The sequence below is a fragment of the Glycine max genome, chromosome 4 (genome assembly GCF_000004515.6).
Source record: "Glycine max cultivar Williams 82 chromosome 4, Glycine_max_v4.0, whole genome shotgun sequence".
Taxonomy (NCBI): Eukaryota; Viridiplantae; Streptophyta; class Magnoliopsida; order Fabales; family Fabaceae; genus Glycine; species Glycine max.
In genome coordinates, this window is record NC_016091.4 from 4221211 (window position 1) to 4282136 (window position 60926).

Consider the following 60926-nt stretch of genomic DNA (forward strand, 5'->3'; position numbering starts at 1 on the left):
ATTTATATATTTATATGATGTTTCTATTTCTCATTCACTCTGTCTTTTATCACTTTATCTATCACTTATGGCATTATGACATATTTCATTTCGTTCTTCGTGCCTTTCACCAGATTGATATACCTAGCAAGCGTGTATCTGTTCAGCACCAATCCATGGTCTGAAGAATATTTGCGGTAGAATTTGAAATTTCTGATGATTTTTTATTCATCTATCAAGTTTCAGTAATTACTTGTAAGGATTCTTACGCTTTAAGTAGTACGTAAAAGAGACGATGAATTATGTGTAAAATTAGAGCGTGTTTAATTTTTACTTGTTAAGCATACTTAAAAGTTATAAGACCCTCCTAAGATATAGATTGGTGTTCAGTGTGTTATGACGTGTTATTAAATAGTGCCCCTGAATTGAATTCCTTAATTTGTGGGTGCCCATTACTAACAATCCTAGGTCATGATGCAGTATCTCGCATTCTCCTCGCCTCTATTCTAGTTCTGTACATATAATATTGTCAAGAAGGTTCTGGAGTGACCTGAAACATTTCCCTGTGGTCCAATAATAGTTAATTGAGCCTGATACGTGTTAGCATGTTTGGTTAAATAGGCCTACAACAGTATCATTTTTCAATATTTTATTGATAATAATGGTCATAATTAATATATAAACTATTCTTATAACTGTGTGTGACAACGTATATTCAAAGTGGATTCCACAGCAAACAGAAAGCATAAATGCTGATCAAAACAACCAAATTAAGTAGAAGAGGGTTCATACTTGATGGTGAGTCTTATATACTGTATATATTATCCCTGTAGTATTTAGGCTAAGGATAAAGCAATTAATTATCTGAGCTATCGGTGTCGTGAATAAACCACGCCTCATTTTCATGCCTGGGTATAGGAATAGGATGCATAGTGGATAGTGTTGACTGTGTGTTCCGATTCAGGTGAACGTGCATTTATACCCCCACCCACACACTCTCAGAAATTAAAGTCCACAAGTAGTAACACTCAACACATGCACGAGCTGCACTAGGTATAGTATCTTTTCAACCGAAAAGGATGCCTCCTCCCAATGCTAGCTAGCTAAATTATTATTTATTTTTTCCTTGCCATGAAAACCCATAATAAATAAAAAGAAGATCTTTTTATTATTATATGACGAAAAGAATGAAGAAGGAAACGGATTGGATACAAGGGTATCTAATTCGCACATGTCATCATTCAAATAAAGACAAAACCCCATCTCTCATCCACTCCTTAATACTACTATATAGTCTCAACCTCAACCAGGAGGCATCAAGAGTCCCCCCCAAAACCAACCAACCAAATTAAAGCCTCACTCTCTTTCTCTTCATTTGTAGATTCCTATACTGTTGCAAGGAAAATAAAACAAAGATAGTATATACATGGTGGTGTTCATGGATTATTTGGAATGGTTGTTTGCAATTCCAAGTGTCCCTTCTGCTTCAGCAATGTTCACCCTGCTTGCTTTAATTGGAGGATTGTTGGTTTATCTGTATGCACCCTATTGGGGGTTAAGGAAGGTTCCAGGGCCACCATCTCTGCCCCTTGTAGGACACCTTCCCTTGCTGGCAAAGTATGGTCCTGATGTGTTCTCAGTCCTCGCCAAGCAATATGGTCCTATTTACAGGTTAGTATGCTTACATGTATTTGGTGCAACATATATAGTCAATTGATGATTAATTTGATAGTATATATTTATGCTATTTTTCTTCCCCGGCTTTCATTGGATTGATAACAGAAAAGGGTCGTTAGTCTTGATTGGATATCGATCTTGTTGTATTTATGTCCATTCAAATGCCTCAAACTCCTTTTGGAGAATGATATGATCTTAGGCAGAATCACGATGGCAGACTAAGGTTGGTTGGTTGAGTCTTGTGTGTGGTTTTGGTATTGCCCCGGAGGAACTAGCTACAAATATTAAAAAAGTGATTATTATATGATCCAAGTGTCCTACTTGTTCTTGTTTACTCAGATGCTTGCTTGCTTCCATACAATAAACTGAAAAAGGGCCCAGCGCCAGCGTCGTATGCTTTGATGTCTTTCTCGACCCGGGCAATAAAACCGAATATGTTTAAGAGAAAATATTTTATGTTGTAAAACTATTTTATTTCATCATCTAACTATAAATTGTTATATCATCTAATCACAAATAATATAGACTTATAATATATAATACTTTCCTATTCAATGAAAATCTAAAACTGTTATGCACATTTTGAGTATATAATTTATTTTCTATTTTCTAATATTTTTTTGTTATTAAGCGATTTTTATATGAAGCCGCCAAATAAACAGTGCTGGATTGGGAATAAGATCTCTATAACTTAAGAGTGTCGATAAATGCCTACTTTGGAGAGAAATTATCATATGTAATAGTGTAATACGATTCTCAACAATTTTTACATGATGTATAATTGATTATTTATTAAATTTTTAAATTAAAAACTTAATTAAATGTTACATAGAAATTAATTGAAACTATTATGATCATAGACAATCTCTATATGAGTAACTCAATTATGTATCATGTATAGATTAACTGAAACTATAAAAATATAAGGTGGTAGCCCTAGAAGACCTAAATCATATAATAATTTATCCATTGTTAAGGGTGGGAAGATGACAGTAAAAAAAAAAAAGTGGCAAGATGCATGGGAGATATGAAGAAAAAATGTAGAAAGAAAGTGATAAATGTTAAAAGTAATTCAATAGAAAAAGAAATGAAAAGATATAAAGAAAATGGAGTAAAATTGATATGGATCGGAAAAGAAAATGTCTATTTTGTAAGAGTTTTAGATATAGTAGGTGAAAAAAGAGTACAAAAACTTATTAAATACACGTGGATGTGTTATATTGGTTATTTGAAAAGTTATATAATTTGTGGAAATAAAGAAAAGAGTTTTGGATGGGCGTTCGTGCAATCTGTTTTCGTAACAAACAGGATTTCCAAATTTATAATTTTTCATCATTTAATAGGTCCTACCACGATTGATAAATAACTACTCCTCCTAAAACAGGAGTATTATGTATTCTATTGCATCCTGCAAGGATATTATTGGTCCTTGGTGCTCATAAATTGTAGGTTCCCTTTATGTGAAAATTTCTTGGAGTGACTACCGTTAAGCAAATCATTTCGGAATCCGAGCTAGTTATTAATGTCCCACGATAAACAAAAATTACTATTTAGGCAATCTATCTATCAGCCTCTCCTAAAATAATTCCTTTTGTTCATAAAATTTAGATTTGGTGTATTGTTAATATAAAAATTATATAGACATTTAAGAGAATATATCATAATGTTAATTAATTATAATTAGTATAAAACCTTCTTACATATTGTACCAAAACAACAACTTTTAATATTATTGACATTACATTAAAATAAATTATCATAGTTAAGGTCTTAAGCTTTGCTTATATTGTGTCTTTTTAAGGCTTTAAGCACAAAAAGTATGTTTATTCCACATTTCAAGTTTATAAAATTAAGCTTTATATATATATTTGTTAAAAGTATTTAGTTATTCTAGCAAGACATTATAATTTAATATATTGTATATGGCATGTATTGTAACCATAATTCCAACAGCTAATTATTTACACAATAACATTTATCATCTAACAAAATATTAATAAACTAATAATTAATATTTATTGATAAAAAGACACACTCAACAAATAGTGCCAGCAGTGCATGCTAGATGATAGAAGTGAAAAGTGGAAAAAATGAAGAATAATCAGCACTGATTATCAGTCATTTTTAACAACTCTTTTTTTCTTTTTTTATTCTTATTAAGCAGCACGTGCTAAGTTTCATAAAACCTTTTGGGGTTGGCGCTTCACACATATATACTAGCTAGTAGTTAACAGTAGCTGTTTTTTCTTAGTTGAGCTGATTCTTTATTCCATGATTTTCCTGGTTATGGTTGTAAATGATGTTCTTATTATTTATTGGTGCAGATTCCATATGGGAAGACAGCCACTAATAATTATAGCAGATGCAGAGCTTTGTAAGGAGGCTGGAATAAAAAAATTCAAAGACATTTCAAACAGAAGTATTCCCTCACCAATTTCTGCTTCCCCTCTTCACCAAAAGGGCCTCTTCTTCAGCCGGTATGCAAATTATGACCCAACAGCTTTCAATAATAGTAATGTTATTTCTACAATTTGGTAGTGTTTGCCAAGTAATTTCAGCAGTTATAAACAACTTTAACTAACTTATAAGTTAATTTGACTAAAATTATATTTTCTTAAATAATCACTTACTTTTCATATATTGTAGAATGAGAATTTAAGTTATACAATTTCATTTTATTTTCCTTTTATAGCAAAAAAATATTTTCTCTCTTTTTTATCATCCCCAATAATTATTGATGTTTTTGAAATGATTTTTCTAATCAAAATTTTTAATCTTCACATGTCAAGCCCATTGGGGGAAAGAAGTATAAACCAAACAGGAAAATTAACACGGGTGCTGGTGCTTTTTTTTCCCCCTTCAAAACTAAGATAATTAGCAATGATTATTTTCCTCCAAATATGAGAGGCATGAAGTGACATCAAGTTATACAGTATACTAGTAATATTTCTCTGTTAATAATGCCATAACATGAAAAAAGTGGTAGCACGTTGTGTTGGAGTTACATCAAACAATTATGCCAAATGCTATTATATGCATACAGCATGGTATTGAAGATGAAAAGAATGAATGAGAATGAGATTAAAAAATATAATAATTATATAACATTTTTTTATTATATTTCTTATTTGTCTTATATTTTTCTTTCCTTTCAATTTTATCTTTTTTACATGTTCTATTTAATCTGTCTTGTAACTATAGAAAAGGGTCATAAAAATATAATATATCAAACAAAAGAATAACTTTAATTAAATCCGATATATCCCCAATTAATGATGATTCAATATATTATAAATATATGAGTAATTTATATCTGTAGTCAATTTATCATGCATAAATACATGACATTTTACTGGTTCAGCACAGAAGTTATTATGCAATTATTTGTAGACTTCTTGCCAAAAGAAGTTGTAATTTTAAGCTGGATCAATTTTAGACTTTTAATTTGTGAATTAGACAAAATAAATCAGAATTTGAGCCTTAAAAAATGTGAGTATGTAGATAGGAAATTAATGCATCACCAGTTTTTTAAGAACTGCAGAAAATCTTAGCTAGGTATAATTTTATAACTTTGAGCCAAGCAATAATTGGACTTTGAACCCTGTATAAGATGTTTTGAAACAGCAGATGATCGTAATGCAAATGTAAAACGTTGCCTGTTTAGCAAATAAATACAATAGTACGTTAAACAATCCTTTCAATAATTAAAAATGAAGGTACAAAAGACTACCACATGCATTAACAACGGCTGATAAGAGGTTTTACGAAATTCTTACAAAGAGAAATTATTAATTTCAAGAATCAAATGTAAATGTTACTGGCAAAGTGCTACAACGGCTGATAAGAGGTTTTACAAAATTATTACTAAGAGAAATTATCAATTGCAAGAATCAAATGTAAATGTTACTAGCAAAGTGCTAGAATTTTTTGTTGAAAATAAATAATTAGTCTATGTAATGTTACTCGTTTTACCGCTTTATTTTATATATATATATATGGATTTTAAGTTTTATCTTTATACCTCAGTCAAAAAAAACTTTTATCTTTGTAATTCTTAATAAATGTTGATCTTTGTTTTCCATGAAGAACTTATTTATTTCTAATAGTGTTTAATTGACAAATCATCATTGCTTAAGGGAAAAAGGTTAATACAGGTAAAAGCATAGGAGTCAACATGCCAATAACTAAAAGAAAGGGGGTGGGGAATAAAGTAAAACTACATGAGTTAACTATTAATTTTAACCACAATCTGTTTTGGTAATGTCACCACCGAGTAAAAATTGTATGATGCACACAAGTGAATCACATGAAATTTTAACGGATCTGCCTTTAAGTTGTACAAAAGCTATTCTTTAGATACTGGTTTCTACTTTCTAGTGGTCCACTAAGTTGAATATCATTTTCTTTTCCTTTTGTGATCATTAGTCGTGAAATCCATACGTCAGAGCCCATGTGCCCTGCATGTTAATGCTTCTCCAAAAACTATTATAGTGCTATGCTAATCCTCTATAATAGTCAAATTCAAATTCACCCAACTTCATTTCAAATCAAATATTCAAACAGTTTCTTGCAAATTGATGGTGCAGGGATTCACAATGGTCTACCATGCGAAACACTATATTATCAATGTACCAGCCATCATACTTGTCCAGATTAGTGCCAACAATGCAGTCCTTCATAGAATCTGCGACTCAAAACCTTGACTCTCAAAAAGAAGACATAATTTTCTCCAACCTGTCCCTAAGACTAGCAACTGATGTGATTGGACATGCAGCATTTGGTGTCAACTTTGGCCTTTCTAGGCCACATTCAGTTTGTGATTCCATCAAGAGTGTTAATGTTAACAATAACAATAACAATGCAAGTGCTAGTAGTAGTAGTAATGATAATGAAGTATCAGATTTCATCGACCAACACATATACTCCACAACACAGCTAAAGATGGACTTGTCTGGTTCCTTGTCCATTATCTTGGGTCTGCTTTTGCCAATACTTCAGGAGCCATTTAGGCAGATTCTGAAGAGAATTCCTGGCACCATGGACTGGAAGATTGAGCGTACCAACCAGAAACTAAGTGGCCGTCTTGATGAGATTGTGGAGAAGAGAATGAAAGACAAGGCACGAAGTTCGAAGGATTTCTTGTCACTCATACTTAATGCCAGAGAAACAAAAGCTGTTTCAGAGAATGTGTTCACACCTGACTACATAAGTGCTGTTACTTACGAGCACCTACTTGCTGGCTCCGCAACCACTTCCTTTACCTTGTCTTCTGTTGTCTATTTGGTTGCTGGACACCCTGAAGTTGAGAAAAAGTTGCTTCATGAGATTGATGGGTTTGGTCCAGTGGATCAGATACCCACTTCTCAAGATCTTCATAACAAGTTTCCTTATCTTGATCAGGTTTGTTAAAATGAATACCAAAATCTCAAGACAAGTTTGATGTTCCAACTTGCAAGGGCAAAGTATGTAGATTCATTGTTATACTTTTGTATGCTCTAACTCTATTTAATTAATGCAGGTGATCAAAGAGGCCATGAGGTTTTACACTGTCTCTCCCTTAGTTGCAAGAGAAACATCAAATGAAGTAGAGATTGGAGGCTATCTCCTTCCAAAGGTAATACAAAATACAAAATACTAGTACTACACAGTTACTTATAAAAAAAGAAAATAAATCCAATTAAGGAGGTAAAATTAATAAATAAAATCTCATAATTAAGTTAAATAAACGTATGGTGTGTTTGGATAAAAAGATTTCATGACTTAAAATCAACTTATATATTTCAACTTTCATAAAAACTCTATCTTTAACTACTTCAAAAACTTTTGTTTAACTTATCCACATGTCAAGGTGCTAATTGTTAAAAAAATTATCCAAACAGACCATCCAGGACTGTCTTTTTTGGTATACATACTCTTCACAAATCACAACCAAATTAACGAGAGTTTTTACTTGTGCTGACACTATATATGGTTTTGTGTATGCAGGGGACTTGGGTCTGGTTAGCGCTTGGAGTTCCAGCAAAAGACCCCAAAAACTTTCCAGAGCCAGAAAAGTTCAAACCAGATAGGTTTGACCCCAACTGTGAAGAAATGAAACGAAGGCATCCTTATGCTTTTATACCATTTGGAATTGGTCCTCGGGCTTGCATTGGTAAACAATTTTCCCTACAAGAGATCAAGATTTCTCTGATTCATTTATATCGAAAATACTTGTTTCGGCATTCTCCCAATATGGAAAACCCCTTAGAACTCCAGTATGGGATAGTCCTCAACTTCAAGCATGGGGTCAAGCTCAGAGTCATAAAAAGAACAGAGACTTGCTAAGTAAACGGTTCAGACATGGCTTATACTAGTACAGAGTTCAGAAGATGAATTATAAGATGGAGTGTGCTAAAATCCAATAATGAAAAATTGTAATGTTACGCAGAATCAGCCAATAAGTGTTTAAAATAATAAGGTCAAAGAGTGTGTTTGCATTTCCCAAATATAGAATTGTAAGTTTATAAGAGTAAGAGACACTCTTCCTACAAGATTATGAATGACATTATCATTTGTGGTAAAAAAAAACACTCAAAAGCATATGACAAAATCCGTCTAAATATGTTAACAAAACGGGTGTTTCCCCATATAGTTATGCTTAAGTTGATTTATCCGGATAAGCCTCTCAGCACTGAGTAATATCAAAACCCACAAATAAACAATTATACAAAATGGAGACCCCTCATGTTGGATATTTTAGTGTAATTGATCTCTTTATTATGTTAAAATAAGAGTGCACGCTTGTTTTAATGTAATAACGAGATGTTCGATTTAGGCAAAGGTTGGAAGTTACATGGAAGTTACTAAAACTTCCATCAACGATTGGAAGTTACATGGAAGTTACTAAAACTTCCATCAACGACAATTTTTAAAAATAAATAACTTCCATCAACCGCCAAAAATCACCTGTTCTTTGATTATAAATAATCATCCTGGTTCAGAAAGCATAACATGTGAAAAATACACAAGACCAAAACAAAACTCTTGAATTATAATCTTCTGATTTTATCCGATTGAACAATTTTGGTTGAACCCCGAAATTTGATTCAATCTGAAAGTGTTTATACACGACTTCAGATTTATCCAGGATCATCTCAATTTTCAAATTAATCAACACCTCACAAGTATTACACCAAACATATAAAAGCTACTTCTAGCTAGCTAACTCAATGTAAATTGCATGGAACAACAAGATGTTGAACTTCTTGGAAAAAAATAATAATAATAAATACACAAAGATATTGAGCTTCCACCAGATTCACATCACACCATGAAGCTGAGCCTTATCCCTTTCAACGTGTCATAACTGAACTCTTGTCCAAGTGAAGTGGCCTAGAAAAGTTGATTGAAGGGTCAGAACCAGCCGTGCTTTTGGAATCTCCATTGGAGAAAACCGCTGCCCTCTTGAGAAATTGAAACTCATCCATGGATTGCTGCCTCTGAGCTCTATTATACACATGATTACTACTTGTCTTTTGCTTTGCCTTTGTGGACTGAGTCAGGTTCATGTAATTAGGCCTAGCAACAGCATTACCATTACTATCCTCAGTCCTGTCACAAGTGTTCCCAGACATTGGTGTTGTAGATGTACAAATGGAGGATGATGCAGAACTCTCATCGTATCGAAACTCGGAACTTGGACTTGAGGATGAGCGTGTAGCTTGCCCAACCAGGGGTGGCCTAGCAAAAACCCTTGTTGTCACGTTGTTTTTCTTGACTTTGACCGTGCATGGTTTGGAATTAGAGCTCACAAAGGATTCCACAAACTTCTTTGGAGTTGGGGTTTTATCTAAGGCTTCAGCCTGAGATTGTGATTGTTCCATCAATCTACTCTCCCAAGGCTTGGCTGCCATCCAACGCTCCAACCAACTCCACCCACCGTTAGCTTTGTTCATCTCATGACTCTTGAGAGAGGAAAAAGAGGCATTTGTTCGTGAATTAGAGCTTGGAGTTGATCTGCATTGCTGGAAATATATATACATATAAACAAGAATGTTAAACATCTTTCTAAAGAAGAAGAAAAAAAGTGGCATAGTTTATTGTACTTTGTTGTGGCCTGTTTGAAATCAAATTATATATGATTTAGAATCACATTAAAATGTCAATTGACATGATTTTAAGTCAATGTCTACATATTTAATTTAATTTTAAATTAATTTGGAGTTAAAGTTCGTCTAACTTCAAAATTAATTTTAAGTTCAGCAAAAACGGTCACCCAATGACAACACAGGCAAGCAGATGATAAGTTACCTTGTGAGCAAGAGAGTAAGCCATTGCTCTTTCCCTTTTGAAAGCTCCTTCTTGCCTCATTTGTATCTTTGTCTTAACATCTTCCAACGTTCCTCTGCTGTCACACCATCCTTCCTGCAGATTCCGTTAGATACAATACCACACCACAGGTAACTGATGAAACACAAGCTTGTATGGGTGAGTTATAAATTATAATACCTCAGCTTGCTTCAAAAGATCAAGCTTACTCCGTCGCTCGTTGAGCAAGTTCTGCACAGCTTGCCCCTCTATGGACATCCTCACACGACGAGCTCTTACTCTGGCCTGAACTCGAACCAAGGCCTGCATGCACCTCAATGTCACCGCAGCCTGCTTCCTCACCTGTCTCCCCCGAACAAGCGCTTGAATCCTCACCACTCCCTTCAATGCCCTCAAAGCCCTTCTTGCCTGCAATCACCACACAAGTGATGTGGAAATATAAGGTTGGTCTAGTGGTAAAGGCCGAGCGCAGAAGGAAAAGGGGGAGAGGCCATATCTTAGAAACTAACAATCCTAACAACTAATATTTGTCGATAAAAAAAAAAAATAGTGTATATAAGATGGTATACCAAGAAGGCGCGGAAAGCAGTTTGGATTCTTATAGCTGCCCATTCTTGCTTGACGAGTCTGAAATCCTTAGGTGGAGCTCGAACTACAGTGGCTACAGCGGCTGTGAAAGCAGCATCTGCATCTGCTGCTACAACAGGTGGAGAAGAATCAGACCCCACTTCAGAAGCTGCTCTGTAGTTTCCTCCTTTGAAACCCTTCCAAGAACCCCCCGTGTCCCCTGAAGAACTCCTCCATAGCCTCCACCTCTTGCTCTTACCACCACCCTCCTTCACCTACAACACATCATAAACCAAACAATTCATAGAAAAAAGAGCCATGCACTGTGCTGTGCAATAGAGAACTAACTGACTGACTCACATGGTCGTCTTTGTCTGGTTTCTTGAGTCCGATTAATGCCTTTACCCATTTTCCTGAGGCACCCATAATGAAGCAGGTGTTGCTGCTTGGCTTGCTTCTTCTTCTTCTTCTTTGAATGAAGTGTCTGTCAAATAAGACACAAGTTTTGTTAAAACGTAACTGAGTTACAGCCAGCTTAGGATGTTAGAGAGAGAGAGAGAGAGGAGGGGGCTCGTGAAGGGATGTAATGTAACATAAGTTAGCGTTACGAGATTTGAAATTCAAAACGTTCAACGGACAAAGAGGGGTTGACGTAGTTGGTCCCGCGTGATAGAGGATTCTTTGTTGCTGCATAGGAACAGTGCCACCTCGTCACTTTTTGATGGTGGGTGGGGCCCAGTGCCTTTGAGGGAGGGATAATAAAGGCATAAAAAGGCACGAAGCCTTTGGTGTGTAGTAGCTGAAAAGAGAAGAGAGGGGGCAAAGCCGAAATGCTAAAGGACAAGGGATTTTTCTTGCAATCACACAGTTGAGAGAGATCTGACGCTATCTATGGACCCGTCAACCCCACCTTCTTTTCTTAAAACTTTCTTGTGTTATTTCGGAGACAATTTTACCAATATCAAAACAAAAAGGCTTCTCTTCGTTTTGTCATGCAGTAGATTAACAACCTACAAACGCAAATTACTTGCTTCTTACCTGTTTCAAAATCAAAATTGGTTTCAGACACTAGCAATAGGTCCTATACATATCCTATATCCAACTGTTCCAACCATTTATTTATTTTATGCTTGACATTGATGACTAAGAGCACTTCGGCTTCCGGGGAGGTTGCTCTTGAAAAAGTTGAAATAATAATAAAATGAAAATGTCAACCAATGTCCGAACAATAGTAATTAATGTTATGAAACCAGGGACTAAATCACACAATTGTTGTTTGAAATTTAGATATGAACTCATTTGTTAAAAACACTTTTAATATTAGGAATCTTTGTGTCCATCGGTTTTCTTTTTCACTTATATAATATTTAATTTTTTTATTTTGATTTAATGTGAGATTTTATCTCATATTTATACTCTAATAATTATGAAGCTATTTTTTTAAATACATAAAAATAATATGCTTCCTATAATTTTTATGTACTTTTTTATAATTTTCACAATATTTTTTTTAAAAAAATTTAGCCAATATTTTCACTTAGCAAGAATTTTTTTTATTTTTACATTTTTTTTTACCAACAACAATGATAGGCTACTAGAAAGTCAGAAGTAGCGGAACAAAGTTCAAATTTTGGCTTTATGGGTATTAATTTGAAGACTTATGTCATTTTGGGTACATTATATTTCACTTTGATGCATTATTTTAATCCTTTATTTGATGTTAGTGATTTATTAGTTTTTAAATTTTAAAATAGTTTAACATCACTTTTGGTCCATTGTATTTTGTAATTGTTTTGCTTTGATACATTATCTTTTGAAAGTTTTATTCTGATATTTTATATTTTCAAAATATATCATTTTAGTCATTTTCTTAATTTTTCGTTAAAAACTTAATGTCTGTTAGTGTTTTGAAACTTAGAATACTTAAATTAATATAGTGATAGCTAAAAATCATCAATACTTATTTTATTTAAAAAATTAAAATCACTAAGTAAATAAAGAAAATATGGATTTGAAACTACAAATAACAATATTTACTCTCATATTATTATTAGTATTATTCTTTTCATTCAATTTAATCATTTAATAAGGATAATAATTATGTTCACCTTATTCTCAATCACAATGGGTAAGAGCCGAGCCCCTTCTCCTTCCATCGCTTCACCTCCCGCCGTCGACCCAAAATGGTTTGATCAGTCAAGCCGATCAGAATAATCTTTCCATGAAACATGCCGTTTGACCCCCTTTGCGTGGCTCATCTTCGTCCAACCTGATTGTAGATGTTGAATGGAAAATCCTCTACTTGTTTGGTCCAATTGTGTGTGACAATGAATGTCTTGCTCGTAGACCTCACAAAGAACCACATTATAACTTTCTGGTTCAAATTTGGATTAATTAACGAATTAGGATTGTATTTTTGTCTTTTGTTCCGATCTCTCCTATTTTTATTTTTAATAATATAGTTGTCTGAAAGATTTTGATTTTCCAGTAAGGTGTATAACAATTTTTTATGGTTCCAACGAGATTATATGTTGATGTCATTCAAATTTTTTTTATCTTTTCAAATTTGAAAGAGATTGGAGGAGATGATAATTTTATTAGTTGTTTATTTTTTAAAAGATAAAATAAAGATTGTGGAGCTAAAAGTCGTCACTATATAACATTAATTATTTTAAAAGACTTAAACTATTATATTTTTCAGTTATTTTGCTTTGGTATATTAAATTTAAAAGTTTTATTTTTGTATTTTATGTTTTTGAAATATATATTTTAGTTATATTTTAAAATTAAAAAATTTACATGACATTAATATTTTTAACGAAATATTAAAAAATGATAAAAATGATATATTTTTAAAATAATAAAGACTAAAATAAAAATTTTAAAATTTAATATACTAAAATAAAATTATTGAAAAACATAATAGATCAAAATTGATATTAATTCCGAAGAGAATGAGAGTGGATTGGCCTTCCTTGTGTCGAGGTCACCCCATTTGTAGTAATGAGAGTAATATTTAATTTAAAGGGGCATTGATTTTTTATGTTTTGTCTTTCTTCTTTGGTCTTGAGGAGCATTCCAATGGATACTGCACGGATCAGCGACATGTTCGACGAATAAAGTAGTAATTGAAAATCAGAAAAAATGTACAATTTGGCTCCTACTTTTTTTATCGCATTAGCAGGGATTTGGAATTCGAAATGCGATGACCAGTAATTTCCATCCTCTGTTTTCGAGAACAGTGAAGCATTCATATTCACAACTGCAAGCCAGTGTGCACTATTTTAGTCTTCTTAGGAGAATCCAAAGACAATCCAACAACTCAAATAAATTAATAAAATGCTGCATCTGAGTGTGTTTGATTGGCTGCTTAAAATTGAAAGGCCAATTTGAACCATTGGTGTGACTCCCAACACTTGACAATAATGGATAATTTAATTACTTTAGATGTTGCTACACTATTTAGATGTACGAGTATACTATTTGGATGTGTTTTTATAATTAATTTTAAATTAACATTATTTATAAAATTGATTTCAAGGGAGTACTTCATTAATTTGTATCCAAAGAGCCTGTAGAAATACTTTAGGTTCTACTAATAAACAAAATGATTTGAGCCTAACTAAGGATACACTTGAAACAAATAATATGACTAAAGAGTAAATATTTATATATGAAACAAATAACATGACTGAAGTTAGTGTTAATGTAAACGGTACTTCTAATAATTTGAATCAGATCTCAGTCTAAAATTTAAATCATATTTCCAACACAATATCAAATAACATGATCGATGAATATAATCATATTTGATTCATGCTAAACTCGTGTTGAGATATGTCAAATGTGAATTTAAGCACACCCTTAAATTTTCAGATAACAAAAAAAATTATTGTCATATATTATTAAGATAAAATTTTAATTTTATTAGATAATAATATGCTACTTAATAAACTACTTCTAAATTTTATTCTAACTTTTTTTTGACAAATCTAACTTTTTTTTGAGAGGATATAAGGCTACACCATTCATTCATAATTTGAGTAACATACAAGTTCGGATATAAGAGAATTCTGATTTATATCTACATAAAATACATAAAAATCTGAGCAGACAGATTTACTTTCTAATAATGAAATTTTAATTTTATTCTAACTTGTTTTTTTAAAACTGATATTTGGCATATTTCATTTCTTAGAGAAGAAAATTTAAAGATGAAGGGAATAACTTAAACAAATATTTTAAAGTAAAAGTTTTTATTTTTCATTCTGTTTTTTTTTTCTTTTCAAATTGGCTGTTCTTGAGAAAGTAAATCCTCATGGCAACTGGCAAAAGCCCACATTTTATGGGTTAAAAGACAGAACATCAACAGAAATAAAAAAACGAAAAAAGTGCTATGCAGTTGTCGACATTCCGCGGATCAATTGTCAAACAAAAGTTATGTAGTGAGAGCAAAAACGGAAAATTAGAGACAGATAGTCAACGGACCGAGGTGACTCATTTCTTGTTTTTCCATTTTCAATTATTCTTTGAGTATTTCACACACCAACTACGCACCCAACCTGTCTTGCCGACTTTCCCCACCGTCTAAGTCTACCTCAATAAAATAATTAAAAGACTTAAATATATTTTATTTTTTAATTTTAATTTTGTTTTTTTTTTATTTTTTTAATCTAATTCTATTTTTAATTTTTGAATTAAATAATTTTTTATTCAAAATTATTAAATTCTCATTTTTACATAAATTTTATAAGTTAAATTCATTATTTTGAATCTTTTAAGGAGTCGTCAATCAAGATAAATAAAAAATTAAAAAAAGCATAACTTTGAACATTATTAATACACTCTTACAGGGATTTTTAATAAAAAAAATATTAGTATACATATTATACTAATATTTTAACTCATTCTTAAAACACTTGTTATAAAGATTTTTTTCACCTATGTTTTTCTTTATTTTATTTTATCTTAATTAATTAATTTTTTAAATTAAAAAAGTTTTCATTTCTCTTTATCATTTTCCTCTCTACCCAACTTCAAATGCTTCAAATTGTTTGTACACAAGAAATAATGTAGCACATTATCAGACTGGCTCCTGTGACCTTGTATAAAGTTGGGAATAGCGTAACTGATAAATCTCAATCCTCCAAATCCCGTGGCGCGCAAGACAAAAAAAAAAAAAAATATGGCGTAGATAGTAGTAGACATTTTTTTTTATGATGGACATCATAATAGTAGACTTACATCAGGCATGAGCATGATATAAAAATAAATACATAAGCGCTACCTCGTGCTTTGTAAAGCCATTAGCATGCTGTACCATGTGTACATATACATCCTAGCATTGCAGTCATCTAAAATCTTACCCAGTGAGAATCATTCAAACCATGATGATGATTCCTGTGACATTAGCCATCCCTATACGGCTTTGACAACTAGAATTTACGCTCAGCCTCAACAGTCAACAGAACACGTCCTAGCTTATTCATGAAGATAGTTAGTTACCTTTGTATTGCATTGCATCCACAGTTTAGTATAAATGTATACAAGTTACGTTTTAAGGTTAAAGAAATAATGAGTAGCACTATGAAGGAACTTTCCAGATACGACAAACAAACTTGAGCATTAGTTAATTTTAACCAAAAGGGTTTCCTCTAACAATAATCTGTGGTAATCATATGCAGTAATACTCAGTAAGAGACATTCCTGTAAAATTAGAGTCAATTAGAAAGTGACATTGTAAGTTATTGCCATCACGGGTGAGCACAGAGCAATCATGCTGCCGAAACTGATCGAGACTTTTGTTGCGGTGGTATGCCAAGCCAAGACTTCATCATGTCGTATGTGGTGAAACTAATTGCAGCTGAAGGAACAATCTGTGAACATAGCAAAATGTTTTAAATAGAACCTTTATGTAACCAAAAACAAAGTATAGATGCCAACAATGGATAGGCAATCAAGAATGTTCAAGTTGACCATAACAATTTTCTGGAATTCAGCCACAAAGTTACACAGAATTTGGCTATTGAGCTGTCAACAAAATTTAGTAAATGAGAGAGTTAAAAAAAAACAGCATTTTCTTAACACAACATAGAAAGAAGCTTTTGGCAGCCAGTTGATCTGGTTGTTATAGGCAAAGCAATTAAGTGAATTAACAGTAGTTCAAGCATGTGAAATAGTAATCTAAAACTAAGCTTGCATAAGTTTGGCTAAGGTGAGCATTACCCTTATATAGTTAATGCTTACGCCATGAAACAGCTGCCTCCAGCCTTGATTGCGAACAATCATCCTAAGTGCATCAATTGTACTTTTGTATCTGGCATCCTCATGAGCAGCATTTTGCAGGCTGCCAACCTGCACAAAGAGACCATGAGTAAAAGCTTCAAAACGTGGACATTTGCTAATACTACACACTTGTAAAACTTGAATACAACCTAAAAGGGCTCTTTCATCAAATTTTATAACCAGCAAAAGATTGCAGAGTTAATTTGGATAGACACCCACCCTCAGTCCCTCACCCCCTAAAATGGAAAAAAGTTATCCAACTCAGGAAGACATAAAAGTGATGCTTAAATACCTGCATCTGTCTCTTGACAACATCTAAAGGGTATGTTAAAGTCTGTCCAAACAATCCAGCTAGAGCACCACAAGAAAGACGCATCATAATGGACCTTTGATGTTCTTCAGGAACATGAGTCTTCAATTTCTCATACATGTAGAACTTTAAACCAGCATATGGTAGAATTCCGGTAAGGGTTGGTCCTAAGGAAAAGGTGAGATTTTCAATCAATGTACTGAAATATTGGATAAGGAAGTAAAATACAAGAGATTACAAATGAGATATGTTATAAGAAAACACTCTCCACAAACATGTATTCCAACAGAATTCTTCACCAGTAACCAATTACGATTGTCATGCATAAAGTTTGTCTAGGTAGATCCTGTGTCTGCATACCTGCACCCCTATAAAGTCCACGAACTCCCCCTTCCTTATAGACACTTGTAAGCACACCTTTAATGCCATTATGTGCAGGTTGAACTCCTTTCATACCATCTTTGATACTTCCTCCTCTGGTGTCTGCCACCTATAAAAATTTAAACAGAAATAATAGATTTTATACTAAAGCATAAAAAAAATAAAGATACTTAATTACAAGTTACAAGGATAATAAGTCCAAGAAGGGTAATCAATCATACAGGTTAACTTAACAACTAAATGGAAAATGATCTATTACTTACACAACAACTAATAAAGCTAGGTTCTTAATTTGATGATTGTTCCAAATTTACAGTGGATATCTAAAGTAAATGGATTAACCAATGGAACCTTGTAAGGAAAAGAAGTTATCAATAGAATTACCAGGTGCACCAAACTACTCAAAAAATCATGACATAGTTCCTCAAAGAGATTAAAAACTAAACAGAACTAGAACTAATGATATATTCTCAATATATGTTGGAAAGCCGCCTCAATTGTAGTCACCCCTAGCACATCTTAATTGTGGCTTGTTAGAGTTAGTTGCTAGTATCTCAGAAATGACTACCAACAAAAGGGTTAACCAGATAAGCTGGGTGAAGCGTCGTAGTGCGCAATCACCAAAATATAGACTCTAAGGTGGTTGAGACTTGAGATCCCTTATCGACTAGAGATATGACCTAAATTACAAGGCTTGGGAATCCTCACCTTTCAAGTCAATTTTGTGGAGTTCAGTTAGGCCCTAAGCCAAAGTCTACCCTAGTGATTATTATTAACCTATTGGGCCACTTATTATCAAGTCATTATTGAACCACTCGTAGATATCTAGTCATGTAAACTTCATGTTTGAGATGTTCAGTCCTTAACATAAGAGGAGATGAGTGTGTATTGGAGATCTCACATCAACTAGTGATATGACCAAAATAGAGATATCAGTGGAGAACCCAAACCCAAATTCTAAGAATATATATGTGCATGAATCAAATTTTTAAGCTAATCTTATCAACTTTAATTATGTTTATTCCATCCAGATTTTGTTTCAACAGAAAAGCATTGGCATTCATACTTTCCTATATTGCCTAGGAATTATCATAGACCATTAGGGACTACACCTGTTAAACCTCTTTTTCCTGCGTATTGGAATCAATATACCATGCTGAAGCATTCTATGAATGCCAAAAAAGTTTTCTTAGTCTCTCTTGAAATTAGTAGATGTAAATCGCTATTCTTTTTCCTGTTAAACTTTTATTTAACTTTGATTAAATGAAAAAAGAGAAATAATGAAATGGATAATAAGGGATTCTCAATACTTAGTCTATTTCAATGCTTCAAATATGTTCAAATCAGATCCCTACCTGGTAAGCAAGTTTGGTACGGGCAAGATCCAAGGGGTAGGTACATAAAACTGAAGTTCCTCCGGCAGCAGAGCCTGCTAAAAGATCAATAAAAGGACCTGTACCTAACGCAGGATAATTATTCAAGATCCAACTTTTGTAGCGCTCATATGTCATAAAATGCAAGGCTGCATATGGAACAATGCGGATAACACTAGCTCCATTTCCCCTGACACCACCACATAAACACAGATTAACAATATATGGTGGGGGGGGGGGGGGGGGGGGGGGGGAAGAACCCTGTTATGTGATTTGAGTCTTACTTATATAATCCTAGAAAACCTTCATGCTTTAGTAACTTATTCATAGATTGGTACACCCCAAGAGAATGAAATCCTGGTGTCCTTGTCTGTAGATAAAATAAAAAAAGTTTAAAGTGGAACATACACCCATTCAGGAACATTCTGAAGGAGCAAAGGAAGGTGCAACAAAAGCAACGACATCATAAATGATGTATTATATCTAAAAGTGACAACAAATATACCATAAAATCAGAGCTAAAAAAATCTCCTTGAAAAAAGAGGCAAAAAACCTCTGAAAGTCACTTGATGTGAGTATAAATCAATAAGATTCCAGCAAGAGGCACAAATCAAAGAGAAGAATTTAATTGACACCCCAGGCAAGCCAATGACATAACACAATCCTCTCTTTACACACTTAAAAATTCTCTCCCCCTTCCATTATGTTCCTAGAAGATTCTAGATCCAAGATACTTGCATACCTTAATGCAAACTTAGGTCACATATCACATTTGTCTAGTATCATCATTATGCTATAGATATTTCCCTCCAATAAATCACAGGATAAAGATATTTAAATCAATTTACATCAAACTTATAACTTGATCTGATCAAATAAGCCTTCTTGAATCTGTTCCACTAAAATAAGTGAAACAAAAGAAAAAGGGACGTGAAAGAGTGGTGAACCTGCCAAAGTATCTTAACCCGTTCGAGGGGTGCAACGGTAGTCTTAGAAAGCGCACCAGCAAAGCCTCCAGCAATTAGTTCCTTAACATACACGGGAACGCCATCAAAACTAGTCTCATTCCTCTGAATGGATGCATTGTCCACGAAACCAGCAATGGTAGACCCTTGTGAAGAATCCATTGATTCCAAAATATTAAAAACCGCAATTTAATTGTTATAGCTATGAATCTGATTCAGATACTATCCACTCTGGAGCTCAGAAAACGCCTTATCCCATCTGCGTTTAGAGAAAGACAAGTGGGTGTGTTGCAATGGCGAGGAATTGGGTGTGTTCACAATCACAAGCCAATTCCCTTCAGCAACAATAATAGACATCAACAACAGCAGACAAGAACAAACAAAGGGACCCTTTTCAATTGCAACAAGGAAGAGGAGTTTACACCGAAGACGAAAAAGGGTTTGTGTGGCAGAAGAAACATAATCCCGTGAATCTGAGTGGCATGAAAATTGAAAGAGAAAAACCCTGGCTTTGGTGGAAAGGGGAAAAAAAAGGAGAACAGGTATGTGATGTGAGAGTTGGGGAAGATACCTGTTCTCCTTAGAATTGGAATTGAATTTTTTTGGGTTTGTTTGTTTTGTTTTGATTTGGTTTCTTTGATTAAATGAGCCCCCTTTTTCAACGTCAGTATTCTCTCTTCCTTGCAATTGGCAGTTTGCAGTTACATCGTATCTTTCGTGAATGTCTCACGTGGTATGGCCCCGTCAACCATTTATCATGTTCGCTTTCAACGTAGTACCTCACTTGATTTATGATTTGTCCACGTGAATTTTAAAAAGGAAAATATCTCTACTGTTACATTTCTTTCTTTTATTTTTTGAAAAAAAAAGGTAAAATTAAGTGTTTTTTAAATTTATTCAATCAGTTATCTCTCCAAATTATCTATAAATCATTTATTTATTTATTATTCTATCAAATTATCTATAAAACGTATAAATTTTTAAAAATTAAATAACTGACAAAATAGAAATCATCTTTTGAAACATGATTTCTTTGTATTCTTTCAAAAGTCGACTTACCTATTTCCTTATTTTTTAAAATTTATCCATTTTGATAATTAATTGAAAAATTATACCATTTTGATTAAAAAACCCTGTTATTATTCAATAAGAATGTTTTTCAAATTATCAATATCTTATTAATTATCTTCTTTGGACTCTCTTTATCTCTTGATACATTTTCAAATTTTACAAATTTTCTTTATCTCTTTTCAAATTTTAAATGGCGGATAATAATTTTAATTTCTAAATTTGGACATTATTAATTAAGTATATTTTAATATTAAAAATCAGTTTAATTTTTATACACTAAAATTAATTGATAAAGTTAATTTTGGAGAATAAATTAAAGTTTTTTTACTTTTACATTACATATACTAGCGGAAACACTCATGCCTTTGGGTTTGCATTTCTATTAGGCTATTGAAATTTTGTTATGCTTAATTTGATATATATTAATTTTAGCTTGATAGTTTTTAATTTTTTTTGCTGGTGGACTATAATTTATAATGTATAAAGCATATGTTGATTTTATATAATATAAATTGTATATGCGGAAAATAAATATTGATATCATACAAATTAATTTTATATAAATACCGAATGTATTTGAGAAATTTTATATAATAGAAAATTTTAAAATTGAAAAAGATAGGAAAGGCATAAGAAACCTTGGGAGCTTAATTAACAAATTGGTAGGATTTTACAATTTAAAAAATAAGCAGTAATAAATTGGTATATTTTTTAAAATTAACAAATTGGTATATTTTTTAAAATTAACAAATTGGTAGATTTTTAAAGTTAAAAATACAGTTAACAAATTCACACTTTTTTAAAATTCAAAAACTGTACAGTTTTAGTTGACAATTTGTTGTGTTTTTAAATTGATTTAAAAAAAACAGTTTTAGTTAACAATTTTGGTAAATTTTTAAATTTTAAATTAATGAACCGTTTTAATTAAGACATTCGTTAATTAATTTTAAAGTTCAAAACTTAGAATTTTAATTTTTAAAATTTAAATAAAAAGGAATTTTACCCATTTTAATTATATGATTTTTAAGCAGCACATTTAGCGTAAACAAAAGCCAATGGTAACAGAAATAATAAAATATCAGCAATTCAATTTAAAATAAATATCCCTAAACTATAGGACTCTCAAACTCGTTCATTCTTCCTCCCTTCTTCCAACTTTGCACTCATGTGAGATTCTTCAAAATATAATTAGGCACAATGTGTATAAAAATAGAGTGACACGATAATAAAACGATCCTAAATTCCAAAACAAAATAACAAAGAAATAAAAAAAATTGAATAGTTATGAATCAATAACTTTTAAATACAGATATCCTCTAACAGTCACAACAAGATGTGAAAGCACAAACAAATTTGCCAAATTGCCAATGATATGTTACTGCATAGTGAATTGCACCATCCTAGTCAATTGTTCTAATGAACTCAAGATATTGGTATATTATATTGAAACTGATAAGTATGTGGGCATAAACAGAAAAATAAATTAGAGACAAAGAAAGAAATAGTTATGAATAACTTGTTTTGAAAGATATAATTGTTGTTGGAAGTTAAAAATAAAATGTTGTAATGATTTATATATAATAGTTAAAAATAAAAACGTTTTAAAGAAAAATTACATCAAATGAAATTATTTCCTTTATAATAGTTATAGATTATAAATAACAATAATTAATTATTCATACAAATGATTGTTAAAATGGTCTAATTTTCGCATATGTATGATATAAAAAAAAATTATATGATGTGAAAATGTTTTCCGTTTTTTTATGATTTGTTCCAACAGTTTGTTTTCTGTTAAACATATTTTTCCAAATTATCCTCAAATTTATCAGTAACTTTTTTCTCTTTCAACTTCATATTAGTCCTCTTCCGTTATTTACTATGTACAAGGTGATTTTTTCTCTATAAAATTTAAAGTAATTATCTTTAAAAAAAATTCAGCCAACTTACTCAAATAAAAACTTATTCTTATTATAATTATGAAAATCAGGCACTCCGTGACTTGTGCCTTATCTGTCTTTTTTGTTTTTTTTAGTTAATTATAATTGTAATAACTATCATGTTAAAAATCTATTAGAAAATAACCAGAGTGATTATAAATAACTCTTAAAAGTAGTTGAAGGTAAATTATGAATAATAAATAGGTATATCAAATGGAATAATTGCTTTTATGGTAGTTATAGAAGATTATAGACAATAACTATCATGTTGATGAAAAGTTATTAACAGTAATTATCATGTTGAAAAGTTGTTAGACAGTAACTACATGTGATTGTGTGTTATTTTTAAAAATAGTTAAAGTATAAATTAGGAATTCTAAATAGATATATTAAATGAGGTAATTGTGTTTATTAATAATTATAGATTAATAGTTATACATGACAACAATTAGTTATTCATACTAATGATTATCAAAATTAGTTATCGAAAAAAATATTATTAAAATAATCTAATTTTCGCAAATGTACAGTATCAATTATCAAATAGTGATGCACACAAATATTTTTTCAAGGTTTCTCTCTCTTGCTCTCCGTTTGTCCTCTATTTAAATTCTTCATGAAACAAGTATATATGGTGGATATAGATCCTCTAGAGTTCAAATATAAACTGCACCCGATGCAGTTTGGATAATGGTTTGTATTAATAACCCTAAATTATTTAAGGGTCAAAGATCCATGCAGTTTCAAAAATAATTGCAGAGGATCTAAATCCAGTTAAGTTTGGATGACTCCTCTTTCCCCAAAGTTAGCACCATTCTGTAAGTTCTGGACGAGTAACTTTTCTCTCAAGGCCAATAACTTTTGTTTTCATTATTCCTATGTTATTTCAAAGGTTTCTTGACGTTTGTTTTCATTTTTTTTCTTAATACAAGCCTAAGCTCAATTTGATTGAACATCTTCCATTTCAATTTGAGCACTGGCCACTGCCCAGTTGGTTGTAGTTAATTAACGGTCTTCTAAATGACAAAGAAACATATGCATGTATTCCTTTTATCCATGTTGAAAATAATTTAAGTCTTACATAGGTTAAAAGTAATCTCACATTAGAATACATAAGTGAAGGGTTATTCTCATCCCTTGAGTTAGTTTCTGGGATTGAGTTAGACCTCTCACACTATACAAATGTATTATTTGTTTAATTTTTTATGATCCATACAAAACCAATGATGGCGTTCTGCATGCAAATTGTTCATAATAGAAGAGAGCAGAGAATTTGATAACCAAAAGCACAAGACGTACTTACAAATCACAAAAACAAATCTATCTATATAATTTTTGTTACACGAGCAGAGAATTTGTTCGCATGCATTTGATGCACAAACTACGTTCGAGAACATAACAAAAATTTAGGATTTGATTGAAAAATCAAGCGCTACTAGTTGTTTCATCATGGGTTCGGGATTGGGGTACAGACAATGGCTTTGGCAATGCATCAGGCTCAAGGAAAGAGGTTTGTCTAGAAATGGACATGGTGCTATGCCTTTTACTATGGTACGCTGAGATTCTCTTTCCCCTCCCTTCAAAGATGACAGGATCATCCTCTTCATCAGGGACGCATTTTTCTCCTAGAATAATTGTTTTCATCCAAACAGAGTCCTCTGCTTTCAACTTCCCTCCTATGTTTGTCCCTTTATTTTTGTCCTCCTTTTGCTCCCAGTTCTTCGCCACGGACAAACTCCTCGGCATTTTGATGCTTAAACTCAACGGTGCCTTTCGTTCAGAAGTCACCCTTTTCATTCTATCCGAGATAAATGGATCTTTTGGGTGTTGTTGCAATGCGGGTGGAAGAGGTAGCTCCTTCACCTGCTCCTCCTCCTCGTTGTTGTTGTTGTTGTTCTCATTTTCTGTTTCATTGTTTGATGGTATGGTAGCATCCAATTCTTGGGCTATTTCTATTGGATCAGAGGATGGTGGTGGCGGTGATGGTGATTTTTTTCTTCGAAACCGATCGCTGCATAAGGCTGTGATTATGGCCATGCTGGCAGCCAAGCCTGCAGCGAGGAATGACAAATATATAACGGGGTGTATCAATGAGAGATTTTCAATGGGGACTTTTCTTCCCATTACATTCATAAAAATGGTGGTTATTGCGTGTTGTGTATCCCTCCCTCCCTCCCTCCACAGAATAATATTAACTATTATTACGAGGACTGAGAGAGGTTGCATGCAAAGTCCTGAGAAAGAAAAAAATTTTAGAAATTTTGGGATGTCAAATACAAAGTTTTGGGTTTCATGGGTGTGTGTCGGTGAAGTAAGCCGAAACTGATTGCTTGAATTTAGGGGTTGATGGGAGAAAGAGATAAGAATTAAGAAGGTCGAGCCGTAGATGTTTGTTCTCTACTCTTCCTATATTTGGCAAAGGTGCCAACATTGTTATTTGTTGCCTTTGGAAAACCTAAAAATATCGCTATGCTGCATGGGATCCTCTCCCCTACATTAAACAAGGGGAATGTGCATGGACACTATTGTAATAGAAATTATTTAAGACTTTTTTATATAATGTAATTTTAAAATAAAAAATAAATAATTGTATAATTACTTGATCATGAAAATTACTAAGAATACGTTTAAATAGAAAATTTTAAATAAGAAAAATAATTTATCAGAGAATTTAAATTTTTGTAATCTAAAATTTATTGTTTGGATATTTTCATGAAGAATTTAAACTTTTTGGAATTATAAAACATAATTTTAAACAACTAAAAATGTGAAATTTTAATTTCCTTCTAAGATGTGAGAAATTGAAATTATCTTCTTGATATAAGAATCTTTTAAAACATTTATGTATTTTTTTATAACCTTTATGAGTATTCTTTTTTTTAAAAAACACACTAATCATATCTTTTCTTTGCATTCATTTACTTTCACCTCATAATTTTTTTTATCCAAACACAATTTTAAAATTAAAAAATTTCAATTAAAGTATTTAAAATTCTTAAAATTTAAAAATATTAAATTCTCTCATCCAAACACACCCTAATAAAATTAATGTTCTAAAAATGTTTTATTTGATATAAAATCTGGAAATTATATATTCGTAATCGTAACAAAATGAAATTTGTAGCACAAGAATACCGTAGACAAAAAAAAAAGCATTATAATTTATTTAGATAAACATGCCCTAAAATATGATAAAAATTAATAAGATGGAGGCAAAATAAAAATAATGACACTTAAATAATAGCCTAATATTATAATTATAATAGTATAATTTTTTTTAATCCGATGATGGGACAAAGTTAAACACAATGAGACTAAACACTAAAATGGTTTTTTTTTATATATAAAAAAATGAGTGCGGTAGATGCCCCAACATTGCTTAAGGTGGGTTTGTCCCAGTCATAATACACTTCTCTTTTTTTCGATCATTCTACACTTCTCTTTTTTTTTATGTTCGCTGATCCTTCTCAATTTATAATAACAACTTAAAAAAATAAGAGAGATATGTATTAAAGTAAAGAGTACATAATATTACATTGATTTATAAATTGAAAAATTAGACAAAAAAAGGGAAAAATGTCATGTGTAATTACATTAAACATCAAATATTATAAACATAACTCTAAGAACAATATTTAAGTAAAAGAAATTCAGAACTTAAATATCACATTTAACTTTGCCATTCATTTGATTTCATGAAATAAAAATAAAAAACCTTTGTCATTTATTGTATGTAGGCAATTGTTCAAAATCTTGGTCGATAACATATATAATTCTTATGTTTTTTTATTATGTTAATAACTTTACATTTCAATGGACATCAAATAAATCATATAAGTAAATTTGATATGTTTAAATTTATGAGTCTTTTTTCCCCCTTGTATAATGTTAAACTTTTTTATTTCTATTCAATGTAAGGACATCTTTAATGTCAGGTCTTGACTAAGGATCTTGTGCTCAAGATCTGATTTTGACATAGATCTTATAATAAAGGTAGTGTAGAGATCTTTAGGATAGAGAATGGATTCTTATAAAAGAACCCTGAAGATCTTTTCACAATGTTAAAAAAATATAAAAAAAAATTACAAAAGAATCAACAAACCAACAATCAACCTGTGAGAACAAGAAAAAAACAATGGAACAAGAACAAAATTACAATAACAGAAAAGGAAGAGAAAAAAAATACCTTCCTTGAGTGGATGATTGGCGTTGGGGGGGGAGAAGGGGGAAAGGGAAGGGGAGGTGGAGTGGTGGTGTTGGAAGGAAGAAGAAGGGGGAAAGGGAAAGAGAGGTTGTGGGAGGCAAGAGAGAGTGAAGTGTGGGAGATGAAGAGACAGAATAGAGGAAAGAGGAGGAAAAAGTGAGAAAAAAAATATGAGTGGGGAAGGAGATAGTGGAACGTGAGAGATGAAGAGGCAGGAGGAAAAAGTGAGGAAAAAAAGAAGAAGAAAGGAGAGTGGACGTTGGGAAACGTTGAGTGGGGGAGTGAAAATGGTGACTGTATACACATTAACCTTTGAAAATTTGGACGAAGAAAGCGCGAAAGATAAGCGTTTTGTATTGTGTAACAATCGGAAAAAACCATTTTACACAGTACAACGATCGGAAAAAAAAATCTGAACGGTCAGAAAGTGGTTGTGCACAGTATAAAATGACTTAAACAGTAATAATTTGTACACATAATTGACATTCTCATTTTTCATTTGTGAACCTCTAGTACCCAAATTCAAGCTTAATTAATTTTGTTTTCCAAATTCAAGCTCAATTATTTTGTTTTTTTCAGATTCAAGCTCAATTTTTTTTTTCAAATTCAATCTTAATTTTTTTTTCAAATTCAAGCTTAGTTTTTTTTCATATTCAATCTCAACTAATTTTTTTTCCAAATTAAAGCTCAATTAATTTTTTCCATATTCAATCTCAGTTATTTTTTTTCAAATTCAAGCTCAGTTAATTATTTTCCATATTCAATCTCAGTTAGTTTTTTTCCAAATTCAATCTCATTTAATTTTTTTTTCAAATGGACCCAAATCAATTTGATTGACGAAGTTATATAATTTTTTTTTACAAAATTACAACATGTCTCTTTCAACCCAAAATTCACAAAATCATCATATTTTCCCCCCTTCCTTTTTTGCCACAATCACCACCAAATTATTTTATGTCAAACACTCAAATCTCTTCTACTGTTAATTCTCAAAGTTTGGAGACATTTCCTTTAATTCCAGCAAACAGTCCTACAATGATTTCAAATGATGACGTTGGTTCGCAATTTCTACAATATTCTACCCAAATTGAGCTAGACAAGATCGTCGTTGACGAAATATGAGGATCTTCGACAAAAAGGAAGCTTCAATTCGCCTTTGCAATTGAAGAAGTAACACACCTCATTAGTTCATGACTCAACATCTCAGCCGATCCAATTGTTGGTGTTGATCAAGGAAAAAAAGCATTTTGGTTGAGAGTCATGGAAAATTACAACAAATTTTGAGGTGAATTCCATGAAAGAGTAGTTAATCAATTGAAATCACGATGTCAAAAAATTAATCTGGGCATGCAAAAATTCAAGGGTCATTACAAGTAAGCGGTATCATTGAAGAAAAGTGGTTGCATGGATAACAATGTCATGCTTAATGCATATGTCATTTGGAAGAAAGACGAAGGAACCAATTTTGGTTTGGAACATGCTTGTCGACTCTTGAAAGATCAATCGAAATGGTTAGAGAATGTCACTGAAAATTTCTCTAAAAGGATGAAGATTTCGGCATTTAGGGCATATTGTTCATCATTTAATCTAGAAACACCAGTCTAAGATGTTGAAGCTGAAACACCGTCTCCACTTGTTCGTCCAATGGAGCAAAAGGCAACCAAAACGAATAACAAGGGGAAAGGAGTAGGAACATCTACCAATCCTGTTGACTTGACTGGTGTGAAGGAAGCAATAAGAGAAAGAAATGTTGTCAATGCCAAACTAACATCCTTAAGGGAGAAATAATTGGAAAAAAGAGTATTACGACATTCTAATGAAGGACACTTCTACAATGTCTGAAACTCAACTCAAAGACCATGGATTGTTTTGTAAAATAATTCGGAATAAACTAGGGATCTAGTATTAATTTGTTAAGTAGTTTTAATTTGTTATAACCATCTTTTAATTTGTATTTTCAGGAATCATGTTTGATTTGTTTTTATTTTAACCGTATTATAATTTGTTTGATTTTTTTAATTTCTGAAACTAGCCGTTATGGAACTAGTAGTTATAAAACTAGTTGTTGTACAATTTGATATTTAATTGTTTAATTCTCATCCATTGTTGTATGTCTCCTTCAAGCAATATTCTTCTTTCACTTATTTGTGCAATCAATCATTCATACAATGGGTTGAAATAATGACTTTGACCAAGTTTGAAAACAAATTGTTTATGAAACACTTGATGACGATAGTGATGAACAAATCATGAGCTACTTATGTGCGATGCAACAACAAGGAGGCAACAACAATCAACAAAGAAAGCCTAGAAGAATCATTAATCGCAATTGTGAAGATGAACATCTATGATTGATGAATGACTACTTCTTAGAAAAATAGATATACACTAAGACTTAATTTCGACGTTGGTTTCAAATACGACGACAATTGTTTATTCGAATTGTTAACGCTCTTAGTAATCCCGATGAGTATTTCCAAATGAGATCTGATGTTGTTGGTAGAATAGGTCTTTCGCCATTATAGAAGTGTATTGTAGTTATTTGTATACTTGCATACGGATCACCTGCTGATTGTATGGATAAGTACATTAGAATTGGCGAATGCACTGCAACTCAATGTTTACAAAAATTTGTAAGGGGTGTCAATGGGAAATTTGGACAAGAGTACTTGAGAAGACCTAACAACAATGACATCAATTGCCTACTATAAATTGGAGATGCATGAGGATTTCCAGGTATGTTAGGTTTTATTGATCGCATGCATTGGCAGTGGAAAAATTGTCCAGTTGCATGGCAGGGCTGTTAGTCGCTATTCATGACTTAGTTTTGTATTGAATATTTGCACGAAATTAGCGCCTTACCTCCAATTTATGGTTCTTTTTGTAGGAATTGTACATATTTTCATGTTTAGTATGATTTTTATATAGTAGATACTCTCATTTTGTGAATTAATGTTGAAACCACTTCAGTTTTAGGCCAAAAGAAGAGAATGCTCAAGTAGTTGATGACTCGCTAAGCGCGGCAGATCCGCTTAGTGAATGGCATCCGCTAAGCGAGGCATACAGCTTGCTTAGCGGGTTGAGAAACCCTAGAAGAGGATCAGTCAGAGATGTGCTCACCCAGCGCGTTGCCAGCCCCCCCAGCGAAGTCGTTGTCCCTTCTCGCGCTTAGCGCGCCTAACTCGCTAAGCCAAAATTCACTTACTCTCACTTAGCGAGCCAATCTCGCTAAGCGAGCCTTCAGAAGCTGAAACGTCCAATGAGCCTTTAAAACACTGAAGTTGGCATAAACTAGAGGAGAGTCGAAAAACAGAGCAAAAAAGAAAGTTGAAGCGACAAAGAGAGAGCAGCTAAGAGAGCTTAGGTTAGAGAAGTGAAATTAGGGTTTTAGAGGTTGGAGGAGACATCCTTAACCATTCTTTGCCATTTTCTTTCACCAAACTTTGTTCCTTCTTTGTATTAAAAGCATATTTCTTGTAATGGAAGGCTAAGCCTCTTGGTTGGAAAGTTCTATTGAACCCTTGATGTAACACTCTTTCATTATCTATTTAATGTTGTTTTTATGTGTTCATTGCTTTTATCTATGCTTATAGCTTGATCACTCATTTGTATGTATAGTTAGGATTTTTAGCATTGGGAAATGCTTTAAAGCCTTTGAACTTGGTAGAGCAAGCTAGAAATCTGTATGTCTAGAATTGAAGTGCAGTGATCTAGTTCATATTATGTTGTAGACTTAATACAACTCTTTTAGGCTAAGTTTGTTGAGGGATCAAGGACGAAGTTTAAAGAGAGTTAGACTCATTCACTAGAGGGATCTTGGTTTGAGTAATTTCTTAGCATAAGAGCACTAGGATAATGTTAAATAGAGAAAAATACATAATGACATCAAGAGGAACTCAGTAGAACGACCCAACGCTTTTTACTTGATTGTTTTCACTTCTAAGTTTCTAGATATTTAGTTTTTATTCACATAGACTGTAGTACAGAATTCAACTTGATATTTACTCTGCTTACCATTTATACAAATGTTTTCATACTGGATGTATAGTGTCTGAGTGAAACAAATTCCCTATGGATACGATACTCGATCTTACTGTTTTATATACTACTTGTGCGAATCGGTACACTTGCCGACGTTGCTTAACAAGGGCCAATATCGTAGAGGTGATCATCGTTATCCCACAATAATACATGAAGTCGTCGCTTCACAAGACTTGTGGATTTAACATGCATTTTTTGGAGTCGCAGGTTCAAACAATGATATTAATGTGTTAAACCAATCACTTGTGTTTGATGACATTATGCAAGGTCGAGCTCATCCAGTACAATTTAAAATTAATGGAACTTCATATAATATGGGGTACTATCTTGCATATGGTATTTATCCAAATTGGCCCATATTTGTGAAGACTATACCAATGCCACGAGGTCCTAAAATAAAATTATTTGTAAAATGTCAAGAAGCAACGAGAAAGGATGTGGAACAAGTATTTGGTGTGCTCAAATCTCAATTCGCAATTATATGTGGTCCATCGCATGCCTATAACATAGATACAATGAAGGATATAATATTGGCATACATTATATTGCATAACATGATTGTTGAAGACGAGCGAGATACGTTCAATGGTAATGTCAATGTTAATTATGGTCATGTAGAAAATGACATTTCAAATGTTGAAGTATCTCGTGGTACTTCTCATAACTTTGCCACATACTTGCAAAGAAAACAAGTTATGCATACAAGATAAATTCATCAACAACTTCAAATCGATTTGGTAGAACATATTTGGGAACGTTACAGTCATGAGAATAATGATTTTTAATTTTTCTTTGACATTAATGTTTTTCAATTTTTTTATTATCTAATTTATGTGTTTTTCATTTCTTTAACATTTAGTCATAAGTAAAAATTAAATTTATACTCAATTTCCTATTTCTTAATATTTATTATTTTTTGTCTTCAATGTTTCATTACAATTAATTACTTAATTAATTATATTTAATTTATAAAATAATTAAATAAAATATTTAAAAGTAAGATTCATGTAAAACCTACCAAGAATTGTCTAAGATCCGAGAATGAGATATATCACCAAAGGAAAAACTAAAACTGTTATTAAGAGATCTTCAATCCTATGTGACACTGTGAGATCCACCAAAATATGATCCAAGATCCCAATTTGGGATCTACCACTAAGATGCTCTAAGACTTCACTTCAATACCAACAAATACATGCAAAGAGCAAAATTGTAGGCTAGAATTTATTTATTTTTTGGTGGGGGGTGTCAATAGTAGGCTAGAAATCTTAAATGCTAGAAAAGTTTATGTTCACTAAGCTAAAATAGCTATAAATTATAATTGGCCCAGCATCAACCGTCGTCCATTTGGCAGGACAGTGGGACTGGGGACATCATTGTTCAATTTTGGATGTTTCGTCTTCTTACACCCTTTTTCTTTTTGTAGTGCTGTGCTACACTCGTGCACTCTCATGACGTGGATATCTCTCTTTCCTACTCTTGGGATTTTTAGTTTCGTATAGTATAATAATAACAATTCATTAATAAAGCTAATCTTTTGAAAGGTAGGGTCACATACACTTCATTATTACCCAAACCAATTCAATTAAATGTACGAAAAATAGTTTAGATGATCATAATTATAAATTAGTATGTCATGGGTGAGTTATGTTCTCTCAGATTGACTTCAAAATTGAACATGTATGTTGTTCCTAAGAGAAGCAATTCAATTCCAGTAGCCCATGCCAGTTTAAAGCGCATATATTTCATTGATAACAAAATAAAACCCGCAGACTTATATGTGGTCCATAGATAAGCAAAAAGAAAATATGAAGGCATCTCTTAATTTGGATTTTGGAATAGCTAGCAAACGAGAGGATGACATTTATTCGATACGATAGCTCACAACTGTGCGATCGTAAATTTTTTATCACAAAAAAAAAATCATAAATGTTTCCTACACCTTTTTTTTTGTGTTTTCCTTTTCAGGTTATATTTCTATCTAGCCTTGTTTGATTTGATTTGATCTTTTTACGGAAAATCTCACCTGGATGTTGTAAACTTCCAATATCTCACATCCTTCTTCTCCATCACAAACTGCAACAGTGTTCGGGTATAAATAAAATTAAAGAAAAAAAGAATACAAAAAGAAATTAAAGAAAAAAACATGTCCAAATAAAATATCACAGTTTTACAATAAAACCACGAAAACATCATTATTAATAATTTATTATAGTTCATAATCTTTGGAGGGGAAGCAGAACCCTAAAAAATCACGTAACTACATGGTTGAATAATTTCAATATAACTATTGATTAATTAAAGACAACTTGTCACTGTTAAAACTTTTGAACTTACTAAAAATTATTGAACCAACACTAGTTGACCAAGATAGAAAGAGTTTGTACCTCATCGATGATCATTTCACCATTTTTCCCTATCATTTCGGAGAAAATTCGACTAGTTTCTTAATATCACTAGCAATATAAACACATTTCACTATAATATAGTATTATATCATTGCGTGTATAAAAGATGAGAGCACGATACATTAATCTTAACAAGAAAAAAATCCACAAGAATAGTCAATTTGAGCTCCTTTTACGAGAAGATACTCTCACATAACACGTCTTCACAGAATTCTATTAAAATTAAAAATTTAATGGTCAATTGGTGTCGTGTATGATTGAAATTCATTAATTATCTCGATTAATGAATGACATAGATGATGATGGTCATAGAAAAGAATAGAAAACAACCCTAAAATTCACTATTCTTTGGCATGGTCAATTAATAGTACTGTGTACATTAAAGTTTACAAAGCCGACAAAAAGACGTAGGATTGGAAAAGAAATAAGAGCATGTTGTGGGGTGGGCGTGGTTTGCTCACAAAAAATGAGTCCCCGTCTCATCGATGATTTCTCTTACGTGCTCTATTTGTCTATTTAGGATCACCCCTTCAAAGAAAGTTTCTGGCTTTTCTTCGTAGCTCCTAAAAGTTATTAAAGTAAAAGCACAATATTATATATAATCTTGGTACGCGTTAAGCCTTGCCCTTTTTTTTTTCTTTCTTCTTTTGTTTCAATGAATGGTTTTCGTTTGAATTGAAAACCTGCAAAGAAAGCATCGATTTTGAATGGAGGAAGGGTACCCCAGAAGCAAGTTCAAGACCGTGTGTGTCTTCTGTGGCAGCAACAGTGGCAACCGACAAGTCTTCGGTGACGCTGCGATTCAATTGGGCAATGAACTGGTTCATCATTTTCTTTTGCATCATTCTACAATCCTATTCTGTTCTTCAATCTTTTTCACCATAAAAAGGATTTTTATATGGTCTCAGAGCACCTCCTCTGTGTTGCTTTCTTCACTTTTGATGTATTCTGTTCTGCATAACGTAAAGGAACACTTGTTTTCTATGATGATACTTGATGATGAATTTGTTTAGTTTGTTAAAGAACACTTTTCGTTTTTCGGGGTGCGTTTATTTTTTTGGTTGGTTTAACAATTTTGTATGAATGCATTTTGTGCCCTGCATACACAGAGTGAAGAATTCTTCATCATCATTATTTTGTTTTTTGTTTTTTTATATCTAGTATTATATGGTGTGAATTGCAGGTTAAGAGGAACATAGACTTGGTGTATGGTGGGGGCAGTGTTGGGCTGATGGGCTTAATATCTCAGAGAGTGTATGATGGAGGCTGCCATGTCCTAGGGTATGTGCAAACAGAAAAAAAGAAAATTACTTTTTAGTGTTAATGATAATTGATCACATTGTCTCACCGTTTGTTTGTTTCTTCTTTACATTTTACCCTCACTCTACGTACAGGATCATTCCAAAAGCTCTCATGCCTCTCGAGGTATTTGTGCCACCACCTTAGCAACTTCTTTAACAATTTTTAATCATTTTGTTTATTTTTCTTTCCACATGCAGTTAATTTAATCAATTGCTTTATTTATTCCTACGATTTAGTGCTATTATTATGTGACTACCACCAATGCCTTGGCATGTAACTTGTTACATGGCAGCAAGACTAATTTATGGTTGTTCTTTTTTATAATGACCCCTTTGCCATGGAAATAATTTATAGATGCTTTGATGGAGAAAATATGATCAGTGAATTGTTGTAATTTTGACAGATATCTGGTGAAACAGTAGGTGAAGTGAGGATTGTTTCAGATATGCACGAGCGTAAGGCTGCAATGGCACAAGAAGCTGATGCATTTGTTGCTCTCCCTGGTAGTAACCTCAACATCTCTCAAATAATTTTAAAAAATAATTGTTGATTACATGTCTTATACATGTGAATGCCACTAAAATTGTTCTTAATTGTACGGAAATTTGTTTGTATTCTTGGTGTTTTGGATTGTTGTTGTATTGATTATGTACTATATGGACTCTCACTGTCCTTATTATGCCCCCCCTTATAATTAGGAGGATATGGAACCATGGAAGAGCTGTTGGAGATGATAACTTGGGCCCAACTTGGAATCCATAAAAAACCGGTAACATAGTATTTTTACTCTGTAGTACAAAATCTTTAATATAACAATCAAGTGCTAACTCAAAATTCATACTGCACAGGTTGGTCTACTGAATGTTGACGGTTACTATAACTGTTTGCTTGCATTATTTGACAATGGTGTTAAAGAAGGTTTCATTAAGCCTTGTGCACGGAATATAGTTGTCTCTGCTACGTCAGCCAAAGAACTTATGATGAAAATGGAGGTCTAATTTCAACTAGCCATTTTCCTCTTATCCTTTTAAAAGGAACACAGTAGAAATGTGTGCATATAAAATTTTTGTTCAAATTAATGGTAAATTGGTTTACCAGGGTCATGAGGAAAAAATAATTGAACATCTACCATTATTATAAAATGCTAATAATATTGTAATGCATAGACATAAAACTCTTTGCATGACTTATTACTTGGGCTAGTGAGAATAGATTGGAGGTCATATTTTTTCTTAAATTCTCCCCCCCTTGGCACTTTTTGTGTGACAGTTGTCAAGTAGGACTTTGCTGCATTAAGCACTTTGTTGAGTAATTGTTGTCATCCAGGACTTTTCTGCTTATGTGGCAATCGTAAGCATGAAGGCTTATATAGGATACATGACTTTTAAAAACTCTCAAAATGATCATACGCATAAATGATTTCAAAGGGACCGTGCTTTCTCTTCTCTCTCTTTTGCCTTATTTCCTTTGAGGGATAAAAGAAGTGTACAAATTACCGTGTTGAACTTGAATTCTAGCTGACTTTTCCTTTTTGCAGCACTACACTCCTTCGCACGAACATGTTGCCCCTCATCAGAGCTGGCAGATGAAACAATTAGGTAATATCCAGATGCAGAGTGAGACTGTTATTGATGGAAGGTTTTTCTCCGAAAATTGATTTATGATGTGATTCTTCATCATTTGAGATGTATACAAGAGCCTGGATAGATGGGACCATATGTTGTTTGTTACCGTGTACTATGTTGTTTTATGACTGGAGTGCTTATATATTGGCTTTGCTGCTTTTCATCATTTTCTTTTCTTTATTTTTCCTCCCCTTCATTTAATGGTCAATTGATTCCCTGTGAGATAGTCATATCTGGTTGTTACCACTCATTAAAGGCAAAAGTACTTGGAAATGGAAAGAGATGATAAGCATTTCGTGAGCAGAATTTCAGTTGTGCGTAATGGGTTGGCTCCACTTTGTAGTGCCTTAATTAGACAAGATAGGTTAATCAAGGACAACCTACAATTTTGGCCAACCTGAAGACTTTATGAAGCTTACCATGACTTCATAAGGTACAATAGTATGAAGTTGGAAGCTTGTTCTCTTTCATATTGAAAATTAACTTAATTTTGTTTTTATAGATAATTTATTATTAATTTTTACTAAAATAACTTATAATAACAATAATAAATTCTTATTCCATTAGGTAAAGATGATTATATGGATCACACAATATCACAATTGTATTTTCATAAAATTCTTTTTTACCACTTTCGTTAATGTTATTTTGAGTTTCTATCTTCTTATTTTTATCGAACTAAAACTTATATTGTCTACACTTTTCATTAGTGTCTCACTTGGATGTTTTTTTGCAAATGTCTAAACTACCCTCATAGATTTTATCTTTTTTAATCTCCTTGTATACAATTATTTCACATACTATCTAGCTTATATGACCATGTCTATTTTAGCATTTCCATTTGTTCCTTTGAGTTTTTTCTCCGGTATGTCCCCTAAAGTCTAGCATTTACTATCATAAATTATACTCATTAGTCAAACATATAACAATAAACTTGTCTTTTTAGTTTAGTAAATACTTTGTTGTCATAAATAATTTTTGATGTCTTTTTTCATTTTAGTCATCATATATTCTATGCATGACATGTATTCACAATTTAGTAGATTTGACTAATCTGATTTAAAAAAAAAATTCAACACGAAAAAACTTCTCAGAAGACTTCCTATACTTCCTATCTTAGTAATATTCTTGTCCAAGCATGAAATGTTTTTTTCCATCATTTTATAGTATTGATTATAGATATTTAAACTTAGGCCTTTTCGGTATGATATCTTCTATTTTTACTTCCATGTCACACTTTTCTTGTTTCTTACTAAAATTACAAAAGTAAAGAATGATCAAGTGTGAACATACACATTATGTTGTCTAATAAATAAAATTATTTTTAATTTAACTAAGAAGTGTGTTCTATTTTTTAATACAATAAACATTGTATCTCTTTAATTATATTTTTAAAAAAAAAACACGGGATAATATAATTGGTTAACACTTAACACAACTTATCTTACAATCAAAAAACAGGGGTCAACACTCTGGTGGACCACTAAAATATGTGATCTAAAATGGATAAGTGGATTTTACTTGCTATCAAGGGTTGTTTTCCGATTATTTTTTATTATAAAAAGACAATGATTTTATTATCCTTTATTAAAGAATTGAAAACCTAAATCAAGGTTGTCACCAGTCGTTGGAAATGGCGGCACTTTGTTGCCAAATTCCAGCCACCGCACACAGCGGCAATCCCTCTTCCCCTCCTCTCTCATCTCTTAAGTTCTCCAGCAGCGGTGCACTACTCCTCGTCACACTGTCATGGTGGTACGCTGCGATGGCTACGTCACTGCATATTTTCCTTTCACCGCAGTGTAACTCTCTCAACTTCCCTCATCCACCCGCTCCGCCCAATCTCCAAGTCTTCTTCCTTTGTTGAATAGCCTTTAATAAGATGCCCTTTCACTTCCCGTAAACGGATTTTGCATCAACACCCTTGCAAATTACTCCACAATCAACCGACACCGTCACTATTCAACGACATCATTTATGAAAATCGTATATAAACATATTTTTAGATAATATAATGTAATTAATTAATTGATACATAATAATTAAAAATATTTTAATTGCTAAAATTACTAAAGGGCAAATAAGTAAATTAATCTATCCCAATAAAAGTTTAATTATTTAATAATATTGCAAAAAACTGGTATAAAAGGTCACGGGTCACACATTTAACCGTCAAATATTATACTAATATATCCAGTGGACAGGAATACGTGGTGCAAATGGATCAGATCTTTCACTGATTCACCGTAGAATCTTCCTAAAATAGGGCAACTTTTTACTCTTTTTGAATTTCACAATTGGTTGTTGTTTGTACATTTATAGCCGCTGAAGTCTTTTCTATGAGAAAAGATGGCAAAAAAGATCAATGAACAAGAACAAAATTACTTTTAGTGAGCAATGTGCGGAGCTAAAGAGTAAAAATATCAATAATAAAACAATGAGTGCAACATACATAATAATGACATTCTAGTCTATAGTTAACCATAAAATAAATTTGGTTGGATAAGGATTGAAACGTAATTGCCTATGCCTGACTAGGTAATGAGGGCTTGAATAACTAAAGTCATCACAGAGACCAAGCAATATTCAATAATTAAAACAAAACAAAGCCCATAGTCATTATAATTAAATCAAATTCAAGCAAGTTAATGTCACTTATATTGTTTACGTGGCAAAATAGTAGAGATCCAAGTTGTTGAAATAACATTTTCATAGCTTGATATATTATATGACTTGAGTTTGTTTGTTTGAATTTTTCCTTTATTCAATCAAAGCTAAAAGTGCAAAAAAAATAGCTTAACACAAGATGTAGAGGAAAATTAATGAACTAATTACCAAGGATAGTAAAAGAATATTAAATCAACAGCTTAAGAATGCTACAAATCACATGAGCATACATGGAGCAGTGCATATTTAATGCATAATGAAAGTTTTGAACTATAGAATAGTTGAACTATCATATAGTCGTCCACGTTTGCACCTCCCTTTGTTATGGTATTGTTTATTCTTTTTGAATTATAATATTCAAATCTTTCCGATGTTAATGGCGCAAACATACTCATTTAAAGATACTATCTCAGAAACATTATTCCATAATTGTTTCCATGGTCAAGTTATTCAGAGTGAAAAGCAATGCATTTTGATGGAACAGACTCTAATAATGGAGTTTGAAAAATAGAAGTTACTGTTTTGGAACTATGATACTCAAAGTACAACCACTCTCTGTGGTAAACTATTATGCGAGGTGTGACATAAAGTGGTCACAGGCCGAATACCTATAAGTTATTTTGATATAAATTAAAAGTATTTTTCCAGCAAACAATTTTATTCAAGTGGAATAAAATTATAATAAGCAACAAAGCTCTCTCTCTCACACAATATTTAACATGCAACTGCATATTACGTGAGACTCAATCTCAATATTATTGATTAAACCGAAACAACTTTAGATCATTTGATTCACGAGTTCGATAATGGTAATTTTGAACTTTATCCAAAATATAGTAATTTTACTGACATTAACTATAGAAATTGACTCTTGTATGCTGAAGCAATTTGTGAGCCATTAGTCTGATTAATACATGTAGTGCTCATTAGGATAAGTGTGGCCATGTTTGAGTGTGCTTATTAGCACCAGACATGAATTCTCAAAGAACTATTCAGCAGGACCTGCATTGTATGGTTCTTTCCCTTTGATCAGTCGTTTAATTGGCTCTTCCACTGTCCTCTTGTGTCGGTTAAGTCCCCTTGAGATTGGTCAGGTCACGAGTCTCATGATGCCTATAAGAAGGGATTATTATTATCAGCCGTGTGAGCTTGTTTTGCATCTTGGATTTTTCACTGCACAGTACATTCCGCGTCTTAGTCCCTGTCGTGGTGGACCAACATGATGATATGGTTAAATCACAAGATAAAGCCCAGTGGAGAGTGCTATTAATTACCTCCATGAGGGGTCCCTCTCCCCCTTTGTTCTTTCGTGATCATAATTTGTTTGCTCTCCTCTTGGAAAGTTGTTAACTGTTTACCTGACCCACTATGAAAGGATTGCAGAGGTATTCAACTGCACATTTTGTGTTCTTGGGATCCCTACCCTACACTACCATCACCTCTCAATCTCATTGCTCATATTCAACCAACTCATGTCACTATTCAGATAAACTTTCGTCAGTTGAAGTTCCTTTTAACCTCCGGATTCGCAGTGTGAAACAATGAAAGGGTAATGATATTCAAGACACCTTGCCTTCTTTTGTGTACACTCTTTAATGTGTGCCACTTCATTTCTAGTATTGAGTATTGAATATTGACCATATACTTAAAATAAGAAGCAATAATAACCATGTATAACGTAGAGAGCAACTTATTCTTTTGTTACAGTTTAAGATCGACAATAACAATAGTCTTGACAACTGACTCGTGAAACCTGTCCAAGAACTGTTTGGAAAACAAGGGGACCCCCTCTCCTTTTCCAACAAAAATAATAGACATATGGCAAAGGAAATATTGAAAATTGTCGGACCAATTTTTTTCTTCTGGAAGCTCAAAATAGTCACAGAATGAGATGAAATTAATAAGTGTAGACGGGTATGACAGTAAGAAGTTTTGATGTGAAAACTCCCTTACTGTGAGTAAAGAAAATTACGGGACTTAATCCTGTGAAAATATCTCTACTATTGATAATAGGATTACAACATCTCTCTTGATAGAAAAGGATCTATGATACAAACTTTCATTAGTCTGCAGTGTCTCTCTATTCTAAAGATTACAGGTGTTTCTTTATCAAAATGTATTGTGTGAGGATAATAAAGGATTATCTCTCAAACCTATTGTATGAAAATTGCAAGTGTTTCTATCTGGGTTCTTTGAGACGATTTTTTACTCTTTTTCTAAGAGGCTTAGCCCTTGCTTGACTCTTCAACTCTGTTTAGGAGTTGTCAAAGTTGTCTTAAATAAAAATGGGGTTAGACATCCCCATTTAAAGAAGATAATGAATGGTTTGCAAATACAAAGACAATGCACTTTTTAAGGAGATAGTCGACTACCTTTGATTTTAGCAAAGGTTATTTTGGACTTAGATACAATGCTCACATAATTCTTTGAATGTGGTCTTCCATTAATTATGAAAAAGTTACATGAGAGAAAAACATAAAATACTAGAAAAAGAATTACTATTTATGAATAGAATGAAAATGTTAAACATATCAGGATTGGCTTCCTTAATATAATCTTTATTAGAAAATTAAAGTATTACAGTAATTAGTATAAATACAACAAATTTCCACTACAAGAATGCGCCTTAATAGAGTCGCATAAATAACAGCTAAGACATTCATTCGTTTTATTTTTATCCATCTTGCTTGAATTATTTTTCCTAAACAAATCATATGATTTACATCTCTAGTTTTCGTTATGAATGATGATTGATTAACCTTAAATACTTAAAGCATGCGCAGGTGATAAATATCTTCTCTAAATTATGTATGATGATTGATGAACCTTAAATACTTAAAGTATGCGCAAGTTATTCTATCACTGAATTAAATCATGAGTTGAGTCACTTGACCATTTGCATGATTTATCTCGGCTTGAAACTTATACTATCACTGAATTTCATATTTGATTTCTCTAAAAAGAATGAGCAATCATCAAGAAAAAAAGTAAAATAATTTGTAAAGTAAAAGGTTAAGAATTTCGATTAAAATATCTCAATCTTAACTTTAAATTAAAAGGAAATATAATATACCTCTCACTTTTGAAATGTCAAATAGTAAACTTTCCATTATATTTCCCTTCAACGGAGAGGATAAAGTACAGCCTTCTCGTATTACTTGGTAACAGAAATCAGACCTAATCTCAAAGAACACTGCTACTACATTAGCATAGGAAATTAGGAATAAATTGTTCTGCACTGCACCCTGCAATTTGTTTCCATGCAATGCTAGCATTCAGCATCTTGCTATACCATCTTCATATACAATATCGAGAAATATTGGAAGTTCATGAATTATACAAGTGGCATCAGAAAAGATAATGATTTTTCACGCAAAATACGTGAGTCGGAAGGAACGATCCCTAAAAATTCATGCCCTCTGATAAAGCAACCACTGTACACAAACAATCTAGCCTTACAAAAGGGGTCTTCTTCTTTAAGGGGTGAGGGTGAATCCTGAGAATGGATGAAGGATCATTTTCCAGCTCAAGTCAAATCAAGCTTTTTCTTTGGAAGATGATGAGAGTAAATGATTTAAGGTAGCCGCTTGAATGACAGCAGTTGGGCTAGGTTCCCTAACACGGGAAGTTCCAGATCTTCTAGGGCCATAATTCTTATCAACGCTGCTTCTTTTAAAGTGGTGTGAAGAAAATCGAAAGAATCTCACTAGCTTTGTTGAACCAACAAGTAAAATCACGCCAACAATAATAAGTAGCCTGCAGCGAAATATTTCCAGTTAACATATTCCTGACACAAGAACATGAAGGTGTCCATCTTGTTTGAGAATTACCATAACATTGGTGATATATATATATCAGAAAAAGACTTGTGTCAAAGATTAGATGCAGAACAGAAAATGCTGGTAAATGCAATGTAACTATTTGCAGAATGATGGAGTGAAGTATAAAAGGGTGGAGATCATTTCTACATAGAACAGCTTTAAAAAGCAAGGAATATAAATGCACAAGAAATAATAGCATAACGTTTATTATTACCATCCAAGAAGAAGTAAAAAGCGAGCTTTTGGGGCCGAAGGGAGTCGCTCACCCAAAGCAAGCATCCCAGCAAGTACACCAGTCAAAATAGATGCCACTGCGGCACATGTAGAAACTACAATAGCCCTCCCATGTTTTAGACCACGTGTCTGCATGTTGGGGAAGTAAATACAGAAGAGGTTAGTGTATCTAAAATTCGCAAAGCAGAACTTGGACAAATATCAAGCCAGTTTGACTGAAATCCCACCTTCCCAGCATCCATAGATTGAAATGTCCCATAGGCTTAAGAGATGTAACAGTTCGCAAAAAAGTAAACAACATGAAAGATGTCTTCACAATACCTGGTAGTAAAAGCCTGTACCACTTGAACAGACACTTATGATGATGCAAATAGGAACCAACAGCTTGGGGAAGCCTTGCTCCAAGAACAGAAACCCCATCTTTGATATTACAGATGCCATCCTGCATTTTCATAATAACACAATTAAGAGTAAGGGCTTATGATCAACTTGTGTTCTCTCTCTGTGTAAATAATAGTCTCTCTGATCCTTTATATAAAAAAATAAAAAACAAGAGTACATTTTTTTGGTCCTTATTATATGAAACATGGACCTACTTTTAGATGTGTTAATTGTTAATTCTCTTTTATACCCTAATTTATTATGAATGCTATTAACGAGAGATGCCCACTCATTCTCCATGCAAATGGATGCTTTTATTAACTTGTTGACAATACAAGATACAATCATTGGTGGAAAAAAAAATTATACCTTGAGTTATGTGTAGCATCATTAAATATTACCACTACTGAGATCATTTAATTATATGGTTACTTTTGGAATGAAATTTAAATTCTAGCATTATTAATTAAAACTAACTAACCTACTTTTATTGGTCTTGATGAATTAATTATTTGTTTCTTATATAAAGGACCGGAGGTTGTATCTTATAATCTTATTATCTGCTAGTTTTGTCCATAGCCAATAGAAAGTAATGACACAATAAAAACTGATAAATGTAAAAACTAAGCTTTAGGCTACACAAATAAATTTGCAGTTATAGTATAACATTGACTATTTTTAAGAAGCTGATAATTAAGAAGAAAACATATCATGTTTGTTATAAATGGAAAGGAATGATCACATTGAGGTATTTGTTTACATATGCTACAGAATAGAGTTGTGTCTATGATCTCTCTGACTGTGTTAATCTGCTGATAATTGTTTTGAAGCAACTTCCAGTTCTTGTATACACTATACAGATAGAAAGGACAGTTTTGTTGCATTTATTTTTTCCTTTCCCTTTTCTACTCTACATGACTTGTTATCCTACTAGCTGCATTATTCACTCCAAAGCATTATTTTTTAAAAGAAAAAAGATATTGACATGTTCAGATAATAACATTAAGGGTAAAACACTTAATTGTCATAATCTTTATGACAACATTAAGGAGTTGAGGTAAATGAAGGAAGTGAAATATGTCCATCTGAGACCACAATATATAAATATAGTAGGGAAGTAACAGTACCCAAACAAAATTCCAGATTCCAAGCCGTAAATAATTTCCTCAACAACATCATATTCCATCTGCATCACTTAAAAATGTCAAGCAATGGAAGAATAATAAAGGACAATATATCTCATTAGATTACCATAAAAGGTATAAACATGTAATAAAGCTTCCCATCATGATTAAAGCATGAATTACCATCTCTTGTTCTCTTCGATTACGTTTGAATATACGAAGCCATCCATTAAGCATTATCTGTACAAGTGTTTCTAACAATTAGGAACAATAACTATTTCATAAGATAGTAATTTTACTTTGTTGCACCCATGACCCCACACTCTTTAAAGAAAAGTTAAGCCAATAAAAATACTATTACTACTAATAAAATAATGTATCTAAACTACGAGTCTTGTAATCATGCAATCAGGTTTGCAAAACAATAAATCATAACTCTGCATAATTAGTTCCAAGAGACCACAGTAATGTCTTCCTGTTGACTTCAAACAAAATTGGTAATTAATGGACCAAAGCATAAGACAGGGTACCTACAAACAAGATGAAAACAACAAATGCCAGCCATGGTATGTGGAAAATAGATAGAGCAGCAGCCTCTTGCTCCTCACCTCCAGCACCAACTCCTAAATATAGAGGAGCATACAATAGTTAACAAATTGGAGAAATGAACATAAATCATACATCAACAGAATGACACATGATGTTAGTAACTGATTGCAAAAGTTAATTTTTTTATAAGCTGCTAGAATAAAAAAGGAAAATTCCATGAAATCTCTATCCATTGCTACAAAACACAAGTGCATACTGCACCATACAGAAAAATAAAATGGTCAACCATAACTTTTAGGTTTAGGTTCAAATTCTGACCTGTATAAAAACCTAGAAATTCTGTTAGTCTGATCATAATCAACAAAATGAATAGTTAATAAATGCACAAGACTTTTCTTTCAGTGACTTGTGTTACTTGATAACACAACACAAACAGAGAGACAGACCAATATAAACAGAATATAGACATTTTATAATTACTTCAACAGTCATGTTCCTTGCTGTGTTAAAGGAAATAAAAGCAATTAAACTGAACACTCTACTTTGGCAATCTAAAACTTACATTACCTATTGTGCCAAAACCTGCCAAGGTAATGCCCACCCAATCAACAACATTCATGACTTCTTTGAGATAAAAATGAGAAAAGACTGAGAGAATTGCCAGTCCACAGCCAGAAACTGGTTGGATGACAGAGACCTAAATCAGAAAAACAACCAAATTACACGTGACAAAAATCTAGGCAAAAGACCAGAAGACCCTGCTAATGATATAGAAATATCCCTTCAAATTCAAACTCTAGTTTTCTTCTGCATTATTTTTCTATTATAAGTATAGTAAGATCACTTACAGGCGCAAGAGCTAATGCCCTTAACATCAACAGTGCCCCAAATATATCCATTAGAAAACCTATCACCCAGGTTTTGTTCAAAGCATATGCCCTTATGACCTGCAAACACAATTTTTTTTATAAAAAAAACAAATAGAAATGTTAATCCTTAATCAAACAGTGAATTCCTGATGCTTCAACGAAAAATTGGATCTTTACCCAATTTTCCTCCACCCAAAATCCCTCGTTCATACATATGCACGTGCATGTACCCAATTTCACCGTTTACAAAAATACAACCGCAAAAACGATGGCAAACGGGAACCAAATCATGGGCATATGAAAATGGAAAAGAAAGAAACAAGTTAAAAGAAAAAGAAAAGAAAGTGGAATTAAGAAAAGAGAAACATGCCTTGAGCTTGAAAGAGAGAGGGGGAAGAATGACGGTGCCCTTCTTCTGAAGGATTTTGCCGATGTTGTTGCCGGCGGTGGCAACCACCGTCAAAACAATTGATTCCCACATTCTCTTCGACCCTTTCTTCCTCCCTCTGCTCTTCGTGCCCGCCCCAGTTTTTGTTTTGTTTCGAGGATTTGTTAATTGTGATTAATTATTTATTCAATACTATCATTCTTTAAACGGTTTTCAGAGGAGTGATTACAAAATTAAAACCACTGTTATGTTTTAATGTATAAATTAATAAAATTATATTATGATTAAAATTAAAATCTATTATAAATATACATACACACAAAAAAAATACCTTTAAATATATATTATTGATATTTTTAAAAAATATTAAAATTTCATTTTGAAATACAGTCAAAATTTAAGAGGATGTTAATATGAGATAGTCCAGAAGAATATTTTTTTAATCAATTATGGAGTAATGTGTGAAATGAATTTTCAAATAAAAAAGAAAAAAAATTAAAAATATCTAATTAAGACACCAATTAGGTTGATATAATAAGATTTATCTTAGAGTTCGAAATTTGATTAGTACTTTATGTGGAAATAGATTTTATTGGAAGGAGAATATCAATTGTGTGTACTCACAATTAAGATAAAAAATTTGACAAAAATAACTTCCTACTAATATTATGACAAGAAAAAACTTGAAACAAATTAGATTATTTTAAATGATTTATTATATATATAATTAATTAATTATAATCAAAATCAATTTTTAGATTGTGCTTGATACAATTTATTCCTAGCTTAACTTTTTTCCTTATAAGGAAAAATCGAGTCAAACACTTATAAATACTATTATAAGATTTAAATGTGATCGTTTGAAAATTAGTTTCAAATAAGTTGAATTTAATTTTTTTTCATTAGCTTTTTTATATGCTACTTATTCTGAATAATTTACCTTTTAAAAATAAGTGACTTATTTTTTAAAGTATTTTTTGTATAATGTATGTTTAGCCCAACTCTTCTTTTTAAGGAGAACAAAATTAAAAAAAAAAAAAAAAAGTCAAAACACACTTACAAAACCTTTTTTTCTTGAAAAAATAGCTAAAACCACAAAATTTAAGTTATCCCAAAAGTGAAAATTTTTACTTTCTAAGTTATGTATTTTAATTTATAATTTTAAAGTAGATTAATGAGTTATGATTTTTAATAACTTTGACATGGCTTTTGATTTGAGGTGATAAATTGAGCTGAATCTATAAATTGACCCAAACAATTCATAATTAAGGTCAGACTTGGCTAGCTTCCTACAAAACTTGGTTTATTTCAACTGACCTGATTAACTATTTTTCTAAAAAAAAGTATATATACTTCTTAGGATTTTGTATATTAAAATTATTTTTTATTTTTTATTTAGTTCTTAGAATATCACGTGTACTTTAAAAGAAAACGGTAAGATTAGGTTGAGTTAGATTGAGGTCAACCCAGGATTGGGTTGGATTTGCCTAGTTGATAGGCTAATTTGAAGTATCTCATGTCACAAATCCAAAAAAATATAATAAAAGTATACGAAGCTAATTAACAAAAAAAAAAAAGAAGAGGAAACTATAAATCATGCTTGTAACGGTGACAATGGGTCGTATTTGATAGTGTGGTGAAGAAGATGAGAAGTTTCCAAATGAGGACGACGCCAATGGAGCTCTCATAGTAGTGTCAAACAACACAGCAGCCACTAAATATACCTTTCTTTTAGGCGGCGCTGAATACCCTTGTTAGCTTCACGACCAAGAGAAAATATAATACTCACTTTTGGTGGAATCATTTAACTCACTTTTGCTGACCTACGTACAATACCATATCAGATTTAAAAACTTCAATAAGTTTTCTCTATAATGCTGCAATTCTTAAGAACTTAAAATTATGGATCTTATATTTATTTTAGGGAAAACGGAAAAAAAGTTATGCTTAATGATGTAAAACAATTTACACAATTATTTAATTATAATTCATTTATTTTTAAAATAATTAACTTAAAGTAATTTAAACGGTGATTTATAATTATCATAATTAAATGATAATGTAAAATTATTTTATACTAATACATAAGCATTAAACTCTCTTGTTTTACACTGTAATTCTCAAAAACTTTGTTAAAAATATTGCTTTTATATAAGGAGTTGTTTAACTCATCCTAACTATCAGGTTAAAGTTAAACAGCCCATAGAAAATAATTAACCAAATCACTCTCCTTGAAATATATAATTAATTACAAAAATAATCTTTTATGTATTACTTAACTTCATTTTTACTTGAATTAAGTTAGATAACCTTTTATATCAACAATTATTCTTATATAAGAATTGTGGTATCAATTGTTCTAATAGTAAAACTACATAAAAAGTAGTTCTTTAAGTTTAAAAACTCCATAATTAACCAACTCTCGCTAAAAAATACTCTTATCCAACAATTATAAATAAAAGTCAATACAAATAAATTATAAATTTGATTTGTTCAAAACAAAAACTATATAACAAATAAAGGAGAAACGTACGATATCAACCCCATAAGCTATTTCCTTTCCGTGTAAATGGATGGGAGTTGATCAACTTAATTTAGAGAAAAATAATTGAATTAATTTCTCAATTTAATTTGGTTTAAGAAGCAGCAAATCTAATATATATAAGTAATGTGATGTAATAGGAAGAGAGATGTAGAACCAAATAAAAGGTGTTGATGATTTGATGGAATGTTAAAAAATAGAGATATTCAAATCACCCAAAAGAATAATTGGTTTTCGACTTAATATTCTCTCCAACCCGACCAATTCATCCCTACTGCCAACCAGATTTCACAAGAGAAAGATGTAAAATACTGAAATATGCCTGGCTCATCAATATCGCATCCATTATTATACTTGCTTTCTCCCAACCAACATACCAAACACTAATAAGAAAACAAGTAGATTTATGTGATTGATTATTAGACCCTGGCCACTGCATTATTTAACTACACCTTATCTTACAGGAAACTTCATTTCAAACCACCACATATCTCTGTTTTGTGGGCTTGTGGAGTTGTGGTCCAAATCAAACTAAGCTAGAGCAAGGATAACATTGGAGAAAGTATCGCTTGATCACCAAAATACACAATTGCTATTACGGACGAAATAGAAGACCTTAAACATTTAGTGGAGACATATAAGTAAGCAAATTCCCTTGAAGCTATTTGTTGCAAAACTAATTCTGTTTAAAAGTAGAGGATTGCTTGCAATCCAATAATGATAATGATAATAATAAAGACAGGGTTGCGGAAATACATATAACAGAAGGCTCACTAAATGGTAACATATCATATCATTACTACACATGATTTAATTAATCCATCTGACCCATCATAAAGTTAAAATCATGAACAACAAAATAAATATAATTTCATTTCATTTCACCCCTCAAAGGAAGATTAGAAGATCTTCGAGGACCTAATTATAAGTAACAAATTATTCCACATATAGACAAAAACCTTTGACGAACTCAAATAAACCGATCACAAATTCATAACCCCATCAATGATTAATCTACAATTCTTCTCATAAACGCATCTCATATATGTAAAACCAGAAATTTAAATACGAGCAGCAATTAATTAAACCACTACCAACCATAAACCACATGGGAGTACTTGTTCTTCAGCCACCTGAAGCTCTTCCTGAAGGACCCTTTGATCTTTCCTTCCACAGAATACATTTTATAGCTAGCAACCCTCTTCTTCCTCTGAAGCTCAGGATCAGCAAAGCTCCAAGACTTGGAGAAAGAAGACCCTGCAGAAATGCTTTTTCCTTTCTTCAACTTCAAGTCCCTAGGAGGACCTATTTGAGTTTGTGCATAAGAAGCACTATAAGTTCTGAGACTAAGATCATAAGGCCTAGGAGCTCCATAGTAGCTCTCTATCTGCATCATTTGCCCATTTGCATAAGACCTTGATCTTTGAAACTCCTCCATAGGAATTAAGCAAAGAATGAAAGAGCCAAAAGGGTTCTCTCTCTCTCTCTTCAACTCTTCACCCTTTTTTCCCTTTTATTACAAAGAAGAATATCAAAGTATGAGGGACAGTGGTGGCGTGGGGTCCAACAAAGACCATAGGAGCTTCGGTCTACGGTGGCTTTGGCTGGCTTAGCTTTACTTTCAATTTTTATTTTTATTGTAGCTTTGTCTACTTATTATTAAATTCCATCCACTGTTACTGACTTCTAGGGGGAATTCATATATTCATTGTTAGGTGGCGTGTTTAGTGGGGGAATCCAAATGTTGCAAGAGTTATTATATTCATAATTCATGTACTTCTTTTTTCTTTTGTTGTACACTTATTTTATTTTTATTTCCCGTTGTGTAAATTATTATATTTGGTCCTTTGTATAAGAAATAAATTGGATTTTTTCTTCTAATTGTGTTTATCAGTTTCTATTTCCCTCTTTCTATTTTAATAAGTTTTCTATAATTATGTTTATTGGTTTATCCCCTTTAATATCATCTTAGATTTTAATTTTTGTATTTGATTTGTGATTTTAGTTTATATTTTAAAAAATCTACAATCTTACCTTAATTTTTAATTTTGCATAGTATTTTTTTATTTTGGTGCAATTGAAAATTAAATCTAACACATTTATTATTTAAGATATTATTAAGAAATAATTTCATTAATTAAAATACAAAAATAAAAGAAATAAACATACATAAAATTGAAAATTAAACTAAAATTATAAATTTTATAAAATATGAAGATTAAAATAGAAAAAAAAACTAAAATGACATATAAAATTAAATGAGGACTAAAAGTCTAAGATATTTTAACTTGTTTATAAGCTATAACATAAAGGGTGTAAGTTTAGAATTTTCCATTGTCTACGGCTTACGCTTTTAAAATTCTGGAGGATTTTGCTTTTGACCCGGACAAAGTATTCCGCGTAAGATAATTTATCTGCCACCAATTCTGATCCTTTTTCAATGGCCCACGACAGCAACAGAGATAACGCGACTTTTTTTAAATAAAATTCTCAGGCTTATTTTCAAAAAACAAATTTTCCAACTTCGTACGTCAAAAGTGTTTAATATTTTTTATATTTTCAAAATATTTAATGTATTCATTTTTTATTCAATATTTTTTTAAAAAAACGAACTTATGAACATACTCGTTTGGATTTTGAGGTCGATAATGAGAAAAAAAAATCAGGAAATATAGATTTGGAGTATTACTTCAATTTTTTAATATATAATACCTAGAAAGCATTTTTCTTCTGGCCATACTTTTGATTTGATTCAATTTTTAAAAACATTTAGTCTTTGAAATTAAATACTTATTAGTTTATAGTTATATTTTAATATTTAATATGGAATTAAAATTCACTCAATACATATTAAAATACTATCACAAACATGTCATTGCTTTAAGTGGAATTAACATTAATTCTTTAAACAGTCTCATATTTGAACTTTGTACATTAAAAAAATATATCACTTTAAATATTGTCTCACTTTATATATTACTCAATTTAGAAGAAATAAACTCAAATAATTTTGATCAAGTTTAAATATCAATAAAATAATTCTTGAAAAATCAAATCACAAGATTAAGTTTTTTAGCAGTTCCAATAGAGTGAGCTTGTGAGAAATATCTCGTGAATTTAAATAAAAAATCTGCTTAGCAAAATGGTCTTTTTCGAGGATGTTCGCGTCTACCTTTACCTATTGATTTAGAAAAGTCAAATTATCTATCCCTTGACATTCCTTTAATAAAGTTTGTTCCTGCTGTACAGGTCCTTGAAAGTAGAATATTCGTACCAAATTTTCGTAAGTTCTCATAAGTCGAATTCTGGTAGGATGTTTATAAAGATTTTAACACTTACGTTAGTGATGCACAACTTTTTTTTTTAAAAAAAGTTAGTGTGTGCTGAGTATAAATGAAAGATAAAAATTAGATAGAGAGATACTTAAGGCTTTATTTAGCCTATCTATATCATCCTCAATTCGATTACTTTGGTGTACCTTGTATGAAGTAGAAGGAAAATTTCTTCTTTGGACAAATCCAACTAGAATTACTGTCTTTAACAATATTTTGAGACTTAGTATTTTTTTAATTCATTGAGGTTTATCTTTAGTTAGAAAGCTTTCAATAAATATCTTTAGAATCTATTTATTGAGATCCGGTCAGTTAATCAACAGATTGATTTAATCTGTCAAATTAGATCGAAATTCTCTGGGCCTAGTTATTTTGTGATTATACTGTTAAGATTCACTCTTGGCTAGAAAATTCTCAAAATATATCGTAACAAAATTTCCTGCACATCCATATTTTATTTTTTTTACCTCATTACATTACGGATTGACCTTTTCATAATAAAATAAGGTACAGGAAAAAAAATATGAAGGTGTAGGAAGCAACAGTCTACCTATCTTTGAAATCCAGTTATTGGGTTTTGATCATTGGATCATCAGATAGGTTTAATTTATCAAATTGGATCTAAATTGTTCAAAAATTGATCCAGAAAATTAAATTCTATCGATATTCTTTTAGTGATGATAAAAAAACCATCTATTTTAATTTAATTAATTGAGAATAAATTAACATCATAGATAAAAACATTGAAAGTAATTCTTAAAAATATTTATTATGTTAATAATATTAAAATATTGACTTATATATGATTTTGGTTCCTTTATTGTATTCAATTCATAATTTTGATTCCTTTATTTTAAAATTAAAACATTTCATCCTCTTATTTTAAAAAATTTACATTTTAATCTTCTATTTCAAAATACAAACATTTAATCCTCATATAATAGAAAATCCAAAAATTTGATCCCTGTATTTTAAAAAATTTACAATTTTGATTTAATCTATAATTTTGCCTAAGTTTTATTTCTTTTATTTATTATTTTATAATTAATTAAATCATTTCTTGATGGTACCTTAAATGAATATGTTAAATTTATGGTTCAATTGAACCAAAAGAAAAGAAATAAAAAGATAAAAAAAATTGACCAAAATTACAAATTTTCAAAAATAGAATGACTAAATTTCTCTATTTTGAAATGAGAAGACTAAAATCATGATTTAAAAAAAATATGAGGATCAAATGTTCTAATTTTAAAATAAAGGGTCAAAATTGTGGATTGAACAAAATAGGAGAATAGAAATTATATTTAAGCCTAACATATTTAATGTGCTTTTAATTAATTAAATATCTTTAATAAAATATATTAAATACTGATTAACTAATACCTTAGAATGCTTGTTCACACAACCTTAATTTTTTATTAATAAAATGACTGCACAATCATCATTGCTTAAATTATGAGTATTTCTTTTTACTATTTACCCACATGGGTATTGAATACGATGAAAATCAATTCTTTAAATGGAGCCGATAACAAATGAGAGATTGAAGTCCAATTAAAGGGGCTAAAATTTTATCTAAAATCAAATGAGAAATTGAACTCCAATTTTAATAAATTTATGACCACTCACCAAAAAAAAAAAAGATGAACTACATGTAATTCTATTTTATTCTTTTTTAGCCGATAATTCTTTACTTTCTAAATGGCAATGGCGGACCTGGCAGGGAAACATTCCAATTTCCAAGTTCTAACGGCCAGTCTCTACCATGGAAAGCGTACGCGACAAGTCACTGCATGGAGTATGAGTGGTTTAGCGAATAGTTGACCCAGCAACTGAGTAATTGCTACGATTGCACAATGCCCATATTGTAAGCTGAAGCATGCTACATTATCAAACAAAAAGTTATATTTTAAGTAAACAAGTAAAATGTGTACTTATTGACAAATTTTATTGTATTAAGATATCAATATATTTTTTAGTTGAATAAATGATTAAGAGTGAAGGACATCCTTGCATACTCAGACAAATTCACTTAGAGAAACCCCGTGGTCTGTGCTATACTATGGTCCTAAAAATGGATTTTAATTGGAATGTAAGGTCCCATTTGTAGATTAAGAGCAAGCATCATATGATTGAGTACTGACAGGTACCTACGAGTCAAATCAACGGGGTGATAATGAAAATAAATCCAGTATATTTCCAACGTAACGTTAAACAAGTTTCAAATTTACAGAACCACCTCACGGATATTAAAACAAAACACAGAGAAAGAGAAAGCAGCAATCTACAATCTTTAGTAATAAGACAAACAAACAAGCAAGCAACAAAATTGCAACAACGCATTCTGCTAGACCCAAAATTAGAGAGAAGAATGGCAAATTCAAATCACCGGTTTGGGGTTAAGTTCAAGTCTTGCTAGAGAAAGGCCCTGGGCCGTGAAAAATAAAATAATGACAGCGGCCTCCATAACAAAAAGCATACCAATGATGGGAAGACCAAATCAAATGAGATCGGCTACATTGGCTGGCAGCTCCTCAATCTGCACATTATAAAACTTTTGGATGTCAAACAGCATCCTTTCATCATCCCCAGTCACAAAATTGATAGCAACACCCTTTCTCCCAAACCGTCCACTACGACCAATTCGATGGAGATAGTTCTCTGGCTGAGTTGGCAGATCATAATTTATAACAAGTGAGACTTGTTGGACATCAATACCACGGGCCAAAAGATCTGTGGTAATAAGAACACGGGAGGACCCAGAACGGAATTCCCGCATGATGATATCCCTTGTGTTTTGGTCCATATCTCCATGAGTGGCTGAAACTGTGTGATCACGACTCCGCATTTTGTCTGTCAGCCAATCTACCTTGCGTCTGGTGTTCACAAAGATAACACTCTGGGTGATTGCCAAAGTTTCATAAAGATCACATAGTGTCTCGAGCTTCCAGTCCTCCTTGTCTACATTGACAAAAAATTGCTTGATCCCCTCCAAGGTAAGCTCATCACGTTTTACTAGAATCCTCACAGGTTTGTTCATAAACTTCCTTGTGATTTCCAGGGCTTCAGGAGGCATTGTGGCAGAGAAAACCCCAACCTGGATCTTAGGTGGCAGCAGCTGAAAAATATCATAGATCTGGAAGGTGGTAAAAAACAAAGTCAAAATTCAGAAGGATACACTTTATGAACCAAAAGGCAGATAAAGTTGAAGGTATTTGTATTTCATATTAAACATGGACATGCTACCAATGCAGACCACAAACCAAAACATATAATTTTCAAAAGGCAAATATTAAGTATTTAAAGCTTCTTGCCTATAAGAACATTAAAAACTAACACTTAGTGAAAAAGATAATTTAAGTTGCCCCAAATAATAGTCTCATGCATTTTTTTTCTTCCAAAATTCATAGAGATAAAAGATGAATATATGAAAGAAAACAAGAGAGTTAAGAGACAGAACCAGGATTTCTATTTCTCCTATTCTTTCAGCTCCAAAATCTAGTCAATATGCACTTTGGCATCTTTAACAGGCTACTATATTGTTGTAGTGTATCTAGTACATCAAAATGTACTGTTTGACAAACCACAACTTATTGATAGCCATTATAGCTCAGTTATCGGCATACATTTGGTGAAAATTCAAATAAAAACACTAAATATTATTTTTAAGCCAAAATCGTATTCCAACACAACAAACAATAGAATGAAGCAAATAAAAGAGAGCAACATGGGAAAATGAGAGGACCTGATCCTTGAAACCTCGAGAGAGCATCTCATCTGCCTCATCCAATACAAACATCCTGATGTTATCAGAGCGCAATGATTGCCTGCGCAGCATGTCAAATACACGTCCAGGAGTACCAACAACAACATGAACCCCACTTGAGAGGATGCGTTGATCTTCACGAACACTGGTCCCACCAACACAAGCATGAACCTTGACACCAAGATAGTCCCCTAGTGCTCGCATGACCTTTTCAATTTGTTGTGCAAGTTCACGAGTGGGAGCAAGAACCAGTGCCTGGCATTCTACTAAGCTGTAATCAAGCTGCTGCAAAACTCCAGAACAAAAGGTAGCAGTTTTTCCAGTTCCAGATTGTGCTTGCTGAATAACATCAAGCCCCTTGCAGAAAGGAACAATCCCCCTTTGTTGAATTGCAGAGGGCTTCTCAAAACCTTCTCAGAAGTAATACAACATCCACACAAATGCTCAGTTATCAATTAAAACAATAACAACAACAAGAATCAAAACAGAGAGTGCAGCAGCTATTCAAGATTCTGAAAGAGGAATATAATTTGACTGTAAATTAATCTCAGGTTTGATGCAGACCTAACCAATAGAAATTAAATTTCTCAAACAAGATTTAAAATTGTTGTAAATTAAAATATTAATGAACATACCATATGCATAAATACCCCTCAGAAGGTTCTCCTGCAATCCCATAGCATCAAAGCTTTCACAAACTTCGTCATAAGAAGTAAAAAAATCTTGCCCATCAGTTCCAAGTCTGGTCCCATCAACACATAAAACCAAGAATGAGCTTATAATTCTAGGCATGGGCGCATCACAATTCACAGGTAGGCATTAGGTATGAAATAATAAGTTGGAATAACTAATACACAGAATATAAAACCATATCTCAAGCCATAGCATCTCTACTAAGCATCCATCTAAGGGAAGGGGAAACCTACAACTCATTCATCTTAGCATCATATTGACGAGCATCAAATTGTGATCCTTCTGGCGCCAACCCAGCCATGATAGCAAACTGCAAAGAAAAATACACATCGATTCATTTCACACCCTACAGATCAAGGTTTATATACTGATATTTCACACATTTTAATTCACCAACTATAGTTCAAAAGACAATTTAACAACAGGAAAATAAATAAATAATCCGATTTAGCGTACTGAATAAATAGTACTAAGCAAAACGGAGGCAGAGAATCATTGGCGTTTCTTTTATGCACAAGACAAAACTTAAACAACCCAATTAGTTATGTTAGTTTGAGTTACTTATGGTAGATGTGAGTTCTGAAATGAAAAAAAAAAAATAAAGATTTTTTATGCCAGAGAATAAATCGATCCGTGCAAAAGAGCGATAGTAATCTATAAATTAAATCTGAATAGCAGCTAAGTAACGAAATCAAACCTTCGGGAAAGATGGAGGAAGTTCGAATTATCAAACAATGAAAAAGAGTGAGTTTGTGAGAGGGGGTTGTGGGGTTAGGGTTTTCGAAACTCGAAGGGTTGTGGCGGTGGCTATGAGATGACGACGTAACAGAGAAGGCGCCGGAGAGAGTGAGCATTGAAATGGGTTTCTTATTTCAATGGATTTCGTTGCTTTAGTTTTCAATTCTTTCACGATTTTACCCCTGAATTTTTCTGCTAATTGCAGCCTGACCCACAAGTGTTCCGACGTCGTATCTATTTACCCCTGTCATTTTCGGAGTATGCCTTCCTCTGTTCTGTTATAATTGCAAAGATTTCATTGAAGCACGTTCAAAGGTTGTATTCATTTAATTGATCATTTTTATGTATAATTTATCCTATTTTTAGCTTTAGTAAAAGGTTTAAATACACACACAAAAAAAACGCACAAAATTTAAAATAAATGGCAAACTTTATTATTAATATTTAAGGTCAATATCAAATATGAATAAAATGAACATAAGCTATAAAAAGTAAAAACATATAATAATGATTAATTGATTTTTTATATAATTCTTTTAGTTGTGGGAATAAATAAATAAAAGTAACAGGGTGAAAAGACGATTTCTTTTTTCAGTAACTACAATGGCAAACTTGTAATTTGACCCTGAAAAAAACTTGTAAGTTGCGTCATTGAAGAGAAAAAAAATCTACAATCACTCTAATAATTTAAACATAATATTAAAATTATACTTTTCATTAATTAATCTTAAATTCGAGTCTCACGCTCTCAGCTTTTGTCTTTCTTTTTAACGCTTTTATGTATCTTATTTAAATATATATATATAAAATTAAAATTAGCATAACTCGCAACTCTACTAATTTTTTCTCATGCGAATGAAGCTGTAAAAAATTGTGTTTTCTTTATTCATCTGTTTTCTCTCCTTTTATTTCGTTCTAAATAAAAAAAAAAAAGGGTTAGTCTTGGATCCTCTTGTATACATAAGTGTGTAAAATGTCAAACTATTATTTTTTTCTTAGGCATTCTCCTCATTTTCCTTCTCATCCGCTCTCACGTAAAATGATGGATCGCACTCTCTTATGTTGCATTTGGCAATTTTGCTTTTGCAGAGAGAGAGAAAGGAAAGCAAAAAAACAAAAAAATATAGTCTCCTGGAGGGAAAATAGGTACTTATCTCATCCGCGAACAACAAATCTCTCAAGCCATCTGAAATGTCTTGAATGGCAAAGACATTGGAATTACATTTAACAAACTATAATTCAACATCATAAATCAATTTTAAATATATATTTTATCTTTGAAATTGATGTACGTTTCTAATATGCACTTTATATATTATCTTATGCTTCTAACATAAATTGAATGATTCAACAACTTTTTTTTAATCTCTTTTAATATATCATTTTTAATATTTTTAGTTCTAACTTAAATTTCAGTATTTTTTATAAAAATTATCAATAATTAAAAATAGAAATATTTTTTATTACAAAAATAATAATATATCACACTTTAAATTATTTATGATAAATCTAAAATATAATTTATTAGTTCACAAATATTTATTTATTATAAATTTTAATTATATAAAATAAACATTTATAATGTGCAATGTAAAGGCTAAAATACTAGTTAAGAATATATGCCATTTTATTTTTTCAAAAATAATTAGTAATTTTTTTAAAATAATCTTTTGATCAATTTTCAATTATTAAAATCATTCAAAGTTTTTTTTATAAAAATAATTAGATATTTATGATGATTTTATTACATAAATTATCTTAAAAGTAAATATTTAGTCAATTTTTGATAAAAAAAAAATTAAAATATTTAATAAGATATGGGGTTAAAATTTGAAAATGAGGAAAAATTGTAAAAAAAAAAAAACGAAGGTGAAATTTAATATTTTGGAAAATTACCGAATGCATTGTGTTAACTGTTGAAGAGTAAATAGTGTATATTAATAATGTAGTTTTTATTTTTATAATAATTATCCTAAAAATTGTATTAATAATTTTTTTTTGAAAGCAATAATAGATTTTAATTAATTAATAATATAAAAAGTCATATGATTTTTGTATAGTAATTAAACTCTTCCGTAAGCCATAGCTTTTCGTTGCCAAATATCCGTGTGCGGCAAATGTTCAAATGTAGTGCGTGGCTGGGTAAGAGTAGGGTCGGATAGAATAGTTTATTCAAAAGGTATATTTCAGAATAAATATAAAATCATTATTATTTATTAAATTTCTAAAAAATAATTAAAGATATGATTCTTTCATAGTACTAAATACATGCTGTAAAAAAAACTAAATACATCTTTGAAAAAAAATTGAGTAAATCTTAACTAAAAATTATTCAACAATCTCGTAATTAGCTCAAAAACACCGAAAATTTGTAAAAATATACTGAGATCTCACTAGAGAGTTAAAAACTCTAATTATGAGAATTAATTAAAATAATAATAATTTTACAATTTATTATACATGTGTCTTTATCATATAAAAAAGTAATTACTAATTAAATTTTTTAGAATTATACACTTTTTCTAATAAAATGCACAATGCCTCGTACTTAGGGATTTTTTTTATAAAAAAATAATAGTTTATATTTAAGAACAGAGTAAGATGTATATAGTAAATAATTGGGAAAAAAAGTAGGCTAGAGGTATAAATACTAACACATTTATTTTGTTTTGTTAATTTTACAAACACTATTTTAAATTTATAATTAATTAAGAGTTATTAATTTATTTCAATTAAAAAATTTATAAATTAAAAAAATATTTAATGTATAAATAAAACTAAAGACACTGATTGCCATGATTAAAAAAAAAGGCATAAGGTTAAAAAAAAAAAAAACTTTCCATTTTTTGACGTGCAAAGTGACATCCCCCTTTACAAGTCTCTGGTTTTTAAAATATGCTTTGTCATCATCTAACTACGTCGCTATCGAATATCAAACTCCATTGTCTTGTACAACTCATCAAAACTACTTGTCATAGACATTATAATATTATTTGGATAAGATTGCTTTTTATTTTGTTTCACTAGAACCCTTATTACTTAAGGGTATTCACTAGGTCGCAATAATAGTGAAAAACTATTTGCTAGTTTACGACTACCAAGTTTCTATGATCTGAACCAATTTATGTAAGTTATATGAGTTTTTTAGCTTTTGGGAAAAAAATAATAACACTTAATTACATGTCATGTGATAATCAATTAAAAATTACATTGTTCAAGATTTTTTAATAATTATATTTTTGATATGGTTAATGGTATTTTTTATTCTGGTAAATTTTTAAATTTTAATTTTAGTCTTCAACTTTTATAATATTGGTTTTAATCTCCAAATTTTAATTATTATGTATGAAAAAAGTGTTTATTTTAGAGACTAAAAATGAGATATTT

At 31.6% G+C, this 60926-nt stretch overlaps 7 protein-coding genes across 9 annotated transcripts; 2 read left to right on the forward strand and 5 right to left on the reverse strand.

Moving 5' to 3' along the window:
• The first annotated feature begins 1277 nt into the window (after positions 1 to 1277).
• LOC100797803 (cytochrome P450 711A1) lies at positions 1278 to 8141 on the forward strand. Its single transcript, XM_003523598.4, has 5 exons — positions 1278 to 1650; positions 3981 to 4133; positions 6243 to 7056; positions 7175 to 7270; positions 7642 to 8141. Exons 1-5 carry the CDS (start codon positions 1406 to 1408, stop codon positions 7978 to 7980), a joined length of 1647 nt encoding a protein of 548 aa, XP_003523646.1. The 5' UTR covers positions 1278 to 1405; the 3' UTR covers positions 7981 to 8141.
• Positions 8142 to 8773: 632 nt separating this feature from the next.
• Positions 8774 to 11462, reverse strand: IQD10 (protein IQ-DOMAIN 10). The gene is made up of 5 exons (XM_003522211.5): positions 10891 to 11462; positions 10533 to 10805; positions 10144 to 10371; positions 9946 to 10059; positions 8774 to 9659 (listed from the first exon to the last, which is right to left on the reverse strand). The coding sequence occupies exons 1-5, from the start codon at positions 10954 to 10956 to the stop codon at positions 8988 to 8990; spliced, it is 1353 nt and encodes a 450-aa protein (XP_003522259.1). The 5' UTR covers positions 10957 to 11462; the 3' UTR covers positions 8774 to 8987.
• Positions 11463 to 16011: 4549 nt separating this feature from the next.
• On the reverse strand, positions 16012 to 20567 carry LOC100800243 (mitochondrial carrier protein CoAc1). Its single transcript, XM_003522212.5, has 7 exons — positions 19827 to 20567; positions 19164 to 19249; positions 18862 to 19069; positions 17486 to 17615; positions 17108 to 17292; positions 16756 to 16884; positions 16012 to 16406 (listed from the first exon to the last, which is right to left on the reverse strand). Exons 1-7 carry the CDS (start codon positions 20004 to 20006, stop codon positions 16305 to 16307), a joined length of 1020 nt encoding a protein of 339 aa, XP_003522260.1. The 5' UTR covers positions 20007 to 20567; the 3' UTR covers positions 16012 to 16304.
• Positions 20568 to 33921: 13354 nt separating this feature from the next.
• Positions 33922 to 36601, forward strand: LOC100306704 (uncharacterized). 2 transcript variants are annotated; one of them, XM_026128071.2, is made up of 7 exons: positions 33922 to 34115; positions 34692 to 34789; positions 34903 to 34933; positions 35214 to 35313; positions 35509 to 35579; positions 35659 to 35802; positions 36348 to 36601. In XM_026128071.2, the coding sequence occupies exons 2-7, from the start codon at positions 34740 to 34742 to the stop codon at positions 36465 to 36467; spliced, it is 516 nt and encodes a 171-aa protein (XP_025983856.1). In that variant the 5' UTR covers positions 33922 to 34115; positions 34692 to 34739; the 3' UTR covers positions 36468 to 36601.
• A 5581-nt stretch (positions 36602 to 42182) lies between these two features.
• LOC100803982 (probable magnesium transporter NIPA9) lies at positions 42183 to 46646 on the reverse strand. 2 transcript variants are annotated; one of them, XM_003522215.5, is made up of 9 exons: positions 46451 to 46646; positions 46060 to 46158; positions 45779 to 45908; positions 45197 to 45285; positions 44846 to 44902; positions 44666 to 44724; positions 43479 to 43599; positions 43138 to 43286; positions 42183 to 42858 (listed from the first exon to the last, which is right to left on the reverse strand). In XM_003522215.5, the coding sequence occupies exons 1-9, from the start codon at positions 46559 to 46561 to the stop codon at positions 42639 to 42641; spliced, it is 1035 nt and encodes a 344-aa protein (XP_003522263.1). In that variant the 5' UTR covers positions 46562 to 46646; the 3' UTR covers positions 42183 to 42638. The 2 variants fall into 2 exon arrangements, with proteins under 2 accessions (XP_003522263.1, XP_006578083.1); XM_006578020.4 differs by having other exon boundaries at positions 46258 to 46636.
• Positions 46647 to 49774: 3128 nt separating this feature from the next.
• On the reverse strand, positions 49775 to 50518 carry LOC100527044 (uncharacterized). The gene has a single exon (NM_001250868.3). It carries the CDS (start codon positions 50446 to 50448, stop codon positions 50101 to 50103), a length of 348 nt encoding a protein of 115 aa, NP_001237797.2. The 5' UTR covers positions 50449 to 50518; the 3' UTR covers positions 49775 to 50100.
• Positions 50519 to 54513: 3995 nt separating this feature from the next.
• LOC100806638 (eukaryotic initiation factor 4A-11) lies at positions 54514 to 57698 on the reverse strand. The gene is made up of 5 exons (XM_003522217.5): positions 57499 to 57698; positions 57035 to 57111; positions 56744 to 56850; positions 56088 to 56518; positions 54514 to 55478 (listed from the first exon to the last, which is right to left on the reverse strand). Exons 2-5 carry the CDS (start codon positions 57100 to 57102, stop codon positions 54843 to 54845), a joined length of 1242 nt encoding a protein of 413 aa, XP_003522265.1. The 5' UTR covers positions 57103 to 57111; positions 57499 to 57698; the 3' UTR covers positions 54514 to 54842.
• Between the last annotated feature and the right edge of the window lie 3228 nt (positions 57699 to 60926).

Excerpts from the sequence above, each read along its gene's own strand:
- LOC100797803 (XM_003523598.4), top strand. The coding sequence starts at position 1,406 with ATGGTGGTGTTCATGGATTATTTGGAATGGTTGTTTGCAATTCCAAGT. Across the intron at positions 7,057-7,174 it reads AGTTTCCTTATCTTGATCAG|GTGATCAAAGAGGCCATGAG; the intron begins GTTTGTTAAAAT and ends TAATTAATGCAG. Across the intron at positions 7,271-7,641 it reads GAGGCTATCTCCTTCCAAAG|GGGACTTGGGTCTGGTTAGC; the intron begins GTAATACAAAAT and ends TTGTGTATGCAG.
- IQD10 (XM_003522211.5), bottom strand. The coding sequence starts at position 10,956 with ATGGGTGCCTCAGGAAAATGGGTAAAGGCATTAATCGGACTCAAGAAA. Across the intron at positions 10,372-10,532 it reads CTGCTTTCCGCGCCTTCTTG|GCAAGAAGGGCTTTGAGGGC; the intron begins GTATACCATCTT and ends TGGTGATTGCAG. Across the intron at positions 10,060-10,143 it reads ATCTTTTGAAGCAAGCTGAG|GAAGGATGGTGTGACAGCAG; the intron begins GTATTATAATTT and ends CGGAATCTGCAG.
- LOC100800243 (XM_003522212.5), bottom strand. The coding sequence starts at position 20,006 with ATGGATTCTTCACAAGGGTCTACCATTGCTGGTTTCGTGGACAATGCA. Across the intron at positions 17,616-18,861 it reads GTACCAAACTTGCTTACCAG|GTGGCAGACACCAGAGGAGG; the intron begins GTAGGGATCTGA and ends AAATTTTTATAG. Across the intron at positions 16,407-16,755 it reads TAAGCATTAACTATATAAGG|ATTGTTCCTTCAGCTGCAAT; the intron begins GTAATGCTCACC and ends CTATGTTCACAG.
- LOC100306704 (XM_026128071.2), top strand. The coding sequence starts at position 34,740 with ATGGGCTTAATATCTCAGAGAGTGTATGATGGAGGCTGCCATGTCCTA. Across the intron at positions 34,934-35,213 it reads AAGCTCTCATGCCTCTCGAG|ATATCTGGTGAAACAGTAGG; the intron begins GTATTTGTGCCA and ends TAATTTTGACAG. Across the intron at positions 35,803-36,347 it reads AACTTATGATGAAAATGGAG|CACTACACTCCTTCGCACGA; the intron begins GTCTAATTTCAA and ends TCCTTTTTGCAG.
- LOC100803982 (XM_003522215.5), bottom strand. The coding sequence starts at position 46,561 with ATGTGGGAATCAATTGTTTTGACGGTGGTTGCCACCGCCGGCAACAAC. Across the intron at positions 45,286-45,778 it reads GGCAGGTTTTGGCACAATAG|GAGTTGGTGCTGGAGGTGAG; the intron begins GTAATGTAAGTT and ends CTCTATATTTAG. Across the intron at positions 43,600-44,665 it reads GAATCTGGAATTTTGTTTGG|GATGGCATCTGTAATATCAA; the intron begins GTACTGTTACTT and ends ATGAAAATGCAG.
- LOC100527044 (NM_001250868.3), bottom strand. The coding sequence starts at position 50,448 with ATGGAGGAGTTTCAAAGATCAAGGTCTTATGCAAATGGGCAAATGATG.
- LOC100806638 (XM_003522217.5), bottom strand. The coding sequence starts at position 57,102 with ATGGCTGGGTTGGCGCCAGAAGGATCACAATTTGATGCTCGTCAATAT. Across the intron at positions 56,851-57,034 it reads GATGCTAAGATGAATGAGTT|ACTTGGAACTGATGGGCAAG; the intron begins GTAGGTTTCCCC and ends TGATGGGACCAG. Across the intron at positions 55,479-56,087 it reads CTCGAGGTTTCAAGGATCAG|ATCTATGATATTTTTCAGCT; the intron begins GTCCTCTCATTT and ends ACCACCTTCCAG.